Source organism: Onychostruthus taczanowskii, unplaced genomic scaffold, assembly GCF_017590055.1.
Source record: "Onychostruthus taczanowskii isolate IOZ18803 unplaced genomic scaffold, ASM1759005v1 scaffold69, whole genome shotgun sequence".
Taxonomy (NCBI): Eukaryota; Metazoa; Chordata; class Aves; order Passeriformes; family Passeridae; genus Onychostruthus; species Onychostruthus taczanowskii.
This window is the reverse complement of record NW_024504676.1, coordinates 3,107,989-3,179,888: the sequence shown is the minus strand read 5'-3', so window position 1 is coordinate 3,179,888 and position 71,900 is coordinate 3,107,989. Positions and strand designations below refer to the sequence as shown.

The 71,900-nt window shown below is 42.7% G+C and overlaps 2 protein-coding genes across 9 annotated transcripts in view; both read right to left on the bottom strand.

Moving 5' to 3' along the window:
- CHKA (choline kinase alpha) overlaps window positions 1–2,272 on the bottom strand; it is a 22,491-nt gene extending 20,219 nt beyond the window's left edge. Inside the window, exon 1 of one of the 3 annotated variants that reach the window (XM_041421122.1) lies at window positions 1,871–2,272. In XM_041421122.1, the coding sequence (XP_041277056.1) occupies window positions 1,871–2,181 (311 nt within the window). In that variant the 5' untranslated portion in view covers window positions 2,182–2,272. Of the gene's footprint in view, window positions 1–1,447; window positions 1,827–1,870 lie in introns of those variants that run through there. The other 2 variants (XM_041421121.1, XM_041421123.1) reach the window with 2 other exon arrangements.
- A 30,067-nt stretch (window positions 2,273–32,339) lies between these two features.
- KMT5B (lysine methyltransferase 5B) lies at window positions 32,340–57,454 on the bottom strand. Of its 6 annotated transcripts, none has more exons than XM_041421107.1 (10): window positions 57,317–57,454; window positions 52,399–52,638; window positions 51,607–51,754; window positions 42,470–42,635; window positions 41,172–41,281; window positions 39,251–39,417; window positions 38,585–38,604; window positions 38,292–38,428; window positions 36,348–36,535; window positions 32,340–35,017 (listed from the first exon to the last, which is right to left on the bottom strand). In XM_041421107.1, exons 2-10 carry the CDS (start codon window positions 52,550–52,552, stop codon window positions 33,552–33,554), a joined length of 2,556 nt encoding a protein of 851 aa, XP_041277041.1. In that variant the 5' UTR covers window positions 52,553–52,638; window positions 57,317–57,454; the 3' UTR covers window positions 32,340–33,551. The 6 variants fall into 6 exon arrangements, with proteins under 6 accessions (XP_041277041.1, XP_041277040.1, XP_041277043.1 ...); XM_041421106.1 differs by having other exon boundaries at window positions 52,399–52,635; window positions 57,317–57,437; XM_041421109.1 differs by lacking the exon at window positions 57,317–57,454 and adding an exon at window positions 56,858–57,012.
- Window positions 57,455–71,900: the final 14,446 nt, after the last annotated feature.

Here is a 71,900-nt window from a genome sequence, read left to right as displayed (position 1 = left end):
CTATACTTCTGGCTTTATCTGAACTGTGCTGGACAGATTTTTGTGGGAAAAAAACCCAAAACATTTGCTGCCTTTTCTAAGCCTCTGACAACAACTTTAATGAAAATACCAATAATTAAATAGAAGAATTAAGCACACTGAAAAACACTTTACAAGAAATACTGGACTAAAGCTCATGATAGTTACATGACTTAAATGCTCAGCTTGCACAGCGTGTGAAGGCACAGAAATTCTTCTTTTTTTATACCAGACAACCTAAAGTGGAGTGCCTTAGTGATGCTGAACTCCATATAATAAAAGTTTCATTGTAGTTTAAGTTCACTATAGCATTTAAGACTTCAAAGGTTACCTGGAAAAGTTATCAAGGAAATCCATACAGGAGCATAATAAAAGGCACTGTTCTTCTGAAAGGTCAGTCGACTCAACAGCTTGCTTAAAGGTCAAAAGGGCACATCTCACTCATACAGATACAGCTACCAGCTACTTAACTGACAGCTGTACAAGAACGTGATTTTGCAATGTTAATGGACACACTGGAGAATGCATACTGAAACCAGAATCAGCAAACCAACATAATGCATCTTCCAGACATGAAAGTGGTGAGAAGACTTGTGCCAAAAAAACCTCAACCACCAATTAGCATGGCTTTATACATTCTTGAGTTTCAGCTCATCCTCTCTTCTGCCAAATTTGGAAACCACCAAACCATTCTGAATTGTTGCCTCACATGAGAGGTTTCCAAGAAATGCAAAGATAACTGTGCTAAAATGTAAGGCTTTAGAAAGTAAGAACCAAAGTCAGCAAAACACACTAATACAGATGAAAATTTAATTAAGCAACTCAAACTAGACATATCAGACTAGTGTACTGTTTAGGAATTGTATTGGTTTTGTAAAAATTTTCTCCCTTCATTAACTCCTTATGAGCCTGATAAGTGAAGAGAATCTAGAAAAACACATACTACCTGCACTGGGCTCAGTGAGTTGCTAATTTTTTCAATAAGGCTTTTAAAATAAATTTAGAAATGAGCAGGATGTGTTTTAACCACACTTTTACACATCAGAACTTTGTCAACTGTGTATGCTCCCTTAGGTACCTAGGGTAGATGTGTGCATGATTTGTGTAGGACAAAAGTAGAAAGATAGGGAAAGCAAACTGATAACAGTAACATGTCCTCAACTCCATGTTTGATCAGGTAGAACGATAAGTCTGGAAGATGTGAGACAAGCAGTGTGTAAAGGGGAAACTGAACTGACATCGGTTTAGTTAGAGCAAAATAAAGATGCTACTAGTTCTGCAAAGAAGGCAAAGACCTCCAACACATTACATCATATGGCTTCCAGAACGTCCCCAATTTACATATTTCTGCTGCCAACGTGCTGAGTCACAAGCTCTCGTTGCTGTGTGCTGTAAAAGATGACTCACATCGCCGGTACACCGCGTTTACCTGATGACTTCTCAGCGCGGAGCAGCCCGGGCCAGCCCATCGGGGCCCTTTCCCCGGCAGGGAGCTCGGGGCGCGGTGCAGCGGTTTCCGAAGCCGGCTCCATCCCTCTCCCGGCCGGGCGCGGGGCCCCTCCCCCGGCGCGGGGCCGAGCCGGGGCCGTCGCGATGCAGCAGCCGCCGCCGCCGCCTCCCCGCACCGCCACCCGCTCCGGGCCGGGGCCGGCGCCGCCCCCGGGACCCCCGCACCGCCCCCGCGCCCACCAGCCCGCTCCCGCCGCCCGCTAAACCGAATTCGGGAGGGATTTAAAAGAATAAAATTCAATCGAGGACCGAGCCCCTCGCCTCCCCCGCCGGTGTCGGCTCGGACCCGCGGCGCGCCCCCGTCCCCGCCCCCTGGATGGGCCACCTCCCCCTCCGCGCTGACCTGATGGGGCTGATGCGCAGCTGCTCCTCCCGCAGCCCCCGCCAGGCCCCCGGCAGGAACTCCTTGCACCACAGATACGCCCGGCGCCGCGTCCGGGGGTCGAGCGGCGGCGACTCCTCCTCGGGCGGCGGAGGCAGCGCCGGGGGCGGGGTCGCGACACCAACGCCTCTGCCCGCCACGGTGGGGTCCTTCCCCTCGGGGTCGGGGTGAGCCAGCGGCGAGGGCGGCTGCCCGGTCGCGGCGGACCCGCGGCCAAGGAGGAGCCCGAGCGGGGACGGGTCGGCGTCGCCGTTGCAGAACTTGGTTTTCATGGCGCGGCGTGGGGGGGGCGCGGCGGCCGTTGGGGCGGCGGGTGGGGGCGGCAGCTCGCGTGCGTCCCTCCGCCGTCAGCGCCGGCGGCGAGTGAGCCCCGCGCTCGCGCCCGGCCCCCTTTTTATACGGCGTCTCCGCACGCGGGCCCGCTCGCGCCTCACGCTTCACGCCCGTTTGCCTGTGATTGGCCGGAGCCGGCTCTCGGTTCCGCCCTTGGAGCGGGGGTGGCTAGGAAAGGGAGAGGGCGGGCGCGCGCACCCGGCTCGCGGCCCCTCCAGGCGCCTGTGATTGGTGCGCGCGCGCGAGGGGAGCACGAGGCGCTCGCCCGCGGGGCGGGGGCTGAGCCTGAGGGGAGCGCTGAGGGAAGGTGAGAGAGAGGGAAGGAGGGAGGGAAGGAGAGAAAAAAAGGAGGGAAGGAGAGAAGGGACACCTTACGGTGCTCTGTGCCGTGGAGCTGCCGCCGCTGGGTCCGCGGTGATGCGCTGCTGATGGAGCCGGCACTCCCCCTCAGGCCGGGCTGGCCTGGCTTAGCGCGCCGGTGTTATTCACTCCATGACGTGACACCGAAATACTCCGGTGTAAAATAAACTCCGCACGGTGCGAAGTGGTTCGCGGCAACCAGCAATACTCTTATTTAAAGTCCGCTCCTTACTGCAAGTTACCGAGTTAGTTACTGTGTGAGGGCTGGCTCATGCCCGCATGGTAAACTGGTCTCTCGTGGCTCGGGAGAGGATCGCGCCCGACCCGAAGGGTAAAGCTACGGGAGCAAGAATAATATCAACACGCAGTGCTTTCGGGCTGAGTTTCTTATAGTTTTGGCATTGGAAATACGCTTTCCTGTTTTGGGGAACGCCAGCACCTGCCTCACGGTGCTTCCCCCGCCGCGCCGAGTGTGGGAGCGGTGCTGTCAGAGCCCGCTGGAGCAGCGCGGCTTTCCCGCCCCTTCAGCGGAGCGGGTGGGGTTGTCGCCTAATATCTTATAGCACCTCGTCATAAATGAGCAGTAAAGCAATAAATCCCTTCAAGCCTTGAACTACCTCTGCACTTCCCTGATTTCTTTTTTTTCTTCTTTGGCTGTTCGCCCTTGGTGGTGTTTTTCTGTATATGAGACGCTTGTGGCCTTTTGTAAAAAAAGTTGCCGTTATTGTGGTGATCATTGTTAAAGCTAGGGATTACTGGCTTGTGAGGGAGCTCCTGATGGGCTCTTCCCTCATCCTTCCCCAAACTATTTCACCTCACGGACTGCTCTCTCATTTTGTTGTATGCTTCACTTCGGCACTCTAGTGCTGGAAAACCCCCAAGGAGCCTATGGATTTTCTAGGAAGTGGCAGGAAAGTTCCAGAACTGGCTTCGGAACAGGCTTTGTGCTGGCGAAGCAGCTTCAGCAGAACCAAAGCTGTTTTGGCTGGGGCATACCGGACCCTAGTTAAGAGGAAGAGTGATGTACGAGTTAGGGATGCCAAAGTGGGACAGAAGAGACAGAGATTTCTTTTGTCTTTATACCTCAGCTCTTCATTTATGAAATAAAATCCTTTAACTCAGGCACAGATTAGGATGCTGCACACGAGACATGCAGTTACTGCTGGAGATGGCTACTCAGGACTGCAGAGTCCTTTCTTTTTCAGGACTCTGTTCAAGTACCTGTCAACATTACTGATGTTAAATAGCTAAACAGAAAAAAAAAACATGTGGGAAGAAGTGGTGAAAATAGCAAAAAAATTTGATTTGTTCCACACAGGCCCTTTGTTTCCAAGTGCTTGAGCTTCACACTGGTTTGTCATGATAGCATGAATAGCAGGACTTGGGGTTTTTCCTAATTAGAGTTATTTGACTAATTTTTTTTCCAGATTGCTATCAGTGAAATCAGAGAAAAGAAACATTTGTTTTTCCTGGATATAGAGAAATCGACCCACTTTTATTAGATAAGAAAACTCCATCTTGTTGCTACTGCCATTTCACTGACAGTTGTCCAAAAGCTTTGCTTCAAAACCTCCATTCATCTCTTCCAATATATCAGAGAATTTAAAAGGAGATAGGAAAATGATGAACTATTTTTTTACAACCTTTTTATTACAACACACCCTTTCTTAGTGTGAGTTTAGCTCAGGTTTCAGTCCTTTAATGACTTCCATTTTGATAAGTACCCTGGATCCATGTGAGGGCCACATGCGTGTTCCCTTCAGCCATTTGCTCCGCTCATGACACCGTTTATTGGCTTCACGTTTTCTCAGCAGTGAGCAACTCACAGCCACTCATTGCTGATTTTACAAAAAGGGTGTAACTCACTTGAAAACAGTTCACTGTGTTTTCCAGCAAACACGGTCTCTCTCCTGGGGAGCCGTGAGTGGGCAGCACAATAAAGACAAGAACAAAATACCCCAAAGAGAGCCTGCGATGTGCATAAGGTGGATAATCGCAAGGGACTGCGGGTTTAGTTGATATGAAGGCAAATAGATACGTTACTTGCCAAAATTATTTTTATTTCATTATGCCTAAAAGTAAATATTGGTTATTGCTTAAGATTATGCTCATGTTTACATTGTGGGTAGGAGTTCTTTAAGCCACGGTACCCTGCGTTGTGCATTTCAAGAGGGGTTGGCTGGAGTGGGCAGGAAGCACTGTGGCAGCTGTGGCACGAGCTTGCTCTGACTGAAATCCTAGGCAGCAGTGACAGAGATACGAAGTCCATGGTCTGAAAGCATGATTCAAAACTCAGCAGAGTATGTGGAAAGATAGGAAAAGAAATCTGCTTTTATCCAGGAAAATTTTCTGCTGTTATCTAAGAACTTCCCCAGTTTGGCTCATAGCATTCAGGAGGAGCAATGCATCAGAAATTTATGCTGCTCTTCTTCATGCAGTATGCATTAAACAGATAAACAGAGTGAGATACTCTCCTTAAAGAGCTACTGAGATGCACTTGCCATAAGTTTTAAGTCCACATTCAAATGAAACAGTTACAAAAAAAAGAAAACAAAACCATTTCTTCTACTTATATGTGCAATATTTTTCTGCTCCTGAGGAGGAATCAGTTACACTTAGGTAATGCTTGTAATCAAATTTAACAAAACTAAGGCTTCTGCTAACTGCAGAATGTGTTGAAACCTAAAAGGTATCAGAAAAACCCAAATCCTTAAAGAAGAGAATGAAGTACTGAATTAGTGGCTCAGAGGCTCCAAGACTGACTGACTAATTAAAGTACTGAACTTGGGTTGGTGAAGCCTGATTACCTGCATTCTCAGCAGCAGCTGATGTCTGTTTCCATGTAGAAGCACGTTGTTGTTAGGACCAATGCAATGTCCTATCCCATGGATTAGTCAACACCCAGCCATCTTCTTCAGTAATGGGAAAAGGCAAACCTGTCCTCATGATCCTTATGTTGCATTTTACACCATAGCAACCGAGCTGCATTAGCACACTTGTGTAGCAGACGTGTGTTCTGTATTTATGTTCAACTTCTACCTCAATTTCATAGGTTAATTTGCTGTAGCATCTAATAAATGAGACCTATTGAGAGAATAATTCCTCAGCTGCCTGTATCCCCTGGATAACCTGGCTTTAAAGCCTGTGAAGGAAGTAACTGAGATAAGGAAAGTTAGGCTACAGACAAACACATAATGACTAATTCTGCTGTAAGCAAGGTACAAGCTGGACTAAGCTCCCCTCTTCTTGTGTGAGCAGAGCCTTGAGACTTTGTATGACCTCTGCTGTCAGCGTGGAGGGAGACAAAACTGCTCATCACAGAAATCTCCTTCCTCTCAGACAGTAAAACACATTTTTTGCCTCTGTAATTTACTTTGCCTTCAGCTCCATACCATGAGCATGTATTCTGTTACTTCAGTGGCTGACCAGAATATAATCATCACTGAATCCACTACGTCCTTTGAAGTAATGGAGACACTTCTGCAGGTCTTGAAGGAAATTTCTATTTTTCATTGCCTGTGAATGTGGCCTTAATCATATATTCAATCAGGGAATAGTCAATCTTGTCTCTCGTCTATGACACTGTAATATGAGCCTTTTGTTAATTTATTAATTTGTGGAATTCAGGAAAGCTTATTGGAATATTTTTCCCGTTTTTCTGTAAAACTTACATACCTGCAGCAAAGGAAACTGCTGTTGGATTGATGCAATTTTGTGTGACTTTATTCACACCAATGGCATTGTTTCAGCAGATATTTCTTATTGCTCACAAAAAAGCTAAGTCTACAATTCTGATTCATAAAGCACTCAACTTTCTTTCACAAGTCTCTCTCTATTCCAAGCAGCAGCAGATTTTACTGGCAAGATCAAATGCCATCTAAGGCCAGATCTGCCACATGGCATAGAGAGAATGACGGAGTGCAGATACTTCTTTAGGCTGAAAAGCTTGCAGACATCATAATAGTAGTTGATGATAAATTGTTGATTCTTTATGGACCAGTAGCAGGTTGATACTGAGTTTTTGAATCCCCTTTCTGAAACTAGGCTTAGACATAGCAACCGTGCAGTTGTTCCAGTCTGGGTGAGAGTTTGGGGCTGTCCTTGAGTCCCTCTGCCTCTTGGCTTACCTCCTCAGTGCATGCTTAGAGGGGAGCATTTTGCCATAGCAAAGCACTCCCAGACTAGTCCTGCATTCAGGTTGCACTTGGAGCACGGAGCCTGCTTTTGTTTTTCAATTCCTTGGTTCTACATCTGGTAAAACACTTGCTGAATTTTAAACAAAAATGAAGGCTGCTGTTTCTTATTCCCTGCACCAACGGCCAAAAAAATGCTACTTTGAAAGACAGGGATTCAGAAGGTTTGCAGGTTTGCAGTCGTGTTAGACGCCTAGGCAAGCTGCAGCTGCAAGACAGAGGCTGCACCGCTGTCCCCCTTTCCTCTTCCTCAGTGATTGATAGCAAGGGTGGTGGGATCATGGCAGACAACATTCTCCTAGATCTGTGTCTCCAACAAAAATACTGCATGGAAAAGTAGACAATAAGAAGTCTAGGGAGAATAGGGGAGCATAATATTTCACCCAAAGCCCCCTTTGCTTGTCCCTTCCCAAAAGAATTTGCATCTTCTGTGCTTTGACGCTGTGAGACAGAGAACTTCAGGACTAAATTTGAGACAATCATAGGTTGTTTTATTTTCCTGCTGTGTTTTTTAGTTTCCAGCACCAAATACTAGCAAAAAACTGAGGTGCAACTTTGGCCCTTGAAGTATACCTGCCAGAACACACAGGGTTAAGGGAGGGTAAAGGGGAGGGATTTACCCTAGGCACTGCTTGGTATTTTCGTCTCCTGTGAATGCAAGGGGTGTGTTCCACCAGAAAGCAGCCCTAGCAAAGGATAATATGCTCATTCATTTGCTGTGTTGGTCTAAGGTAACCACAGAGACCTAGAGCTTGTACAGTGCCAGGTACTCCAAGCTGTGCACTCAGATAACATTACCTGGCCCTAGTCCCAGAGAATTACTTTTCCCAGAGTCAAATCAACCAAGCCTTTATTATATTACAAGGTACTTAATATCTTACTCTGCACTAATTTGGGCTTATTGAAGAAATATATCTGGGAAACTTTCTTAGGACCTCAGATTTAAAAATCCAATAGTAATAAGCTAAATATTCTCTTACATCTTTTAACAACTGTAGCCTTGAAACTCCTGGTCGTGGCGCGTACTGTGGTACAACACCAGCTTCAGATGTAGCTGCAACCCACAGAGCAATACACTATGACGTGAGTATCACTTTTAAATACAGGCTCTCCAACATCTGCTTTACTTTTGGACAAGAGTCAAATTCTTTCACAGCCCTATCCCAGCACCGCCCCACCGCCCCATGATCCCAACAGAGTTCAAGAGTGCAGCCACGAAACCTTTGTCAAACGAGATCTTGTAGAACCTCCCTCCCCAGCCTGGGGACTGCACAGAAATCCCCTTGCGAGGGAGTCCCTCCCCGCCTATGCTCAAAGAAGAGTTGCTATAGTAACCAGTTCTCTACCTGCACGGAATTGGCTCTCTCTACCCTCTTAATCTCTGGTTTTATTAGTTCTGAGCGAGAAGCAGCTCGTCAGGTCAGGGCTGTGCTTGGTTCTGCAGGCTGGAGGAATGCGTGGAAGGCACTGGAGGGGGCGGGGGGTCCTCACCCATCAGGTGGTTGTTGCTTGCTAACTCTGCCTGCTGAAGAATGTCTTGTGTGAGGGTTGCCAGCAGTGCTTTTGTGACAAAGTCACATGAGCTGCAGGGAGACAGGCACTTCGTTTCCCCTTCCTGCCCCAGCTTGTGGTGGAACCCCACTGCTCTCTTGTCCAAGAACAGACCTTCCACTTGCCATCTGTAGCCTTCCTTACATATCTTTTGCAGCCTCACTGGGATAAATTTCAGTGGAAAAAGAAACTGAATACAGTTTCTTTTCTTTGATAGCACATTTTTGCAACTCTTCCTAGGGTTAAAAATTACCGGAAGACACTGAGAAAATTCTAAACTGTGCTAAATTGTATCTTTTCCAATATGTCTGCTGTGGCTAGGCATTAGATTAATAGTCTTCTGTATTATGAACTCCATTGTGGAAGTGTATAGCTGGGAGCCAAACAAACCTGCTGTAAGGAATAACATTCCAGACCCACTTCTAGTTCTACCTGTGCAACATGGACAAATTGCCTGCACAAAGTGAGGCGTGTTTCCCTGACAGCAAGTGGACTCAGGAGGGTATAATGTGGTGAATAGGGAGGGAGAAAAAAGCCACAGAATTAACTACTGTAGATGTAGTTATGTAGAACAGAGCAGGCAGTGCACTGTACAGAGCAGGCAGTGCACTGTAACAAGGCACAGGCACTGTCACTGCTTGTGTTAAATGCTCAGAGTCTGTGTGCTCTGAAGGACCAAAAGCATTGACTGGATGCTGGGACAGACTAGGCAGGAGCAAGCCAACTAGAAGACTTCGTTCTTATGTTCATGTAGCTGCAATTACCATGATAGTAAATGGTCTATATTTAAGTACAACACAATAAAAAGATTCCAGAACACACCCACATCAATATGCTGCTTGAACAACAGCCAGTAGTAAAATAGAAATGTGCATACGTTTCTAAAACATTTTAAAATATATTATTGATCCAAATAATGAGGTAGGTCACTGACTAATCTTAGAATGATTTGAACTTCTAAAATACCTTTTTTTTTTCACTGTTTTTCCTTGTTATGCAACAATTCACTATGCTAAGCATGCAGAGCAATGGACTAATAGCAAGCTGAAATAACTGATTTGTGATGGAACTTGCAACTCCAGTACTGCTGGTTATTCAAGCATGGTGCAGTTTGCCCCTATGTTAGGATGTAAAAAGGTGGATTCCAGATATGGTTTCCAGACACCATAGTTTTTACTCTGGTGCTGATTATACTTGAGCAATTGGCATAAATTTTATGGCATCCTGGCAGTTTCCCATTTAAGACAAATAATGGTTTCTAGCTGGTTATTTCCTCATGGGCCATTAAATGTCTAACAGTCAGCATAAGGAGGTGGTAGAGGGAAGTTTTGGAATCTTTGGGGAGCCAAGCTTGCAGCAATGGTAGCAGTGGAACTCTGCCTGGGGCAAGACACATGTTCTAGGCAAGAGCTTCACCTATTCACATCACTCAGACCCATTTGTTCCTTGCCAGTGATACCAATTAGCAGTCTGAGGTTAAAGAAAGGTCATTGACTTAGAAAATGATTCCAAATAGACACAGTGTGATTATTCATGGTAAACTGAAGTGGTCACTGGACTTGGAGCACACACGTGGAGTGCAGACAAGGTAAACACAGGAGGGTCACCAGAACAAAGAGGATTGAGTATTTCAGGGGGTGCCCCTGTTCTTCCTCACACACATGCACACATTGATTTTCAAGTGCTCTAGCCTGAAACCTAGAAAACTACAGGTCTTGCCTGTTTTACACAGACACTGACAATTTCTTAGCCTATCTGATGAGATTTAAGTCATATTGCTATTTATAGGAGGAAATACATGACTCTAAATTTTCTGTGCTCATTTATCTTATAGATATATATATATGTTTAAATTCTCTCAAAAGATCAAATAACATTTTTAAAATCAGTCCTCTGACCTAGTATCTTTGACTAACAGTATCTTGTTATTGTACAGTTCTTTAGACTTTCAATAATCTTTTAATTGCTATATTGACATAAAATGAGTGGAGTGAATTTTGTGTGAAATGCTCAAAATCATCCAGATGAATGGCCTTCCTTCAGAAACAGTCACTGATAATGCCTGGGAGGTGAGGGTAACTTTATAGACAGCCAGAGTGATATTGTGATATGCCTAAACTACCTAAACGTAACAGCTGTAGACTGGTTTTTGACCCCAGAATTAACCTGACTGTTAATTATTACCAGAATAGTGCTGTACACTACAGAGCTTTTTAATGTGAAGTTTTGTAAGTAACTAATTTAATCCTAATTTGTTTCCATTTTGAAACACTCATGATAACAATTACTCATGATAACTATAAAATACTGGTCACCAAGAAATTAATCCAGATTAGAAACTCTCTGAAAACAGAATGGAACCCACTGCCTCTTTAAGCAGAACACATAGTAGTCTGTTACAGGTATTTAACAGATTTATGAATTAAATGCAACATGACAGAATTAATTTCCCCTTTCCATTCTGGTGATAACACGTGCCGACTGAATTTACAAATCCGGTTTGTTATGTATTAACCAGTCATCTGGGAATCTGATTGAGTAACACAGCAGTTGTTGCAATACCAAGACTGCCATATAAATCATGCCTGAGTCCTAAGTCAATATTGGTTCAAATATTGATTCCCATGAGAGATAGGGCTGCAGTTGAAGAGGTTACAGGTGCTGACTGAACCACTTCAGAGAGGACTGCTCCCTCCGTGCTCATTTGAGAGCGACATCAAAGTGCTCACTTCAGTTTGAATTCACGAGAACAGAGCGTTTGCCTTCACTTTTGATACTGACACTCTCTATCAGAACCTAGTTTTGATGTGCTAAAATCAAAGGTATCACATCATGTTTAAGTACTAAGTTATTCAGTTATTTACACTCCAGAGAGATGTAACATCTGGGAAGAGGAGAGTGAAACACAAGAAGTTATTCTTTATGGGGCACTAAAAGCAGGAAGGGAAGGGGACATGCAAGTACTTTTTCCTGCTTATAGATTCCTGCTTATATATTTTGCTACACAAAAACAAATGAACAAGCAGAAAAAGGAATGTGAAGTTAAGGAAACATTGAACATCAAAATGAAAAACTGTCTTCAACACTTTGGAAAATAGGAGTCTCTCATCATTTGGAGGAAGCTCCAAGCTCCAAGTAGTTGGAAGGGAAAAGGAGTGCAGCATCCAATTGGTTTTTACTCTAACGAGCGGTATTGTGAGCCACATCTACACAGGCAATCTGCTCTTCCATTGCAATACAGTGATTTCCCTCGCTTAGCCTTGAATCCCAACTGTTCTTCTGAGTAGGACAAGCACAGATCCTTCTGAATACATTTCACAGTTAGAGATCTAAACGAGAATGAGTTTCCCCAGTCTCTTGAGCACTGCTGTCTTGGCAAGTCCTTAGACAGCAGTTAGAGAAAAGAGCATGTATATTCCATTCAAACCAGTTTGAATCAGTGGACTATGAATAACATAAGCCAGGTGCTTTAAATCTTCATGTGTTGTAGATATTCTTTTTAAGAGTGGCTCTGTAATTGCAGTATTGACTAAATAAGTTGCTAAGGAAAGGGCTTATACCACAAAAATAAAGATCTTCTTTTGTGCAATTTAAAATAAGTACATTTACATAAAAACAGCTGAACCTGGCCTACTTCTATCTCTTAGAATTGCTCATTGTTTCTATTATTTAAAGGCACAGAAAATAAATCTCTGCATTATCTTGGCTTTCAGACTAATACCGTTTTCTTAATAATATTTGTAACAACTCTGTTGGAATCAATGCTTAGAGCATTGCACCACATGAGACATGATGTAAATCATAAAATTTGGAAGTAAATAATACCTAACTAGCCACTGAATTCAGACTAATTAAAATAATAGAAAATCCTGAGCTGGAAGGGACCCATGAGACTCATAAAATTCAGCTTCTGACTGCCTGCAGAGCAACCTTAAAAAGGCTGAACAATCTAAGTGTGTTGCCCAAATGCTTCTTGAGTAGCGACAGGCTTGGTGCCATGACCACTTCTCTGGGAAGCCTGTTCCAGTGCTTGAGCACCCCTTCAGTCAAGAAGGGGTTTTTCTAATATCTAACTAGCCCAACAAAATACTTTCTAGGTGGCATCTTTACTGTGATATGCTTTCCACAATGCCATGGCACATAGGAGAAAATTGTTCCTTGAACTCTGTGCAGACTCTCCTTGCCATGGACACATCCCATGCACACCGAACTGAATACTTTTGTCCTGCAGTATCTGCTGTGGTTGAGCCTCCCTATGCTCCATGGAATGAAGAACAGAGCAAATTCGGTTATCCCTCCATTCCTTCTAATTGCCAATAGCTGTAAGCCAAAATGCCTACATGTATCATTCCTCATCATGTTGTGCAATTTTAAACCCCTTCCTTACAAATGTAGTTAGCAGATTGCTCTGAATTGCACAATCGGTTCCTTTGTCCACTGGTTGATGAAGTAGTGAGGTGTTAAGGATCATTTTTGCTGTTGCAATCCAGCTTCTGCAGCCGAAACAAACATGGTGGTTCCCAGCTTGTTGTAGCTGTATTTCTTCCCCTATATCAGTTGCAGGAATTCAGTTTGCCAGTCCTCTTCAAAATGAGCTTCCTTTTTGGGACAGGATTTGGCCAGGCGGAGGTCTGCCTTAGCTTCTCTTCAAACTCTGACATGGGCCTGGCAAATCCACCGCCTTGGAAGAGCAAAGAACCTCCAGCAGCAGCATATGGGACCTCTCTGTCGTGAATTCCAGTAGGACATCAGGGATCTCAGCTATACAGCTCATCACAACATGTCATGCCTCACAGCCAGACATCTGGTGGTGCACGGAGTGATTCATTGCTGCATCTGGGCAGGAGCATGAGAGTAACCACAGCACTCATTCCTCTGCATATCATTGTGGGATCTGTGCCCCAGTGGCCTGGGAAAGCTTGTGCTGCCATTTGGAGAAATGCCAGCAGCAGATTCAGCGGCAGCTTGGAGAACCAAAGCTGTGTGGTACCCAACAGAATCACAGCTACATTAGACATATGCTGAAACAACTAATTTAGGAACTAACTTCAAGAAGTGCTGCTCTGGATCCAATGTGCACCTTTTCTGCTGAGAAAAACAAAAGATCTCCTGAGCTACTTTGCAGTTCTCGGCAGCGCATGGGAGCAGAGAAAGTATTGTAAGCAAGGTGTGATTGATTGTTGTGTCATTTCCTCTCCCCCCTTCTCTAGTGCTGGGTTCAAGCGGGCAGTTTTGTACCAGTGACACAGCCATTACTTTATGTAGAGGATTTTCTCTCAGCTTCTCAACAATAGCATATAAGAGTAGTGTGCTTTCTGGGCATGCAAAGTATCAAAATACTCTATCTCAGCAATTGGCTCTGCTATGAGGAATAATTCTAGCTCATCAACCATTTAAAGCAAAAATTATTGTAATTCCAGGTTTGCACAAGAACAGGAGAAAGTCCTACTTAATTTTGACTCCAAGAACAATATCTGTAAGATTCTTGTCACTCGGAGGTTTTAGGAGTGTCTTACAGAGCATTCAAATAAGAATAAGCCCTTCCAAACATAAGTACTAAATTTGTTTTCTTATTCCTGCACATAGATTTTGCCACACATTGTTTTGCAAGGCTCTTTGAAACCTGCATTTATGCTAAATGAAGAGCTAGTGGATAAGGTTTTTTTTCCCTCATGGAATAATGAAAAAGCCTATTTAAACCTTTGTAAGAGTTTTCCTTCTTTCACGTGTGCACGCCAAGGCTATGGCTGCCAAGGCTATTGCTAAGAAGGCTTGATTCAGGGATGGATAAGTTGCTTAGCACACTGACATGGTGTGCAGGATGTCAGTAAGATACTCTCCATGCAGAATGTTTGAACTGTGCAGCTATCCTCTTGTCTTGTGACTAGAAGATTGTACAAGAGGACAATTCCGCTCCTCCTGGAGGTTTATTGTTGAGAACATGATGACAAAAGCCACATAGTGTGTCAACACAAGAGCAGAACCAGGCCACCTCTTCCCTGTTATTAACCTATTTGGCCTGGGACATCCTATATTTGTCTTTAGAAGGACACCAGTGTGCCCTTACCTGCCTGGCCATTGCTGTTCCCTGGCACAGCCCCAGCAGTCCTGTTATCCCAAGGAGGTGCGAGGCAGAGGTCCAGCAGTGATGGCACCAGGTTGGGTCAGGCCATTCTGGCACTTGTGCATGACCAGTCTGTCAATGCAGCCTGAGAGATGCTGCCAATCCTGCCTCTTACTGCCCTTCAAAATCACTCCTCGTGGCTGCATGGCTGCATGCCACAGTAAGACACTGCTCAGTTAAAGTTCAAACTGAATTTGTAGCCAAAGAAAACAACTCCTGGTCCCTTCCTGTCCTGGATTAGAATGACTTCAAAACAAATAGGGTGACCTCAAAAAACAAAAATAGAAGTGCTCTGCAGTCATCACCTGCCTTCCTAGAAAATCCAGTTTCCATCATTTGCACCTACTGGCAAGTCTCAGAGGAGCTTCAGTTTTGTAAGACTACACAGTGCAGCAAGCTGGCCCTGAAATGGATGACTTGCTGCCTGCAATGTTTTGTCCCCCACACTGAAGCCTACAGGGGTCTGTTACACCCATTTTTCCCTATTGAAAAACCATCCATCTTCATGTAAAGTTGGTAGAGTCACAACTTAAAAAGAATTTTTTTTCCCTTAATAGATTTTTCATTCACACTTTTATTGTGATCAGCATCTTCCTTTCACAGTGCAGAATGACTTGAGTCATAAAAAATCCCCTGGGATTTTATTACACCAAAGGTGGGGTTTCATCACAGGCACCTGTGTCTTGGTCAGCCCAAACTCCTGGGGCAGTCAACAGCACCAAGGGCAAGATTCACTTAACCCTGAAAATTCTTCAAACAGCTGCTAGTTTCTTTCCTTTGGCTATTAAAAGAACCTTGACTGGCTAGCTTGGTGTCCACCTCTACTTTGCAGATATCTAGAATGATGATGTACACCATGGAAAGTGAGTCTGAATTCTTTCTGAACAGGATTTACCCTCCTGATTATATTCTCACTGTTCACACAAATGAAGGGAAAGGTAAGCGTGCCAGGAGAATGCTCTTTTTTTTTCCAGCAGGAGGGCCAGGCTTCCTTTTGGTTTGTAACCTTTGCAGCAAGATTTCTTTCTTTTAAAGGAGAAACATACAAGTTTAGAGCCACCTAAATTCTGTATAGTCCTCAACAGACACAAGACAATCTCTGTTATGTCCTTAAAGAGCATTTGCACTGCAGAGGGATGCAAAGTGCTCGCACAAGGATCAGTCCATGTGTTTTCCCAGTTCTGGCCCTTACAGGGGCTTTTTGGTCAGACACATAATTTGTCTTACTTGGTTTCAAACTGAAAAGTCTACCATGGTGAAAAATCTACCATGTCTTAATGGCAGAAGCAAGCCAGGACAGAAGGGAGCTGTTGCAGATTTGCACTGGGAGGGTGAGAGTGTGTGTTGGCCTGCTGGGAAGAGGGCAGAGGGCCTGTTTTTAGATGATGGCCAGGATTAGGTAGACCAGGTTGTTTGGGGAGGGATGAAAGTGTCTGTGTTTCCTTGTTTGTTCAGAAAAGAGCTAGAGAAGTATCAGCATCAGCACAAAGATTGAGCACACATGCTGCAAAGGCAGAAAGGATGGTATTTTCTGGTTTAGCCTAGTTGTTGCTTTTGGCTGATAACCAGTAAAAATAAAACTTTACTGTTATTATTACCACATTTGAGAGATCAGTGTGAAGGACAATCCTGCCACCAGATAGAGAGTAACACAGGAGAGAATCTAATAGCTCCCTCCTATCCTTTTCTCTTAGACTGTGCTAAAATGATAACATTTCCTTATCTGCAAATTAACAATAGCTCTGCAGCAGCATAGGAAAGTTAAACAAGCCTTGAGTCAAGGGGATGTAGAGATTACCCCTAGGCACTGACTAAAGCTATAGACCACATATTCTTCTGGGGAAAAAATCAACCTGCAAAAGGAACAAGTCTTGAGGTGTTACTCACTTAAAACTGTAGTCCTGTGGCTCATCATGTTCCACCTTCAAATATCTCCCCTAGGTGCTGGTCACAGGCTAGCAAGATCACAGACAAAGTTTTTTGCCTTTAGCTCAGAATGTATCCCCTGTCAATAGCAGATAATGCTCTAGCAGTGGATTTCATCAGTGCAACAACAAAAATAGGAAAGAAACCCTGACATTGAGCCAGCCATCAACAGACAGGCACAGCATGGTGATTGAACTAACGTGCCCCCAGGAGCTGTCCTGCTATGGAGAGGTTTCCTGCACATGGCAGGGCAGGGAAAAGAAGTAAGCTGGGAAATTTCTGCTCTTTTATTTATTTTCAGAATCAGGTAGTTTGTAGCTGAATGGTAAATTCTTTTAAAGCATTCTTAAAGACAGAAATGTAGCTTGGAGCATGTAGTTTCCTTGCTAGAAATGCATTAACTCTGAATAACTCCACTGCACTGCAGCATGCTAAGCAGCATAAAATCCCTCTACTTTTTAGAAAGATTTTGTGCTGCTAGTTACTGAAATCACAGACCATATATCTTGCCTTGTACTTGTATGATTCTCCTCCCATGCTATATCAACTTATTTAAAATATTACAGACTTCTGAGGAGGGCTTCATTCCAAGATGTACTTTTAAAATGTTCTTAGCTTTCCTCTCTGTAAGGTGTGTGGTGTGCTCTTCCATACCCACCCTCTGGCCTTGAGAAGCCAGTCCCTTAACAAACCCTGCCACGCTCTGTTTGTTTTAGTAATTCTTACCCAAGGTCTTTATCTTAGAATCCTGTTTGTGCAGCTTTGGACAAGATTCAGTACTTGGAGGGGAGGGTGAGTGAGGTGGGAAAGATTTTTTAGTGCCTTTAGTATTTAATATGTTATCTCACCTGTGACTATTAAGTAGATGATTTACAAGCTTGTTGACACTGAGATGGTGTGAGTTTCTGCCCCTTGCAGTAGATGCAAACACAACTTGAAAGAGCAGCTATAGGAGGGGTAAGGGCTACAGAAAAGTACAGTTTCCAGCCTGTGCACAAAGCACCCAGGAAACCTTTGGAGAAAACACCGTGGTTGGTAGCCCACTGCAAGCCCTTCACCTGCTCCTGGCAGGTCTGTTCACAACAGCAGCACACTAAAATCACATCCATCTTCTCTTGCAGCTGCAAATTCACAGCTTACAGTGCTACTCCACACAGCAAATTTACTAATGAGATTTGTATGTCAGTCCCTGACCAGGACACACTTGCTGAGGCCAGGCTGCTGCAGCCTGAGCAGCATGAGCTGCTGCTGTGGGAGCTTAGCAGCACAGTGCAGGAATGCCTGGAATGTTTCAGTCAGCAGGTACTTCAGAGATCCTTCTCTAGGAAATGCCTGCACTTCTCAAAGAAGTAGTCCCCCAGCCCACTGCCCCTCTGAGACAGTAACAGTGGGCTCCCTCTTCTCCCCTCCAAACCCCACGCAAATAAAAAATTTTCTCTCCAGCTCTAGTGTTAACCCCAGCTCCCCTTTGTGAGGCAAAATCACCATGGGAAATGAAAATTCCACAGATCAGCAACATACCAATGTCTTTCTAAACATGCTGTGGGTCTGGATACAACCTTGGAAGGCAGGCTGGTTTTAGAGAATGATCCCCTCCATAGCTGTGGGGCCAAATGCTTGCAACCCATCAATTCAACAGCTTCCAATAGCCAGAAGAAGAAGTTGCTCATCTGCCTGTTTCAGGCAAGAAAAGCTACCATAGTATTAAAGACCATCTTTGCTTTTGTAATATTCTTTCTTATGCTGTCTCCATCTTCCCCTACCTATCCAACACTGAAACACCTTGCAGACATTCTGAGTTAAATTTTCTGATGAGCACTTCTCTGATTTCCTGTATCTTTTAAACTTCCCACATCTGCAAACCAGTACTTGGTAAAAGACCTTTGTCCCTACCACACTAATCACCAGCCCAGCATATCAAGGACTTGCTCTCCAGTATCTAGGGCTGTTGTGGGAAAGAAAATACAGTATGGAGCCCTCTTTAATACATCCTAAAAACACTTCCTGAACTATTATAACTGTGAAATATCCTGTCCTTTGGATTAATTCTTATAATTTCTGGACAGATAAAATGACAGTCAAGAAACATCTTTCGCTCATTTATAATTGGTTAAGAAACTTCACTTCTAGAAGGGAAGAATGTAAATCACTGTAGCTGGCACTTAAACTGACAGGAAGGGTAGAGATGTCAATTTGAGGGGAAATGAAAGCAGGGCTAGTTGCCAACTTAGCAGTGCAAACCTTTGGAAAAACACCAGTCAATAACATCTTGCTTGTCTCCAGGTTCACTTGTATTACTTGAAACAAGATGCCATCAACCAAATCAAACACTTGAGGTTCTATACCACCATCTGTCCCATTCATGAGACTTGTGTTAGGAAGACACAACCATGGACAACTGAACCAGCTATTCCAAAATACCTTTTACTCACCCTGTGCAAACGTGGGTCTCCTAAGTAAGCTGTAGGTACATACCTTGTACACAGGCAGGATGTGCAGGTTCTTCTGAAAGAAGAATTACAGCAAATTTCAGTGTTTCATACACAGTTACAGGCACAGTTAATTGACTTGCTGAATATAAAATATTAATCGAACGTATAAATATGAGAGGAAGGAAGAAATCAATTAATTTAACTCTAATTTTCTCTATGCTGGAAATCTACTAAAATGCAATAATCTTGATGTTCAAAGGAGAGATGCCTCCAATGTTCATTATCATTGTTGATCTATAGCACTGGCAGAGGGCAGCTCAATCCTTCCCAGGCATGGAGGGCATTTGGAAAGGCTTGTTGGATAGGGTGCCTCCATTTCAGTATCATGAAACCAATCCTGAGACAAGCTGCTGCTGCCTGAGGCTCAGCAGGAAGGGGGCTCTGCCAAAGCCATCGGGCTGGGGATCCTGCAGCGCGGCAGTTAGAGGCAGACAGAGCTGCAGTCCTGAGCCGAGGAGCCTGGCTACCGAAGCTGCAGCCCCAGCACTGCTGAGGAACGTCCAGGACTGTAATGTGCCAGGCAAGCTGCCTTGGCCAGGTTTCTCAAATGCTGTACCCAGAGACAAACTGTACAGAGCATGCCCTGCACGGAGAACACCGCTGTTGTGCTGCAGCTACTCCTCTGGGACAAAATGTCACACACAAATCCTGAGCAAAGGGAGAAATCCATCTGCCAAGGACACATCTAGAGAAGCTCTGAACTGCAACAGGATGGGCAGCGCCCAGTCGGGTGCTTCCTGTTCATTTTGTACTCCTGTAGGCAAGAGAATCCATCCTCAACTTTCTCCTGAAACAAAGCTGAGTAATGGGGCCCTGCCTAGATTGCTAAAGGGAAAGTAGGACCTGTCCTCCATGCACACTGGAATGAACTTGAAGATAAAGGTAAAAAACAGCCACCTGAGCTCTTGCATACCACTTCTGGGGCCCAAGAGAGAGTTACATCAGCAAAATTAGGGCAGTTTCAAGGTTTTATTAACTCAACACTGCACTGACATCCACACTACAGGCTTTGTTGAACTTGCCAAGTGGGTGGTGGAGTTGGTAGGACAGTATTTCACTCAGTCTCTCAGTGGGTCTGCCACTGACTAGAACTTCAAAGAAGATGAAAAATGTTACCTGCTCAGACTAGTTTGCATGGATGGTGCCACAAATGTTATAGGAGGAGTTAATTTGACATGTCTTAACTTGTACAGAGAGAGGAATTTCCTTTAAATCATTATCGGTCTACCAGTCATAAAATCTCAGATTTCTGTTTGTGCACGACACTTCTTCAAACAAAGGCATTATACTGTATGTATAGTTAAAATCCAGACTCTGGGGAACTGCAAAATTGATCATGTGTTCTGAAGAAATGGCTTCTAGAAGAAAACCCAATTCTAGAGAAAGGGCAAAATTTTCCACCAAATTGGGAGAGGAAACAGAAAAATCCCTTACTCTTGTATTTCTGCTTTCTACCACATGGCGTGATTGTTTATGTCTTTCACTGCATGAGAAAATGGTTGCACAGTTGCCTGGAAATCTCAGTGCAAGGTCCCTCCGCCTCAGCACAGTTGAGTCTTGTTAATCTTTCCAAGGTCTCCCCTTTCCACTGTCTGTTGCCCTTCCTTCTCCTGGGCCATCACTGTCTGTTATTCTCTCCTGCCAAGGTTACTCTTACCTCTGTTCTTGTTCCATTCTTTCTACCTCCTCCCCCCTTCTCCTGTTATCATCTTTCATGCAAATGCCACTCACCTTCTCTGTTGTCTCTTGCTAACTCACCCAGTCTTTATCCCTTTCCAGAACAGCTGAAAGGCAGGAAAGTGGTAGAAATAGGAGAAACAACAGCTTTCAAACATGGCTACAGGACCAGTGTTTCTGATGTCCATCATAAGTGGAAGTCTTTGCAAAGAGACTTTGCCTTTCTGCTCTGGGTGAAGACATTGTGTTCTCACACAGCGTCTCAGTTTGTAACAAAAAGGTTTGTACATGCTGACTGTAAGAGCAGAGGAGAGAGCAGGAAGGGCTGGGAGGCTGTGTTCAGTTTGAACTGCAGCAAATAGTACTTCCAGCTGGGAATATGGGCAGTCCGTGGTGTCAGCTTCTCTATTTCTGAGTCACAGCTCAGGAGGCCTCTCTTTTCCACAGCCTCACGTTCAGCAGATAGCGTGGCACATGCACTTCCGCAAATGTCAAAGCAGACAAGTCTCACTGGCAGTGGTCTGGCTATTGATAGTCCAAAATTAGGGATCCAGCTCCATCCCTGCACGCTGAGTGCAGCAGTTTAAAGCACTGTCACCACCCTTGCTGCATAGTTTGCTCTCAGTGCATGAGTGACATAGGGTGTCCTCTCAGTGCCCCAGAAGCAGGACAATAGCACAGGATTTGCAGAGCCTGAGGGAATGATTTGCTGGAGCATACAGTGTTGGCCTGGTGCCACTACCATGGAGGTCAGGGTCGAATCAGCCATTGGCTTATGAAGCAGCTGGTACTATTGAAAAATGTCACCCTTGGGCTCTGTGAACTTGGGCTGCTTTCTCTATCCCACAGTAGAATTGAAAACATCTTTAATCTATAGCAGTGTGGAGAGGATGGGCAGTAGAGAAGAGCTATCTAAACAAATGTCCTTTTCTTCCTTCTTCCTCCTTCTTAATAGCACTTGGGAATCTGCCCTTTAACCAGATTCCTACGCAAACTGACAAAGTCACAACCCTTTAAACAGGAACTTCTTCCCTACATAGATATGTGTGTAAGTAAAAGTGAGAGAGCCTGGCAGTTAGCAGAACCCATCAGAACTTCAGCTGAACTTAGCTTCTTGCAAGAACCTATCCTGTTTGGTAGTTTTTCCCATGTTTATATAAATGCCCAGACTCAAGCAAAAAGGGACACAATGAAAATCCTGGGAGACCCACTATGCATGAGTGTCACAGTTTAAGCATCACTGTTGTGCTTTTTGATACAGACATATCCAGGCACCGCAATGCCAGCAAATGGAAGGAACATCTGAAAATAACATTAAAACTTAAGACACACAATTGAAGTAATGAAACATGGAAGCAAAGAGCTAAAAAGACACTAAAATGAAGCCTAAAGAGACTGGCCAACATCAACAGACAAAATCTGCTGCACACCCAGCCTTAACAGGAAGCAGGAATTCCTTGCCGAGGGATGTCTTCTGAACAAAAATATTATAAAACTGAGATTATAAACTGTCTTAGGAGTCTTATCCCTTGGGTGGTACCGACCAACAGGTCTATATGCTGAGATGGCAAAATGAAGTAATACATGCTGTTATCTCAGCACATTACAAGGCTGAGGTGGAGATGGTATTTATATTGACATTCATGTCATGCTTTTTTCAACATAAAAATGTAATTCTATGGCCCAATAGTGATTCTTCAGCTGTGGAGGTCCAGAGTCTAAGGTCAGGCCTTCATAAATGGGATTTTACTCATGCTCAGCTGACTGATGTTGCCCTTTGAATGGACACATCAACGATATGAGTTAAACTGCCTTACCCACTTCCACATACCTCCTTCCTTTTTTACACCATTTTGTCAATGCAACCTGGAAGCAGACATGACAACTCAGACCTGCAAGAGTGAACTTTGGCTGCTGTGTGAAATGTTTACCCTGACTGCTGTGTAGTGTCAGCCTCCAGGCTGCAAAATCAACATGAACTTCATCATCTGATGGTTCAGATAACACTCACCAACAGAGACAGAGCAAACTGTCATACTCCAACCAGTGCCTTGTGAACTGCAACACTGCTCAGGTGCAATATACCCCTCCACCCAAAGAAAGGACACACACAGCTTCACATCTCAAATCCCACTGTGCTCATGTACAGAAAAGGGGACGTAAGCATGGCCTACATACTGTTTAATGGGAGTAGAGGGGGCTGCTCACAACACAGGCTTTTTGAAGGTGCTTCAGCATGGCTGCTTGTACTAACTTAAAAGAGGCTATACTCTTAAAAGTTTTCCCTGTTTCAGGCTATGGCTCTGGAACAGTAGTCTCCTAGGAGTGCTGTTAGCACTGATACCTTGCGCTGTCCTCAATCTGTCCTTCAGAACTCTGCACGATGCTCCCTGGAAAATTTCCCAGTGGTTCAGCTGACAGTAGCATTAAAAATCACAGCATGTGTCTGTAGTCTTTGTATCAGACATTCAGATAGCACACTGCAGAGATGCAATTGTTGCAGCTATGTGCTCTTAAAGGCTCCATCTGTCCCAGGGAATGTCTTTATCAGAGATGACCATCTCTAAACAGGCAGCTGCAGATCTCATCCAGTGAAAACAGTTTATTTCCCTAACGGCTTTATAACTTCAAGTCTTTGCTGAAGTTATAAAGCTGTTATATCCCGTATTCAAAATCCCCTATTCAGGTTTTGCCCTTAATTTGAGGGTCATCCATACACAAAACCTCTTCGATCTTTCCAGTGGCACACCAATAGAAAGAGTAATACTATTATTCATGCCAGTCACTGCTGTGACAGCCTCCCTGGCACATTAGTTTCCCAGGAATGCTGTTGAACAGATACCTTGTGCTGTCCTCCTCATCTTGTCCTTGAGAATTCCACCCATTATTCCTTGGAAATTTTCCCAGAGTGGTTCAGCTTACAGCAGTGCTAAGAATCACAGCACACGTCAGTAGGTGGTTTTATATCAGGTGCACTGGGATACAATGAGGCAGAGGCTTGAGTATCACAAAGTTAGCTCTGTTACATCCCCCACTTCAGTTATTTAAAAAAGAAAAAAGGAAAGGAAGGAATAAATAGTGAAGTAAGTCAACAAGAAACCACAATCCATTCCTTAAGTGGTAACCAGGCTACTGTGCTTTGGACCTTTTCCTGACACAACAAAAGACACCATGAAGACAGGAACTTTGGCAGCAGTGGTTTTGAACTCCACAACCCCCAACTTTCCTCTGTTTTTCTATGCATATGTTACTGGAAATATAATCATCTGCTAGGGAAGCAGTCAACCTCCAAATGGATACCTAAGCAGCAGCAAGCCTCTGGAAGTTACTATTGCTAGAATAAAAAGGAGATTTTCAGCAAAGCAGCCCTGAATTCCTGAATTAACCAATGTCCTCCTTTGCCTGACCACTGTCACCATAGTGACCAGAGGAGCTGCTGCTGAGCCACTGCCCTGTGGCTTGGGACGGAGGCAAGCAGGACGCCGTGCTGGGAATGAAGTGACTTTGACTCAGGGCCCGGTTATGCAGATGTGGGCTGTGGGACCAGGCACTGGGAGCAGCCTTGGGCATACAGTGATGGGAAGAGGGGCTTACAGAGCAAAGAGTGCAATTCCTGTCCTGAATGCCAGCCTCCAAGGGACCTCAAAGCACTGCTGGAGCTGTTGCAAGGTTGCCAGAGGAGTCAGAAGGTGAAACAAAAAGAGTTGATAGTGACGAGTGTGGGGAAAGAAGGCATTGACAGCAAACACGGTTAGGCTGGAGCTGGAATAAGCAGGTTCATTCCTCTCGACATGATTTGTGTGGACTGCTCCCTCTCCTGGGGAAAACTTGACCGGAAAAAAAAAAATAAATCACAACCCAAACCAGTCCTCAAGCAAACAGTGCACCCCCAGAGTTTACAGACAGACAGACCCCCTGCTTCCAGGTTCAAGTTGGAGAGGGCAAGATGCAAGACTCCTGTGCTGCCCTTCCCAGACAGTCTGTGTCCTGGCTACAGGAGCCTGAGCTGGTGAAGCCAGCTGTGACCTCCAGACTCGTGCAGAGCCAAGCACTGCTCCAGCAGTGCAAACAACAGCAACACTGTCTTCTCCCTGCTTGGTGCTGCTTCCAAGCACCACCCAGACCATCCTCCACTCTCAAACCACTGGAGTGGTCCAGTGGCACAGAAGGCAAGGATCCAGGAAACAGTGCTTGCAAGCACTTTTCAGAGTGAATGCTGGAGTACAATTTCCACTTTGCTGGGAATTGGACAGAAATCACCAGTTCCAGTCTTTAGTGCTGGTAAGGACTGACAATTTTTAGCCACAGAAATAAATTTTAGAATCTGTGAGTGAGGAAATGGAGGACCTTTCTCTCATGGTGAGAAATCTTCACCACTTACCTAATTTTTGCTGCTTTAGGATTCCAAAGTCCAGTTAAAATCTTTGCAGTGAAGCTAGCTCAGAAGATCTTGCAGTAAGATTAGAACCAGCTGGTGAAAAACGACATGTTACTGCAGCCAGTAAATACCCACAAGAACCAGCCCTAGAGAGGTGAAAGGCTCTGCTGAGCTTAACAGCCCATGAGTATATACCACACTGGCTGATACTGCAGTATGAGTAATGCCTCTTCTTTTTAAGTCCTTTCCCAGCTGATGACCTCTGATGTGGAAAAGTGATGATTTAAATGCACACAATTAAAAATGAGAAAATAATTATATCCATTTTACAGAGAGGGGGACAGGTTTGCCTGTAAGCAGAAACCAGTGTCAGGGTGTAAAATAGCCAAACAAATGAACACTTTCTGAATCCCTGGACTTTGACCAAAGTCATCCACCTTGTCTACTTGCACGTGCTATGACAGCTTTATGGAACATTTCACCCTGGTGAGAAAGCCTTGCTTGATTCTTAATGGTCTCTGAGAGTTATCATATGATACCACGTCAGGCAATCACACAATCAGCAAAGGTCACAAGACACGCAGCCATTCCTCCTGGCTTTACAGCTGCTTTCCACAGCCAAGACTCCTCCTTCTTACACCATTTTGAAGTCAAGTGCAGCAGCACTCCTGCCTGCCAAGCACTGGGAAGCCCTGCCATAATTCAGGCCCTATAAGGGGCACATAATTTTTTGGTGCCAACAAGAGAACCGTAATGGATTTGCAACATTTAATCAGTCTAAATGGATTCTTACTGGCTGCAACTGCATCTGCTTGGCAACATAAAAGAGGTGCAAGTCTCACTTGTACAGATATGGTAGGTTGGGGCAGGGGTAAAAGCTTTTCCAAAAGATAAAAAGGAATGTAGCAAAGTCACTGCTGCCCTATATCTTCTACACTCTAAAAGAAAAGAGGTGTTCTAATAATTTTACTGTTCTAACTATACGAGGTACACGTACCTAATTCAAGGCTCATACTACATACATAAAAATTTGCATAACTAGGAAAAGTCCTTGTCCTTAGGAGCTTATAGCTTTATTAAAGGCTTTATTAGGTGATGGGCAAGATCATCTCTGTTTTGCAGACAGATCACAGATGAGGAGCCAGACTTCAAATGTTTTGGTGATGTGTAAGGCAAGTCTAGTAAGGCGAGTCTGAAGGAAGCACAAGAACAGAAGTAATGAATATAAGGTGCAAAAGTTCAGGACTACGCAAAAGAATACCCATTGCAATCTTCCCTGAGCAATGCAGCCAAGAAGTCTTGATTCCCAGGCACTCAAACAAACTGCTCCTTTCCTCCAGAGACTGCCCCTCTGTTGCTGGGACTGCAGCATGGAATGGCAGCATGGGATGGCTCAGACTCCATAGTCTTGACAGCAAGTCCCCTTGACCACAGATTATGTGTACAGACTGGGAGGGCTGCAGTGAGAGGGCAGATCCCCTTCTGCCTCAGCCCCAGCCTGCTAGTTCTGGCAGAGGCATTTCCCAGTAAGTTGTGGAAAAGCTCAGTTCTCAGGGCCCTGTACCCACTGATAACTATGACTACTCAGTCACTGATTAAAAGCATCTAAATATGCTGTTATGATAGATTTTAAAGATTTGGTAGAGCCTACTATCTTCTCACCTTCCTTTCTGTGAGTCAATTAGACTTTCTGGAGCACCCAACCTAAGCCAGACTTTCAGAGCAGATCAGTATTTAGATATTGTTCTGTTTCTACTGAACAATAAAATTTGGATTCTGGAACCCAGTTCAAAGGCACACAAGCAACTTATAATAGCCAACCAAGATTTCCTGCACCCCTGACCATTGCCACCCCTGACTGGATGTCCTAGTCAGTCAGGGAATTCTTAAACCTCTACGGAAGGTATTTTCTCTGCATTTTAATCAGTGTTTAGGAGATCAATGCTATTTCAAAGTGTGTCACTGCTTTGTTCCCTTAAGGAACTGTTAACTGTAACTCTGATCTCCTTCAAGACCACTGCGGTATGTGGTAGACTGTTGCTGCATTGTTCTGGGTAATTCTTGATCTAAAAAAAGGCATGGGCAAAAGTAAGAGTCTGTAGACTAAACCCCATGGTTTCTCTGAGAGCAGCAAGGCAGGGCTGCAGAACAAAGAAAAACATCCACGTAGCCTGGGTTGAAGGAAGGTCAGGTAGTGTTCAGCTACATCTTTAATTTTTTGTGTTCATCCATCATTTTTGTTAAGACTTCACAGAAATTATTCTACCAGGTCTGCTCGGATAATAAATGCCTCGCCATGTGGGGGAGAATAGCAAGTAAACCAAACACGAGAGAGTTCAGTATTCCAGAACGAGGTGCTGCCTAGATGGCCAGGATCTTCCTACAGCTACTAGCACATAGCATGGAGGTACAATGCCATAGCAAATACTGATTTAAAAGTACTGCACAGCAACAGGACAGGCAGCAGCCAACTTGCACTCACTTGATTTTGGGAGCTGTAAGAGCAGCCAACAACCCTTCCCCCTCAAGAACCCTTACGGCATTCCTGAGGCAAGTGTTAATACTGGATCTCGACCAAGAAAGAATTCCTATAGACTCAGGGGACGAGAGGAGGATGATACACTGCTTGCTTTTTTGCGCTCTTTTCCCCTCATGCCCCACTGCTCCTGTACTTGTAGTGCCCCTTGCACAAGGACCTTTCACACAGTGGCAAGCGGCTCCCAGCAGGACGCAGGGCACAGCAGCACATGCAGGCAGCCTGCCTGCCCTTGGCAGGAGTTCTGACCAACGGAAGCACAGGAAACTCGAGAGACAGGCATGGAGAAGGCTGGAAAGTGCTGAAGGGGGAAACTCGTGGTGGAATGCAAAAGGATTAAAACCGGCAACAGCAGGGCAGCATTCAGCACCAAGTTATTCCCAAACCGTCCTTGCCGAGCGTGGCTGGTTGTCTTCTTCCCCCATGTAATGCTCAGATGCACTCCCGGGATACCTCACATACAAAAGAATAAATGGCCAAACAACTTGTAACTAATACACACTGGTCTCTTAACCGGGAGCAGGGCTGCATGGCTGAGAAGTCCCTCTCTTGGAATCTTAGTGCCACCTTGTGCTGGGAACGGTAACAGTCATGGATAAAAGAGCTTGTCCAGAGCAGTGAAGGAGAGAAATGGCAGGAGAAGCCGTCGTTGGAGCAAAGCTGCATTAAATGTTTTGGCTTTTGGAGATTTTTCCTCTTGGCACAAACCAGCATTACTCCCAATATCCCGCTGTAGAGTCCTTTTATGAAGGGACAGGTGGGCTATAGCAACTTTTGCAGATTTGCCCTGACCCCAGACAGCAGCTCTGAGTCACACCTCTGCTGTAACTGTGCACAGATAGCTGCAGCTGGCAGATACCAGCACAGGCAAGTGCAGGGAGAAACACGATGTCACCTCAGTCAGGAAAATTTTGCTGAGTATTACTGGCATCCCCTCTGGAGCCTGGTTTGCAATAGGTAAACCCTTAAGTAGTGCAGGTGTGGAAGATGAACCAGTAAAATGCAACAAGCATTTACAGAGCAATTTCCAAGTGCAAAATACTGCTATCCTAAACCTATGCACAGGTGAGATGAGCCAGCTGGCTTCCTTGGGGGATATAAAAGCAGGTTTTGAATTTTTTATTTGTTGCTTTTAAAATTATTTTCAGACTTTTCTCTAAAGATGGATTAAATTCCATCTGGTCAAATTTGAACTTCTGAAAATGCCTGCTTCTCTACACTGAGTTTTAGGGGAGCTTTAGCATAGTCAGCCTCATGGTTTTATTTGTTAGTTTGTTAAAAAATGAGAGGTTATTATTTTGTAAAAAAATGGTATTTCAAAGTCAGTTGCAAAGATTTTGCACTGCTGTTGATCAGTTAAGTTTTATCTTTTTACCACTTGGAATATTTTTGCAATTTTAGACAGTATTGTCTTGAGTTTTATTCACTTCAGGGTTTCTTTGCAAACTCAAAGGAGGAAAAGAGAAGCATTTTGAAAAATATTTCTGTAGCAAGGTAGGAATTCTCTTGGAAAGAAACAGGGTGTGAGTATCCTGCCGAAGGGGCAAGATGAATGCACACGAGTATATTGACAGGGATGGGGCATCCACAACTTCTCTGGGCAACCTGATCCAGTGCCTCACAACCCTCACAGTAAAGAATTTCTTCCTAACATCTAATCTAAACCTCCTCACTTGCAGTTTATAGCTATCGCCCTTGTCCTATCACTTGTGCAAAGTCCCTCTCGAGCCTTCCTGCAGGCCCCCTTTCAGTGCTGGAAGGTGCTCTAAGGTCTCCGTGGCCCTTCTCCAAGCTAACTACCCCAGCTCTCTCAGCCTGTCCGCACAGTCTCTCAGTCTCCAGCCTCATGGAGCACAGGGTGCTCCAGCCCTCTGACCATCTCTGTGCCCCCTCCTCTGGACCTGTCTGTGTGTTTCCTGTGCTGAGCACTCCAGACCTGGACATAGCACTCCAGGTGGGATCTTATGACAGTAAGCAGAGGGCGAGAATCACTCCCTTGACCTGCTGGCCACATTTTATTGGATCTACCAGTTTACCACCAATGTTGTTATAGTGTGGCCAAACATGGGAATTGCACAGAATAGCCTGAGTTGGAAGGGACCCACAAGGATCAGTGACTCAAATTCTTAAATGAATGGGGACCAAAGCAAAAAAGACAGTAAAAATCTAATTATGAAATAGAACTGACTTCTGATGAACATCATAAAGCACCAGAGGAAAAAACTATGATTTGTTGGATCCATCAATAGCTCCACACTTGACTGAAACTCACTATCGAACACACAAATCTCTGCTTTTTACGTTAAAGTCATTCCCAAGCAACACAGTTTCACTGGCCCGTATCTGTTTCAGCACTGATACACCTGCACACGCAACAAGAAGTCCTCCAACAACACCACTTGACCACTCAAGCTTCTGTGTCTGTGGCAGGAACTGTTCTGATCAAATTCCTTGCAAGGATATATCCAAGTAAAATTACAGTTAAATCACATGTAGATGCCTGGGAAGAAGTAATGGATTTCCTTTGTGGGGAGGAGTAACATTGAAATAACCTGTATACCTTGCGATAATAAAAATAGTTACAACCTCCCTACTTTGTGAAATCAAGAGCTTAGGAAGGGCCAACAGAGATTATGTAAGGCCATGGGTTTACTTAAGACCCAGTCCAAACAAGAGAATACTCACAAGGGAGGGGGATTTAGGAATAGGCATGATACTAGAAGATACAATGCAAATTTAGTTGACTTTCAGTAGGTCTCATTCTGCACAGCTCCCAAGCCTTCAATGTTTCATTCTAAGAAGGGCAACCAACAATACAAATACGGGCAGCAAAGAAATTCTGCTTCTGAGCTGATTTTAGAAAAGGTAAGCTGGCAGTACTAGGCAAAATGCACAAGAAACCAGAAAAAAAAAACCCAGCCAAAAGGAGACATAACATACTTTGGCTAATGTAAGGGGCTGGCAGCATAATGGCACGAGACAGATGCTCCCAAATCTGCAGCCAGCCTGCCTGCCGTTTGCATGGTGGCTGGGATGTTTCTTTTATAGCTGAACAACCCATTACACGTAACAACACACAATGAGCTGGCAAAGCCCATCTATAATGCACTTCCTCCAGTTCTTCAACCTGCTAAAAGGTGCTAAGGTCACCCCAAACCTACTCAGCTGTGGCATTTTTTCTTACCAGTGTCCTGGGCAATGAGACGTCAGGGCTAAACAGGGTCCCTGACAGTCAAACCCCTGTAAGCTCCACAGTGCTTCTGGACAAGAAACACAGCCAGGTTGTCAGGTTCTCATAAAGGTGAAAAACATACATCTTCCCCTGCTACTAAGGTTATGGAAACATTGAGATCCACCAATTCACATATAGATGAATAAAGAAAAAATGCCCACTTCCTGTGTCAGGGGGAGGGGGCACAACTGGGGCTGTGGAAGCCCCACTCTGGGAAACATATTTAATTGTTTTCAAGGTATCTGTAACACAAACATCTGTACAGCAAGACGCGGCCATGGAAATGACCTGGAGCTTTTGTTCCAGATTCTCCAAGACAGGAAGGCTGTTCAGTGAACAAGACCAATCCAGAAATCCTGATGTTCAGAGTTACTTGTACTTACCTTCACACTAAAGGAAAAGGAAAGCAGCTCTCGTTAAGGAGCTGGCTGAACTATGAGTTAGGAGGATCATCCACTCCAGGAAAACAGCTTCTTCCTCTAAGGACAGGATTCACTTACAATTTCTTGTTTTATCATCTGCTCTTGATGCTGGTTTAGCAAGCCCTAACCTTGCTCTCAAGCACACTGATCATAAATACCTACAATGGTGGGCACTGTTTACCTGCTGCATTGACCCCCCTTCCCTCACACATCCAGGTGAATGACCCCCTAGCACTACAGCCACCGAGGCTGCCCAAGGAGCACTGAGTATGAACCTGCAAGCAGGAGCAGCAGGCTCTGAGCACAAGGGCTGCAGTAAGAGTATGCAGAGACCACGTTCAGCTTTCGCTCATACAGCCAGAAATGCTCGCGGAACACAGCGTCCAGTCACAACACCTGTGAATTCTAGAAGAAAGAGCTCTATTAGTGTCATTTGTCATCAGCTGTTTCCTGGGCACTTCCAACTTTAAGGAAAGCCCTTAATAACCCATCTCTCTCTCCTTTAACCCATTTTATGACACAGTACAATTAAAGACCCCACAAGACGAGTCACCACAGCTGTGAGCATACTCCCCAAAATGTCTGTGTTGTCTTCCCTGAACTGAAGGCCAAGGTGTGACAGTGTGAGCCATGGACTTCACAGAGAGATCCACCCACATTCTAAAAACACACACACCCTGGCATGACACAAGGCCTTTCCCAAAGACTGACAAAGTTACAAGTATTGGGTTCAATTCTACACTTAATTCTCTCCACTAATGCTTTCACTGCTGGGTAACACAGTGGCCATGTGAATCAAGCTCTTGATCTTTAGGACAGAGAGTTGCACTTGACATCCTGAGCAGCCAACAGTGGATTCAGCTGACCCAACAGCACCTGTTTTAGCAGGAAACTTGTGTTTCTACACCTCTAGATACAAAAACTCGAAACCTCAATCCACAGTCAAGTAGCAACACAAATACTACAGACCAAAGCAATACAGTTATGTCAACTCTGACATTTCAGACCTGTTTGAAAAAAATGGCTTAGAAAGCTGATTCGTACACACAAACAATCCATTGTGCCCAGAAGTTTCCTAACATTCTTTTATTAAAAACCAAAGAGCCAAAGATCGCCCTGATGCTCTTCATTGTTATAAAGCAGACTCTGAAGTATTAAGTGAATTATGTATGAGCAAAGAACTCCAACTGATGCAGAGTTTAAAACTAGGTTTACAGTTTCCTATTTTATTGGCATGGATGTATTTCTAAACTTAAAAACCTTTCTGGCAAGTTATCTCAATTTCTTATGACAAAATTTCTCACAACACACAAATATTTACAACATATACATATTTTTTTCATTCTTTTACAACTGGTTCTTAAAAGACAAACAATTCTTAGGTTACCACAGAACAAAAGCTGTGACTTAGTTGTTTTTAATTTGATAAAACTATCATAAGTTAAAGTGAATAGATTTTTCTTTAAATTCCTTGTAGCATTTTACAAGTGCAACAGAAAAATATGAAGAACCAATTTAGGATAGCTGCAGTTCATTGGATAAATGTTGCCCGTCGTAATCACATTATTTCACAGCAAATTCTTGAAAAAATAAGCACCAATCATTCTTGCAAAGAACAATTTTATCTAAAAGTATTGAAAAGTGTTAAATACAAGGTGTTTAATTTACGTAACAAGCAATAAATACACCATATCCAAACTTTATTCTGCATACTGCTACCCTTGTACATATAATGTACTAAAAAGTCAGCAAATTGTCAACACCTTTTCATATTTTTTTTCTCTTTTTTTAAAGAAATCAATTTGACTTCCAACCAACGGTTTGCTACTATAACAAAGGCCACAAACAGTACGTCTGGGACAGCATACAGTGTTAAAACTGACAAACTCCAAGGGGGAAAAACCATCTAGCAAATAAATCAGAAAGCTGTAGATCATTGCTGGTGATGTTAACATATACTAGAAAACCTTAATATGCTGCTACTATGATTTTGTAAATTGTTTAGTCAAATACTGTAAGAGCAAACTAACGCTCCTACTGATCAAAAATAATTCTGTAGCCACACTGTATTCTCATTGTCCTGCATGGAAAGATCTGATGCAATTTCGTAACTTTGCTTGAGCCTTTATTTTACAACAGAGCATTACCTCTAACTTGGAATTGCACATAAGAAGGCTATTAAAAAGTACAATAAAAATCTGCACAAATCAGACTTAAGAAGAGTCAGTATGCTGTACACTTTCTACAATATTACGTTGATAGGTGAATAAAGAAGTGCTGCCACTAAGTTTTTCAGAAAGTTCTTTAGTTGAGGAATAATCAAATGGAATTTTTGTTGGGTTTTCTATTATTTTTTTTTTTTTATTATTTTAAATTTTTTTTAGAAATGACATCCAGGTCAGTTTAAGACCTATAAGCTTATGCATTGAGCCTTAAAGACTGATCTTCTCTCCTCCTGGAAGAAATATCAATATCTATTGAATCCTTGCCAACAATAAGCCTTAATCTCTTCGCTGGAGGAAGAGGAATAAAGTCATCAAATTCATCATCATAGTCATCTTCCTCTTCATCGTCCTCTTCTGATGAAGATTCATCTGCTGTTTCCTCTTCATAGTGACCATAATCATCTACTTCCATTCTTGACTCCAAAAGGGAGAGAGTTTCACTACAACACACACCATTTTCATGAAGGTCCTCTGGGTATGTCCCTCTGTTTTCGTCCTCTCGTTTTAGCTGTATTTTTAATTTTGTTGAACTATTGCCTGATCCTGAGTTAAACCCATTATTTAGCTTTGCTACATATAAATTATTATCTTTTTCATGGTCTTTACTTAATTTTATGCTTATTTTTGAAGAATTCATTCCATCACTCTCTTGATCATTTGCCTTGCTACTGCTATCGTGGCGCCTACGAAGAGTCAGTTTAGGGATCCCAGAGCTATTTTCAAGGATAAGTTGTGCATCATACCTCGTGATTCGTCTTTTCTTTTTACTTTTTGCAGTTCTAAAGCTGTCTTTTGCTTTAAAATTGTCAGTTGTTACAGAGCAGCCACCAGATCCAGGGATACAGTCTTTAAACCCCACAGGTGTGTCCACCACGTTATTCCTCTCTTCGAGTTCTGAACGAGAACTAATCAAATCTGGTACTTCATCCTTCATAGGTGTGTTGTGCATAGTATCAGTTTCCTCTGTTTTAGAAGATGGTTTCACAAGCTTTCCTTGTCGAGATTTCTTTTTGGATGTGCCTGCATCACTTTTCTGGCACCGACCCTCTCCTTTATGTGATGGTCCATGAGCCACATCGTCGCCGTTTAACGCACGAGACTGCTGCTCTGCAACGTCCGATTGTGTTCCAGTCAAGTTACTCTTATAGCTATCCAATGTATTTGGTTCAAGCTTTGTGTCAGAGGTCTCCTTCAAACTCATCCTTGTTCTCATCGACCTCCTCGTGATGTATGTGCAGGGTGCAATATCACCATGCTCATAAGCACCTTTCACAGAATTCAGTTTATGTTCTCTCGCTGCATGCCTCGTTAAGCATCCACTAGAGACTGCAACTTTGACTGGTCCCTCCAATTCTTTATCCTTTTTAATGGGCAAATTTTTATACAAAACTACTTTAGGCTCTTTGAGAACTAAATTTCCCATTTCAAGCTTTCGAGAAGCATTCTTTTGCTCTGGTCTTTTGCACTGATTTCTCAACTTTATCTTTGAAAGTAAAGGCTTTGCAGGCTTTTTCAGTCTCTTTGGTACCCTGGAATTATTTATATGAGTTAGTTTAGATGAGGTAGAGTTTGATGATGCTGGAATTCTTGATATAGACTGTCTGGTTAATGTTCTATTTTTGCCGTTCTTTTTTACGCCAATTGAAGATTTTCTGTTAGCTGAAAAAGAAAAAAGCAGTTTTGTTATGACACTACTATATCCTGAATTTCCCACTCCCAAATACTGCAGTTATTTATTTGGGGAACCTCAAAATATTCCATGAGACAGGAGACAGTATGTAGTAAGGAATGAGACTGCTTAACTTGCAACTCAGCTCAGGAAAGGAATTGCCAAACAGGCCACAAGTACGTGAACATTTCCAGATACACTTCCCCTCACTACCCCAGTATACCAAGCTGTGTTTTTACTCTATTTCTTCTTCTACCAATTAAAAAAAAATAAATCTATTTGACATTATCCACAGCTTTTGCTGAGTATTATTCCAGTAAAATGGTCAGCATGATCTAATATAAACTCCAGGATTTTTTTTCATGGGGAAGGAGGAAAAAAAGCCAAATACTTTTATCTAATGTAATGGTTTAAATTTCAGGTGAAACCACTGCCTACTGTGGCAAGCAAAGGAGTTTTGCCTACTCAACAGAGGTGCAACTCTAAATACTGGTAATCAGAAATCATAAAAAGATTTGGAGACATTTTTAGGGGTTTTTTTCATTGGTTGGTTGGGTTTTATGTTTTGTTTTTGTGTTTCATTTTTTTAATATCACAGCAGCAAACAGGAGACAGATGGAACTGCAGTACTTTACATAGCTCCAAACCTGTTTACCAGTTGAATCAAAGTTTAAATTATTTGTATTTTGCCCATACTGAGGTTGGTGGAGGTGGGGAAAGCAAGTAAATCATACTCCCTACTCCATGGACAGAAGTCTTGCAGGAAGATTACAAACAAAAATCCCTTCCAATTTCTTCTGAAGTCACTAACTGTTCACTTTCACTGCACAAGAGGTACCTGAACTATCAATTCTGTATGTGGAAAGGGAAGAGCTGCCCAATTTAAAAGACCTCTGAAGGAAACAACTATTTGTTTAGCAATATCTACTAAGAGTATTTATTTACTAATTCTTTTCCTAAGAATTCAAACTATGTAAGTTTTTCTTTCCTAAACCATACTACTGCCTGTGGTAGTTTACTGTATCTTGAAATACAGAAATTATTGGCAGGACTTTAACTGACACGTTTATAAATATTTGCTTTTGATAAAAAAAAAAAGAAAACAAAATAACATACCACCTATTGTTCTTCAGACACTTGTGGAAACCCATGAATTTGCTGTTTTAATTGCCTTCAGATTCTTAAATAAATTAGTTTTAACAACCAGTATGTGAGAAGCATCTCAACACTAAGAGAGGAATTCCATTACTGTGGAAGTTTTCCATGTTTTTGTGAAGCCTTTAATGACTCCAAGCTCTTTCCCTTACTCACTTGCATTACCTTTTTCCTGAGTGGTATCTGCATCAGTGTTGGAGCTGACAGACTGGCTGTCTGAATTCTTGCTGCTGTCACCCAACTTTTTAAGTCTGTTCAGTCGTTTGTCTGTTTCTCTCAGTCCATATTTACTGTTAATCACAGGAGTAGGTGCTGGCAATCCCACTCTTGATTTAAAAGCACCAGTTCCACGTCTGCAAATAAAAAGAGGACACAAGGCATTAATAAATCTCAATGTAAACTTAGAGCTTTGTTTCATATACAGTAGTTTGGATGCCAGATGTATCTGGATCAATGATACCAATAGCCACAGAACTGGTGAGCATTTTGTGGGCTGTTTTGTCTTCTACCTGTCATCTTGGGTGCCTAAATGTCTCAGCTGGCCAGCAAGAACAGCAGGATCACCTAGGAAGAGTACATGGACATATGCAGAGAGATGCAAATCTTCCTGGTGATGACTTGTGGAGGCTTGAAAGAAATTGTACTGTGCCAAATCTCCCACTGCTCCAAACATACCCACAGATCCTTAGATCCCACCATTTTAACATTGCAAATTAACACTCTTTACAGCATAGTTAAAACTGACACACTTAAATATTAATTTTTTGTGGTATACAAAGTGACTCTTACCTCATCAGTCTTGAAACAAGCAAAAAATGAGTCCTTACAATTCCCCCCAAAATAAAATCTTATATATTTGACTGCCTCTGCTACAGCTTTGTAACTGAAAAGCAGATTCCTAAAGTTGAATTACCCAAAATTAGCTTTAAAAAATAACATTTTTATGTACTTAAAATACAAAACCAACAAGTAAATGAGAATGTTCAGACACATAAAACTAGTTTGTCCTGAAAAAGAAAGTATGCCCATATTACACTGAAATCAATGATCAAAAGAACTTGAGAAAAACCCCTTATCACTCCATGTCACAAGGGAAGAGCAATTCTGGTGCCTATTTATTCCACACCTTACAGTCTCCAGGACCGAAGTACGTTTACCTTTTCACTAGTAGCTCTGGAGATAAAGTCTGAGACTGTATTCTTCACTTGGAATGACATAACATCACATGACATTGGAGGCTCATGCTAGAGTGTTTTTCCTTTAATTTCAAGATTTGTCAGTGACCAAAGCAGCCAATAAAAATTAAAGTGGAATCATTAAACTATTTGTATGCAGGTGCACTAAGCTATTTCCCAATATGAGCAATATTTTGTCCTTTATAGGGTTTTTCTTCCTACAGTTGGATCAAACAGAACAGTGAGTTCTGTGCAGCTCCTCCTGGAACTGAGTGAAGCTCTCTCAGATGATGCTGAGCCTCCCTGCTCACAGTGAGCAGAAGTTTCAACTTGGCAAAAACCAACTATGAAATTCTTTCAACTGATGTGAAGAAACTAGGTTGGGACAGTACATGTGAAAAACAAATACTAAATGATAAACAGAGAGAAGCAAATACTGTCCAAACCAGTAGATATTTACAAATACACAAACCCCCAAGTTCTAACAACACTGGGTGAAAAACTACTTTGCCCATTCCCATCAGAAGAGAACTTCAGTTCCACAAATAAAACATTAATGGAATTTGCTTTGTCAAGTGCAAAGAAGAGCAGAAGTTGGGGGTCAGTTCACAATGGTCTTGCAGAAGCTGTAACTGCTTTTCCTTCCAATTCTACTTAATTCAGTATAAATATTTTTAAGAATCTACACCCCTGTTTCGTTCTGCCTCATTTGGGCTAGTCTCCAGAATGGAGAATCAAGAGATTAAGAGAACACAGAGTTTTCAGGAACCATCACCATGCTGTAACAACACAGAAAAATCATTATAGGAAACAGTCAGGAAGCAATTATTTTGTGTCCAAAAATCTGAATACTCAAAACAAAGGACTTTCAGTTTCACACATAGATCATGAATATGCCCAATTCCATTTGAAAGCCATTTACATAAATGCATACCTTTCACAGGTGTAACATTCGCAGTATTCATTATTTTCTCCAAAAAACCCATCTCCGTAGTAACAAGAGATTTCTTCTCCAGGTTCAATATCTCTCAGAGCTTTCACACATGCTGTATCTCTGCCTGTTGATACGAACTGGAGAAGCAGATGACAGGAAGGGGAAAAAAAGGTTAATTGTTAAGGCTGCACAGTATCTGAGTAAGAAATAAAACTAAAACGTTGGGGAAGAAATGTTGGAAGGACAAACAAAAAAAAGTAGGGTACTTTATTTATTTATAATTTCTTGCTTACCTTACAGTTAGGTCTGCAATCTGAAAAAGGTCCAAAAGATAAAGTCAATTAACTGTGGATAAGACCTGAAACATGAATAGTTGTAGATATCTAAAGTAAGGATTCACTTTGACTTCAAAGACTGCAGAATCTCAACTAAATACTGGGAGTTAAGTTAGTACTGCACAAAGCCATACATGAAAAGATTCCTGCTTTGGTATAGCTCTGTTTCTGAGCTCTCCCTTATGCTATCACAAATGTCCAGTTTCCCTCCTCTTTAGGGTAAACAATTTCATCTTAAATCCTACCTGCTATTCCTTTGGTACACAAATGCAACACACTCAGCTAAGCTTCTGCAAAAGGTCAAAGAGCCATAAGAAGTTCACCTAATCAAGATGTTACTGTTGACTGAGTTCACAAAGAATTCAAGGTAACCCACAATGTGCTCCACTAACTGAGCTGCTAGTTCCAAAGTCTTTCAAGGAAGACAGCATCGCTTCCTAGAGCCTTCTCTGAGTTTCACAGCTGATCAGCTCTGGCTGGGAAGATCCCAGTACAGTTTTGGCCTACGTTAATATAGTATGCCAGATTCAGACGTTTTCTCCAAGTTCTTGTGCTGTTTGGCTCATATACAACACTTCTGAATTCCTCATGCTCTTCAACATGCTTCCTATACTTACTACTCACCATGATTGATAAATGCAGCAGGACCAAGCCATAGTTGTGCACAGTTTTTTCGTGTGGAATACATGACACTGAAGTCATTTTCCCCATGTCTCAGCAGCATGTTTTCTTCCATTTCTGATAGTTCAGCAATACAGCCCACAAGTAATTCTATTTTATCATTTCGTTTCCTTTAATATAAAAAGAGTAGCAGAAATAAGACTACATGTGCCAAAATTACAAAATAATTTCACAGAAAGAAAAGTTGTTATGGAATCAATTACATCAAATCTGACGTCAGAAACAATTACGACCATTGTTTCTCCAATTTCCTGAGGCTGCTTGCAAGAGTTGATTACTTCAGCTTCTGCAATTCTTAAAACCAAAAGCAAGATCTTTTCAGTTGTGTACACTCCCTCCCCATCATCACTTGAGAAATTTTGACTTCCTCCAGCTGCTCTTGCTTGTGTTTCCTAAACTTCTTCCTGTGACCAGGAAAACCCAGCATAATGAAAATACTTAGAGCTCCACGGCTTTTTAAATGAGGCCCAGTGGTGACTCTAACAAAGGCAGGAATTCAAGCAAGATGTTTTCCTGACTCATGTTCTTCAGCATGAAGCTGGTCCTTGAAACAGAGTGAGGAGGGGGAATGACACCTACAAAAAATCAACAAAACCATGAAGCCTTAGTGTGCAGACAGCCCGTGTGCCATCACGACTAGAGCAGTGCAGAGGCACTGAATGCTCAGCCTAGTAGGAGCACAGTCTCCACTTTCTTGCATGGGCATTGTTTCCACTGCTCTTCAGAGTGGCCATTCCATATTACTCTGGCAGAGATGGCCATGGAGATACTAAAGGTGTATGAAAGACACGAACCAAAAGCAAAGCCTTTTAAGTGCAAATTTCTCCTTTGACAGAGACCGCTGACAACTCTGATCTCTAGTTTTGAGTCTTGACAGGTTTCCAGATATCAGCAGGGTTCAGATGCAGCCCTCCTGTCTTGCTCACTTCTCAGGCTACTCTAGATTTTAGCATGAAAAGTTAATCTATTTTCAACACACCTACATGCAAAGCTTCTACCCCAAAGAATCAGCCAAGGGGTGAATTCAAACATCATAAACAACAAAAAAAACCCCAAACAAACAAACAAACCCAAAAATTCCCAAAACCCAATCAGTATTTTTTGGGTTGCATCACGACTGTGGAACTCTCAGCTCTGGTCATGAAGAGCTGGAGTCCTCTGCGTGTTTAAAGCTTCCTCTACAACACATGGAGGTTGTGTTGCACCAGCAGGGGGTCTGGCCACTCAATCCCAGTGTGAACATAACCTCATTCCCTCACCTCAGGTGTGCTGGTATGAACGGGTACTGCCACAAAGCAAAGCTCATACAATTGGTGTCTACATTTGAAGTGACTTTAAAATCTGAATTAAGCCAGAATCTGCTGCTGCTGCCACACACATGCTTATAATGTAACTCAGATGTGCCAAAATGAGATGGGGCACACTGGGTTTCCAGCATTGTGCTTCCAGGAGAGATTTATCTTGCACAATCAAAATATGCAAACAACACCCATTTCATTTTCCCCCAGAAAATGTTATTGCTGTGTAACAAATCTGCCATAATGTCAAGTTTCTCATGGAAGTCTAACAACTCCTGAGTAGAGAAATACAATTATCTGACTGAAAACAAAATTTAAAAAAAAAAAGTGTAATGAACACTATATGCAAAAACCCAAACATACAAAGGACTACCTTCCAGAGGCATGGATCCTGTATTAAGTACTTAGCAGAAACAGAGAGAAAATTCAATTTTCAAGTAACAATACAAAACTATCTATTTCACTGGTTGCAGTTTTTATTCTAAATCACACTCAAAATATATTTTTTATAGATTCTTTCAAATAATCGACAGAAACAGAACACAACAGTAAACTGTATTTCTTACCATTCTTTTGTTGCAACAATTTTGGCTCCATTTTGCTCAGAAGAATACCGATTACAAGGCAGTATCTCAAACCCACTGTCAGTTGCAAACATTCGTAAATAAATAAATACCTGCAATGAAAAAACCCAGTACTTGTCTGTTACATGCAAAATTAAAGCAGTGAGGAACTTCTTACATAAATAATGAAAGTGAACTGTACAAAAACACACACAAAATGGATACTGGAGCAGGATGCTGTCTGCTGAAATGTGTTTCTATGTGTTTTATAATATTGTGATACATTTAAGCTATACACATTATGTTGATCTTATTTCTCCACAGTGACTTGCAGGAATCCTCACACAGGTATTGAGATTATCCAAAGAGTTTAAGAAAATTAAAGATATCTGGAGTGGTACAAAATTGACCTAACTAATGAAAATGGATAATTTTTTTCTTAAAATCACTCAATAGTTGCATTGAAGAAGTCTTCTTAGATCTTCAAGAACCACTGAGACTTAATAATCTCTAGGAATCCATTTTATTCTTTGAAGTTCTGAAAAATGACATTACTTGCACAACAAACCTAGATGCTGAATTCAGGGACTGTTGAATAATTTTTTTTAAATTGAGGTGTGACTCTATTACTCTAAAAAGCACTCTAACAAAGCAGAACTTTTTCTGCTAAATCTTTCTTGCATTACTAGATTTGGTGCATTTTAAAGTAGGCCACATTCCTTTTTGTTGTACCTGGAAATGACAGACTCATTATTGAAGAAGCATCTTTTTTTTGTTACATAAAGAGTACTGTGATTTTTTTCCTTTGAACTTTGAGAATCAAAAACTGTTATGCTACATACAAAATGGATTTGGGGCATGGGAAGTGGAGGAGGAACAACCCTGATGGGTATAGCCCCTATAACCATAACAAATGGGGTATTTTGAGGTAACAAGGCTACTCCCTTTTCCTGTATCTTCCTTTGTCACCCAATTTGATTGTCACCCAGTGGTAAGTAAAAAAACCTAAACCAAACACCAAACAAACTACAATACAAACAAATGATGAAGGGGGAAAAAATCCCCTTCCTTTCTACACTCTATTAATAAAAGGCAATGCAGATTAACAAGAGAAAAAAAAAAAAAGGGGGAGGGGGTGTCTAGTTAGGCTTTAAAAAACAAAGGAAGTTTCTCATAAAAGACAGTAAAACAACATATAGCAGCACTCAATTGCTTTACTATTGCTACATTCTTAAGAAATTTTTACTTTTTCTTTGCCTTTCAACCATCTGAAAAAGCACATTAATTACAAATACACCTACATGTTCCTTGAACAACCTTTCCTGCATTTTGTTCTTGTTAAGAAAATAGTGCCGGGCCCAGTCACCTGACGTCAAGGACTTGAAGGCTTTTTCTAAGTGCTCATCTTTCTTAAAACGCTCAATCACCTCTTTGAGTTCTTCTTGCCTTCCTTTAATAGGTCGAAATCTGAAATAAAAAAATAAAGCTATTCCAGTCCACCATCAGTCATTCTTAATTCTTCCTTAGTTACAGCACACAGTTCTTTTGCTACCCATATAAATATTTAACTCCCTGCATAAAGACACTGAGCAACTTTTACCAAACCCAAAGCCTTTTTATACTGATGAAGTCACTACATGGGTTTATGTGGATTGCAAACTTAACATGTGCATTCACATAAAATACAACTCTTAATGACAACACAAGAAATATCTACAAATACTAACAGACAGCAGATGCTACATCTGTGGAAGATTAAGGTTCCGAAAGTTAGTGCAATTGTAAGAATTTTTCCCCCCCAAACAGGAAATCTTGGGCATGTAAATATGAAAACCTGTACATTAGCAGAGACTTCTGCCTTCTTCCCAATGCTTGAGATTTAAGAAAAGCTACCCTTCATATCTTCAGTGGGAAAAAGTAACAGCAAAAAACCTGCATGACTGCCAGAAGTGGAAGCTCCATTTTTGAGCTGCAAAACCATCAAGAGAAAGCAGCCCTTAGATATTTTGCCAAATTCTTATAAATTGTCTGTGACTGAGCACATACCCATATATGCTTGGCTTTGGGGCAGAGGTGGGGCATGGGTATTCTTAAATGCATGCCACACCCCAGGGGACTCTTCACAAAGATAAAAACTTCCCAGGATCATGAGAAACAGTTTTCTGCAGCTCCTTTTACAACTTGAATGTTCTGCTTACAGAGCATATGACAGAAGTGCTAAACAAACTAAGAGTTTTGAGCAAACATGTAAGAGTAAGTCCTGTTACTTGTTGCTGGAAGTGCACTACTATGCTGATGTTATTTCCTCTTACTTGCCAAATGAAATCTGTATCTCATTACAAAAGTAAACAAGAGGGAAAAAAATTCTTGAAGTTGATGGAAGGAAACCTCAATCCACTCTCTCACTGATAACCCTGTTTTTTAAATTGCCATATGAACTGGCTTACTGTCACCTTAGAACACTGAATGTTACAAGTAACTTATTTTAAAACGACCACATAAGATTTGCCTTTTCCATGCAAGTTGTATAAAGGAAGCAAAAAAGTGTTACCTCCTGACTTTGTTTCACTTTGTAAAATACTAAGAGTCTAATCAGAAATAAGTAACAACCATGAGGATTCAATTTCCTTCCTTAGAAGGAAGATGCTGTATTTATGCACCTGATACAACAAAGATTCCTAAAGAGCAGAATCACTTTCAGCAGGTTATCAACGTTCCATGCTACTGCTTTTATAAATCTCTCAAATCTCCATCTGAAAAACTTCCTTGTGACATAATAAAAATCTCTCTGCAAAATTTATCAGCATAAACCTGTGGGCTTTCAGAGGACATGGCAAGTAAGGAGTTCTGAGCAGACATCAGGTTCAGTTCTCTTCTGGCTGGGATATGACATTGAACAAGACAGCAGGAACCAGTTCAGAAACAGCTGCCTGCTTACAACTGTAGCACACACCATGCCATGAAGTTTCAAATCAAGTTCTTTAATAAACAATATACTTGTACTGTCATCCCAAAAAGCTAACTAGCTAACAAGCTGATGAGACCTTATCATGCAAGAAAACTCTCCTAAGACTAGAGATGACACAATCATTATTTTTGTTCTGCAGCACACCAACGTCTTCCTCAACTTGCCAGTCACACATACAAATATCCCTGCTCTCCCAAAACCAGAAAAACTTTGCCCAGATTTGATAGTCATAACTCAACAAACAGCACACAAGGCAAAAACCCACAGGATTTCCAGTTAGAATTGGTCTTCAGCTACGTCTGTTCCTGCTGGGCTACGTGAATGACTGCCCTCTCTGTTACACTGTATTTTACATGTTGAAACACACCATTTTTTAGCTAAGCGATCTGCAGGAGCAAAGATGGGTGGAAAAGCCAACACATTCAAAATTGCACTAGGACATGAGACAGACAATGTATGTGCTGAAAGACATCATCATACTTATTTATCACCAAGAAGCTTGGTCTAGGCTAGCTAAGAAAGCAGTATCCTAACTGAACCACCGGTGTGGAGAAGAAATAAAAAAGGAGAGCAGATGCTAAGCTTAACAGTGGCTCTCAAGACCTACAGAAAAAGAATCAACACCCACTATTTTCTAGCAATTTGAAGCACATCTTACAGCCCCAAGTGCTCATATTTTAGCTGTTTCACAACCCATTATTCTCAGAGGCTGACTCGATGTCTACCTGACCAGCTACCTTAGGTAGCTTGGAACCTGGCCCCAGCCCTTGAAAGTCACTGGCACACCTCCATGGATCACATTCAGCAGGTGTCTCTATGGATTCTTGTCTCAGGCACTACACTGCTGGTGAAATTCATTTAAGCATTAGCAGAAACTTTTTTAACACCATTCCTATGAAGTAAAATAGTTAGTGTATGCCTAAGCCCTTCAACGGCCAAAAAGATGGCTGGAAACAAGAAAGGGATGAAGAGACTGTAGAATCCCCAAGACATTACAAGGTCTGATGAATGCTGGACTGCGTGCCAGGCATTTCAAACAGGAATTGGGGTTTTTCAAAGAATATGACTCTCTGCACCCAGGGGTTCAAAAATTAATGCCAAGGACTCCCTGCAGCACCTCTGTCAAAATGTTGTTCTTACATAGTGACAAGACAGATCTAATGAGGAAAGATAAACAGGAATCCAAACAAGCAAGAAGTATCCACAAGTGTATGGAAAGATGCTAGGAACCAACATTATGTTCAACACTTCACTCCAAGGGTTCCCAAACAGATGAAACAGAACGTGCACCCTGAGCCTGAGTTAGAGGGCTGTTCACAGTTCAACAGCACATGTAAATTGCACTGAGAGCATATGAAGTTTGTAAGCAAATTCAGAATATTACAGTCCAGTCTCCTTATGAAAGCTTTAGTCTTTCACAGGTGTATCTCCATGTATGCTTTAAAAGGTACCTTCTCATCTGAGACACTGAAGAAGCCAAGAAATCCTAGAAGTCCAGTGTTCCTTAAGAATTTGTGTCAGCTGATAGATACTTAATTTCTTCCAGGAGTACAATTAATTAGTTTATTCATTCATTTTTTGCAACCAAAATGCCAATTGATTTTGAGAAGCAACCTTGCATACTACCATTTTGGTGTTACAGGGTTTCCACATTTACACAAGACATAAAAAAAAAACCCCAAAAACCCATACATCTGCTGGAAGAATCTGTACACTGCTTCTGAGCTCCACCATGAGGAGAACCTGAAAAGGCCCCACAGCTAAATGTATACCTATAAAATAAGCCAAAGAAACTGACTTTTAAGTATCAGTAAAACAAATGACTAGTTCAAAGAAGAGAGATAGAAAGAGCACAAGGAAACCAACAGACCAAACCAGCCAACCCAGTCTCTGAAAAAAAGGCAGTTAAAATCAGAATTGTTTATCCAGACTTTTGGTTTCCTCCTCTGAAGAGTACCCTTATTAAATTCCGTCATGGAAACTGAACAAGACACACTGGTGTTTGAATCTGCTCACAGACACAGACTTCTTGAGCCACCCTAGGAGCAGCTTCACAGGTCAGGTCTCATGGGACATGAAGCCTGCTGCAAGACAGTCAGGTGTTAGAAGTGGGCAAAGAATGAAAATCTCAGCTACGACAGGGTCTTTAAAGAAATAGTATCAGCCCTTCTTCCTGACAACCTGCAGAACATGAACTTTTCACACTTCCCTAGAAAACACTTGGTTTTTTTTTTCCTAGTCAACAAGCTCTGATAAAGCTGAGGCTACTGCAGTTTCAAAATCAGATAGAAGATGATCTCATCCCAACTAAGGGCAAACTGACATGGTCTCAACAAGGAAGACGTAGGAAAATGGCTTGGGGAAGCAAAGCTCTTTCTCTCTCAAGTTTCTCTTACCTCAGGAGTACTTAAAGACTCTTGGAACTCCAAGGTATAAAGCCAAAGGTCAGTGAGATGCTTGCCTATAAAGGAAGTTAAAGGAGAGTTTCTGGTAAGTTCAGAAGCACAGTACCTTGCTCAGTCTCAGCCACTGAGAGCAGTGAGTTTGAACAAAAAGGATAAATTGATCCTGCAAGAGATCCAGTATGGAACTCCACACAGCATACCAGTGCATGATAAAGAGTTTTACTTCCAAACCTTCTTTCTTAACTTCTGACTAGGGAACATCAAGAAGAGGGAATTTATCAAAACCGTATCAACTCATTAGCCTTTTAACAACAGGCACCTTGTCTGGATGCTATTTGTATTTAAGCAGCTCTGGAAAACGGCATGTTCACCTAGTACCAGAGACTGAGCACAAAAGCTGAAACTGCGAGCCTGTTAAGCATTCAAGACAGCAGAACAAGAGTTGAAAATAATCTATTTAAAATAAGCATAAACAACTTACTTAATTAACACACATTTTGGCTTCCTCCCTGCCCAACCCTGTAGTGTATTTTTTCCTCAAAGCTAGTTATACAAGTTATGATCAACTTATTCAGCATTTATTGCCAGTGTTTTCATACAGAAAAAAATTAATGTTCTTTAAAGGCCAATTTCAAAACAGCACTTTTAATGAAGAAAGTAATCCACATTACTTAAATTTCTTGAACTGACACTAAATTGTGGTTGAAACTCCAATATAGCTGAGAGCAGAAATAAAGAAAATTCTCACAATTTAGCAAATAAATACTTTTAAAAAATAAATATGGGAAACACAAGAAACCCCCCAAACCAACAACCTAACACTGTCCTCTGATCCTATTCTGACACTCCACATGGTAAATTTCATTTAGCAGTTAACATGACTGCTGGATGCAACCCATTCTAGGTTTTGAAGATGTAACACTTTTTGTTGAAGCTAAAAGTACAAATAAGAAAATGTAAAAGTAACGTGGCTGGGTGCTGGTTTGAGGGGCAGGCATGGTTGTTTAGCGTGGTTTTTGGTTGTGATTTTTTTTTTAAATTCAAAACATTTGGGAACAGCAAAACAGTTGGTTCCAATGTAATATCTGGTGATTTATATACAGTGAAGGAAGACAAGCAGAAGCAAGGTAAAAGACTTTACTGAATTAAGCTATCTATAAAAATAATCTAGAAAAAAATGGAAAAATCAGATTTTATGCAAAAGTCAAACAAAACAATTTTGTAAAGTACACAGACACTGAGGTCTGAAGAATGTAAAAACTTCACTTTGAAACAGGATACCACTACATAAGAGTTGTGTTCTTCTAATCCAGTATCTCCATAGCACTACAACACTGAAGCTGAACTGTATGGCCACATAGCTTTATTTAGCAGAACCCACACCACTTTTTCAGCCTCCAGACCTCATTCAAGATGAATAGTGAACCCATCAATTGTTATATTGAAATGAGCTAAAGAATGTAGAGGAGATTCAGCCCAGGCTCATAAATGCAATGGAACTGCTTTGTGCTTTTTGTCTCTACTGCCTAGTGGTGACTCTAAGGGATGAAGAGTGATGTTCCCTGTCAAGTCTGGTCACCTAAACCAGTGACTGCTGTTGAGGCAGTGTCAAGAGAAGCAGCTTCCTGTACGTCATCCCCAAACACTTAACGTTTCCAATGGAAAACATGGAAATTCTTAAAGCTTGGTCCTTTAGTCCCATGTAATCAGACAAAACCACCCCATCACACACCTGTTTGTAACTTCACTAAAAGCAGCAAACAGACCACAAGATATCTGACTTCCTAAACCACTTGCAGATTTGGAGACACATTGGAAGTGCTCTCAGCATCCCCTAGCATGCTGCTGGTGCTTTAGGGAACCAGGAAACACTGACTGGTAACAAAATGATCCAGAGTCTGGCTTAAGGTTTAAACAGTAACACTTGGTATGTGAGACAGTAGAAAGAGCCGATTAGCCACTAAGGCGTGTGACTTCAAGATTCAGTGCTCAGCATAGGGAAAAGCACCCAAAAGTAAGAGATGGTAAGACAGGCAAGAACTCACTTGGCATTTTACAAGTGTCAGTTTTAACCTCTAGTGTTTGTAAACTTTCAGCCCAGGAAGAGTAGCTTGCAAAATGAGTTTTGTTTTTTACCACAAAGAAACAATGGCTGATATAACAGGATTTGTACAAGAAGCAACAAAACCTCTTAGAACAGTGATACTTGACAAGAACATACTTTCTAAGACACTGGGTTTCTTTTATTAACTGCTAAGCTGCTATTCTGTTGAGATAAGAGCTACAAAATTGATGAAAGAATGACAACTGGGCCTGTAAAAAGGGTTGGAAGCTCTGAAAACATCCTGCTATCTCTTGGAAATCCAAGAGGATGAAAAAAAATACTTTTGGGTAAAGCCACTGAGGACATTTCCAGAGCTACATGTTATACTGTCCTTCAAATCCCTAGTGACAGGAAGACATTTCAGAGGAACACTGGACAAACACATTAGGGGATTCAGTTATAAGCTTGTAAGAAACAGTCTTCAGTTTTTTCAGGCATTCCTGACTTGACAGTTTACAGAGTCAACAGCCCTATTCCCAAGATGGTGGGCATTCACAAACTGTAGCACTTTATTTTTATACACTCAGAAAAAACCTCCAAACCAAACCACAAAAACACAGCAAGTAAAGTAACAGTCATGTTCTTGTCATCACCCTACTGTAAGATCATTAACTCAATATAAAGAAGATGGAAAACAAGGACATTTCAACATCAACCTAGATACTTTACTTTTTTCTTAAGGTTTTTTTCTTCAATCAATATATTCTGGACAAATGAAATTTACAAAGTCTTCAACTGAAAGAAAGAAGTAGACAAAATGCTTACAGAGAAGACGCTCATGCATACAAAAGTACAGACCTGGCTTCCAAGGTAAGAGGAAGAACTTCAGTAAGCGATCATCAACTTAAAATGGGTTGCAAAAACACAAACCTCTTACATATTTCCAACACAGCACAGCAGAAGAGTGGCACAGACACTTTCATAGGGCATCTTCAAACCAATTAGAAGAAGGGAACAGGAAATCTTTGCTTGCCACTATAACTGGCTGTTTTATTTTAAGTGCACCTCCACACACGAGCTATGTAACTAATATGACTCCATGGCACTGAAGCAAAAGATGCCCAAACATAAGTTGCAAATCTTCAATTCTAGTACATCATAATATTTGGGTACTGGCACCTGGCATTTCGGAAGCAGTATAGTTTTTTCACATCTGCTTCCCCCCACCTTCCCTCAAAGCCATTAAAACAACAGTCAGGAGCTCTAGAAAGACTACTAGATGCAAAAAGATAATCTAAGCATCACGGCCACAGTAACAAGCAGGTGTCATCACTGCACCACAAAGATAAACAAGAACTATGCTGATGCCTGGACTTCAATTATTACAACATCAAAAACTTTCTCAGTATGATAGAGGCAGAAGGTGTGCATCTGGTAGGAGCTGTAAGCCTCACCTAAGTATTTCCCATAGTGTTCCAAGATTATTAACTACTGTCCTTGAAGACTGCCTGTAACTGTTCTCCAAGTCTGAGAAAGGAAGAAATACATGATGGTGGCCTTTGTGTAGCCTTTTGATTCAAAACAGGAATTAAATGAGTATTTTAGTTGACAACCTATCAACATAAAAATCATTCATGAAAGCAGCTTCTCCAACTATTAAACAATGACTACATCATTTCCACAGCAAAAATCATAAGAACTAACAACCTGTGCATAACCTGCAGACTATCATTCATGCAACAGAACAAAAAATTCCTTTCAGCATATATTCTTAGCTTGATTAACTGAAGAAAATACAAAGACTTCAAACTGAACTGTAAGAGTATCTATCTGGACAATGTGCTACTGTAACCAATAGCAGGGAGGGAAGAGGAAACATTCCAACATCCTTCTTAAAGGTGGATGCTGCACTCTCCAGCAAAAAGGAAAGATCTCTTTGGGGTAAGTCTTTACAGTTATTAGGACCGCACTGGTGCCATTTCATGTGCAGCTGATGCTGTCAGGCTACACCAGCAACTATTTATGTAACGTGACAGCACCAATTCATCTGGCAGTCATTTCTGAATCAATCGGTTTGCTGCATACATACAATTTGCTTAACTGATACTGTATGCATATGACTCTGTTGCACAGGTGAACTGTCCTGTAAAAATAGTCACATCAACAGTTTGAAGGGCTGAGAGTCTGTTTCCCATGATGTGCTGCCAGGAAACTCCAGCTCTTATTATTGCACAGTAGTAAACACACAATTCCTGTGCTTAGAAACTTAGAGTTTACATAGTTTCCCCACTGAGCTATCGATACAGATCCTGCATGCAGGCAAGCATAAGCGAGATCTACAGAACACAGTTATCATCAGTGATACATCTGTAACACAGGGAGAGCACAAACAGCTAAACCCTGAGACCACACAGAATTCACAACCAAAGCATTCAGACGGATGTGTAACAGTGAAAAAGTAGGTGCAACTCTGGAAAGCAACTTTCCAGCTGGCACACTCATTCATTCATCTTATCCACACAGACACATCTGAGTAGCAATCCCGTCAGCAGGGGTCTGCCAGAACTTCAGATCAAGTAGCACCAACACCGAACTGCTCAGGAGCTACGTCTTTCTTCCGACGTTTAAGAGTAAGGAAGGAAAAATAAAGCATCCAGGCACATGGAATAAACAGAAAAGTTACCAAACACTGGCTTCTGCCTTTGAGAAATTTGAAATGACTACTGGTTTCAAACCTACAATCAGTTAACTGTTTAAGCTAGAAAACGGTGCCTATTACCCACCAGTTCTAGAGCGCAAACACATGGAAAGCCCTGTGACGGAGCACGGTGAGGAGCTGCATTTGCAGTGCTGAGCTGCAGAAGCTGCAGACCCACATGCAACACCGTTTTAAACGCAGAAGCTGCTCGCAAATTCACATTCTTTCACTTTCTTACAACATGCACAAAACTCCATGGTTTTGCTGATTTTTACATCAACTAAGAAGATGAATTCTTTTCTAGAAAAATAAAGACGAGTTACCTAGTATTCATTTTGTGTGTCTGAAAACCTAAATAGGGATCAAGAACCAAACTAGTTGCTAGGTCATCATTTTCACAGAGCTCCTTGGCAGACATTCCAGAGGAAGGCACATAACGACTTTGTCCCTCAAATCCTGAAGCACCGCTACCTGCAAATAAGAGAGCACAAATTAGATATCATTTAAGGGACATTATAGAGCCCAGCGACATTTGGGGACAGACAGACACACAGGCTGGAGGCAAAAAACACAGAACAGTTGAGGAAGATGGTGAAGTACCTGGAGAAGCAGAATAAAGGACTGTAAAGGACATCTGAATAAAGGACTAATTTTTATTTAATCCTTCATCCCACACCAATAGCAAAAATAATAAAAAACCTTTTTTAAGGTTTTAAGGAGAATGGCTGCAGAACGGCTATTGATGTAAGTGACTTGATTAAAAAATGGGGTTTACTTCCACAAGTGTACTCACTGAAACTTGGGCAAGTACTTCAAATTATGTTATCCACTTCAAATCATACTAGTTGTCACTTAGTGCCAATCATGCATTTTATAATTACAACAGTTCAAAATTAATTTACACCCAGTTATTCTTACTTGACTTTTAAAGTGATCTGAAGAAATCTGTATTCCTGAAGGGAGTTAACACATCCAGAAAATACATACATAACTAATATTTCTGATGTCAGCTCCATGCTGACTGCAGACCTCCCTCTGGAATTAAGTATGGCAGAAGCCTGGCTGGCAAACTAGGAAGTGAATCATAGCACTAAGCAGCAGAAACATGTACATACATCTGCTTGATCTTCTCTCAACTCCATTTTTGCCCGTCTTTGGATTCTCCTTTCCTGCATGCTGCAATTTGGTCTGCGCATGGTCATTAGATGACTTGCTTCCACTTCTCCGGCCATTCACTACCATGTTCTTGGATTCTCCCAGCCACTTCATACCCACAGACAATCTGACTCAGTTGCATTTAGCCACTTTTCAAAAGGCTTGGAGAAGTGGATGAATAAATTCAGTTCCAATTCCTACTGGAAGTAAAACAAACACGATTAGAACTTACTGGGAAACTGTTTTCAAGACACAGAATTTAAAAAAAATAGCAATAATACCCCAACAATAATAATAGCAATGGTAGCAAAAGAAAACTGAAACGCACCCTCACCTGCAGCCCCCCAAAGAAAAAGTGGGGAAAGGTGGGAGGAAAGATGGCAATCTGCATTTGCATCAGGAAGAAAGAAAAGCCATCATTAGCACCAGTACACAGAACTGTGAACAGGTGAAGTATTGTCCTACAGCTTCCAATGGCATCTGGCAGCAAGGATGGAATTGTAGAGCTGATAAATGGCTAATGGCAGCTCGCTTGTAAGAGCTGGACTATACCCACAGATATACCTGTACAAGCAGACGTACACGGGGGTTAACATGCCCAGAGCTATGTGACTCCAGACCCAGAGTATTTTCAAATACATATCCAATAACGATTCTATCTCCTAACACATAAAACCCATAACCTACTGGGAACTCTACAGCAAAGACCATTTTACAAGCATCCTCCAAGAACTAAAGATGAGCAGCGTTTAGAAGAACAAAGGAAAAAACCCAACCAGAAAACTGACATTTTTGGAATGGGGTTAGGGGAAATAAAGATGATGTTACATCTTTATTCAAAAATCAGAGCTCAAGAAACCCTCAGTGCTGACCTAGAGGACCCAGGCTACTATTCTTACTATTCCATATTACAAAACAAACCAGTCACAACACACCAATACTACGTGGGGTCACAAGCACAGTTGCAATTTTACAGTACGTAAGTGTCTAGCAAAGCACAAGCTAGTTTTTGCCTGCAGTCTCAATGTCTTTGGCATAAATAATTATAAGAAAGCTAATAATGTTTTTGTACACAGTTGTATCTCACTCTGTATAACTTGCAGGAAAAGACCTGATTTACACAATTATTTTACAATTGCACTTACATTAGTAATTTATTCTCTTGATTTTAATTCACCCTCCTCCCTACTGCTTCCTCACAAAGAAATTAATTATGCCTTTTCACTTTACTGCAATTATATAAAAAAGCAATGCTCTGCTCACAGCTGGTAACAGGCCATTGCAACACACATTTCAATCTGATGAAGAAAATCATAACAAACTAAGAGATGTTAGAAATACTGTCTTTTGTAGAAATTCTGCTTTTTATCAGGTAAGAGTAGTAAATGACTAGATTTCTGTTAGACACCCATGTGATCCTAAAGAAATGTTTATGGCCAGATGATTTGTAATTAAGTTATTTACAAAGACGCAAAAGATTGAGGCAATTAGGGAAACAGTAAAGAAAAATCTGTTGTATATTAACAGACGCATTGGCTCAAGCATCTTACCAGAACATATAACCCAGAAACTGACAGGTTTTGGAACTTTTTACAAATTGTTACAGAAGGGCAGTAAAGACTACCAACAAAGTGTAACACAGTCACACTGAGCAAAAGCTGGCTCACTTACTGCATCAACATCAAGAAAAGGAACTGAGATAGTTTCAGTGGACAAAGAATTTTTTTGCTGCCAGTAATAGAAGGGATTTTCTTTAACCTCAAGATTAATTCTATTAATTCAACTATGGGTAGACCTAGCCCATTTACAAAGTACCACCAAAACACCCTTGGATAGGCTTTTTTTAATTTCACAGAGCTTGCCTGGTAACATACACATGTAAGTTTAATAACATACATCTGAAAAAAACCCCAACCCAACAAAACTTCAAAAACAACCGAACAACCCCCTTAAACTTCCTTGTTAAGCATCCCACCTGAACTTCTGCCAGAAGAGCATCTCTGAAGATCTGCCACTGACTGACTCTGACCTAAACGCTTAATGACAAACCCACTCTCAAACTCTGCTTGTCTGACTTCTCAATCTATTAATTTTACAGGTCTATATACTCTAATTAACCCCCAATCTGCCATGGTTTTGTAACACTGGTAATGAAAAGTGTTAGAACAGAAACTTATGGCATCATCAGAATAAAAATGACTGATCAAAATCAAAGCTGAAGGAAAACTTGCACAGCCTTAAGGAGATATTCAGAACAGTTCCAAGTCTTGTTGAGAAGACTTGAAACTATTGAACCTGGAGGTTCAGTAAACTGGACCCCCAGAAAATGTTTGAGTGTTTCTTTTCAGCTAGTTAGTGCTGAGAATAAGCTCAGTGCAGAACTGGACAGGGATTAACAGCGGCATGGGGAGGCTGCAAGACTGACACAACTGACTCAGGTCAGTCCGGACTCCTGCAGAAGTGCAGCCCCAGGATGCAGGTTTGGGACAGCACCTGGATCCAAAAGTGACCCAAACCCAGGCTGGGCCTGTACATTCCCCTTTTCTCTTACGCAGCCATGCGATTTTCACGTGTCAGTCTGGATACCAATCCGAGCACAGCACAGGCACAGAAGCAATCCAGTACCAGCACAAAAGGAGCATCAAAGAGCAAACCACACTTGAGCAGCTCCTGCCCCTCCTCCTCTGCTCTGCCATGTCCTCCAGTGGGTGCTCTCTCAGGGTGGGGCTGAGCACAGCCCCCCAAAACCTATGGGATTCCCTCGAGTCACTGCAACAACTCCAGTGTTCAGCAGTCACAGAGACAATACAAAAGCTCAGCTGCTTCCAGGAGAGGGAGAACCTCCTTCCTCCCACTTGCCAATTCACACAAACATTTCCACCAATTCCAGCGCTCCGTGGACTTCTCCCTAGCCCAAATTAGCTCTGTGTGTGTGCAGCTGTGTGACTTGCACAGGTTCAGGTTCAGTTTGGGGCAGCCCCACCGTGGCTGGGTCAAACAGTTCAATGAAGACTCCAAAGCAGTGTAACTCCAAAAGCAGCACTGCTGCCCCCCCCAGCTGCTTGTGCCCTCTTCCATGCCATCCTCCCTCTGTGTCAGCAAAACAAATGCAGAGCCAAACGATCTGAATGATTCGGTCACCAAATCAGGGGAGTCACCAGACAAATCTGAACCTGGCTGGCTTGAACCAGGAGTGGATGTTATGGGGCAGGGGGAACACACAAGGTCAGGGACGAGGTCAGGAGTACTTAAGCTGGCATTCCTTTGCAGCCTCAAACCACAGCTCTGGTTTGGCACAAGAGTATCACACCTTACACTTACTACGCTGACTTGGGCAACCGGCTGTTGCCTTAAAGCCTGTGCTGTTTGAAGAGAAGAGCACACTGGGAAGTGTAGTCCTGCAACAGGATACTGCTAACAGAGCAAAAAAGCATTCAAGGGCCCTAATCAGTCCTGTTACTGAGTATACAAGAATACATCATCCCACTCATTCATTTAAATGCAATACATTAAGCAATTGCTTTAAATAAGTCTGAATTTCCAGTTTGTGAGCTCCAGTGGGTATAAAGCAGAGATGTCTGTGTCTGCCTGGTCCTAATACGAAAACAGCCTCATAAAGAAACAATAACATCCAACTTTTCAACCAAGTATGAACTGATTCCCTCCCATATTGTTACTTGCAAGGAAGAAAGCAAAGAACTGAAAAGTTCAGTACTAATGAAAATTGAAGCAGCTGAATCCATAGTTATAGTGATCAGATTATGGAAACAAGGCATGGCTCCATGAGAACTTATCCTACAATACATTTAACCTCATTGATAAAAACCTGCCAGTATGTATTTACAGTTACACTATTAAACACTGATGATATTACCATCTCATATCACAGAATCAATTAGGTTGGGAAAGACCTCTGAGATCATCGAGTCCAGTCTGTGACTGAACACCACCCTTTCAACTAGACCATGGCACTAATTGCCACGTCCGGTCTTTCCTTAAACACCTCCAGGGACGGTGACTCCACCACCTCGCTGAGCAGCCCATCCAATGTCTAATCACTCCCTCTGTGAAGAATTCTTCTTGATGTCCAACCTACACCGCCCCCGGCACAACTTAAGACTGTCGTCTTATCCCGAGACACGTCGCTCTGCACTGCATTTAACGCACCAGAAAACTCCACAAAGTTCTCCACTTCGGATTCTCCCAGTGCCCGTGACACACCCTGACAAACACCACGCACTCTCCCTCTCACTCACCGGCTTTCGCGTTCCCGAGAGTAACGTCTTAAAGGTAACTTCACTTTAAAGTTTCAGATACAGATGTTGGACAAATACGTGCCTTTTACTCCTTCCCTAATGGCACGTATCCTCCGATAAAAAACCACAAAAAGCAACCCAGATTAAAAAAAAAAAAACATACCCAAAAACCCCCAAGGCAACTACTCCGGCCATTCCACCAAAGCGAGGCAAGATCGAGAGTGTCACTAAAACCATCAACCCAGACGTGGAACTGCTGGAACGGGCTGCAACTCCCGGCCCAGAGCGCAGGGCCGGGCCGGCGGAAGGGGAGCGGGACCGGGACCGGGACCGGCCCGGGCGGCGCCGCCCCCGCGCCCGCTGCTGCCCCCTGGCGTTCTCCGCGCGCCGCCGCCGCACGCCCCGGCCCCGCGCGGCCCCTCCCGCGGGTCCCCGCTGCGCCCGCCGCTGTCAGCGCCCCGGCGGCCGCCCCCGCCCTGCCCGCGGCGGCCCCGCACGCTGCCGGACCCCGGGTGCGGCTCTTCACGGCCCCCCGCGCTCAGGGGCGCAGCCCCCTCACGGCCCCGGCGCCTCCCCCGCCCCACAGAGCACACACAGATCCTCCCCAGAGACCCAAACTCACCGCCCCGCGCCGGGGTCCCCCGCTGGCGCTGCCCCCGCTGCCACTGGGGGAAAATGAATCATCAAAGGCAAGGGTGCGGGAGGGGGGGGGAGGGGGAAGGGAGGAAGCTGAAGGGGGGAAAGTGAAGACCGAGCCAGGGAGGGGTGGAGTGGGGAGGAAAACTAAGGAAGGGGGGAGAAAAAAAAAAGCGGCGATAGTGATAAAAAATAATTCCAAGTGGGGGGAGGAAAAAAAATGGCGGATTAAAATCCAAGATGGCGGCGCCGAGGGGCGAACGGCGCAGGGGGGAGGCTGTGAGGAGAGCCGCCTGGAGATCCCTCCGCCGCGCCCCGCGAGAAAGAGTCCCCCGGGCTCCCCCGCAGAGACCCCGCGGGGTGGCGGCGCGGACCGGCCGCCGCTTCCTCGTCCTTCTCCTCTTTCCCTGCGGGGAGCCCTTGTTCCGCCGCCCTGCCGAGCCAGGCGAGCGTCGCGCTGGCCGCCGCGTCCCGAAGTTTCTTCTTGTTCCTCCCGGCGGAGCCCGCGACCTCCTCGCCCCGTCCGGGGAGACGCCGAGTGCCCCTGCGCTCCCGGCGGCGGAGGGACACCGCGGACACCCGCCGCCGCGCACTCCCGCCGCCGCGGAAGGATACACCGTTCGCAGGGAAACACAGCCCGCCCCCAGCCGCGCCAGTCCCCGCCACCGCCTCCTCCCGCCGCTGCTTCACCGCGGGCGGCGCGGGAGCAGTCGGGGTAGCGCGTCCGGCCGCGGAGCGGGGACGGCGGCGGCCGCGGGGCCCATGACCGCCCGGCGCGGCGGAGGGATCCCGCCGAGGGAGGAGAACGAGGCCCGGGCCGCCCCGCACGGCCGTGTGTGCGGGAAGAAGTCCCGCTCCGGGATCCCTCCGCGCGGAGCTGCCCTTTAAACGCGGGGGACTCCCCGCCGCGGGGCGCGCACCGGGATGGAGTCGGGATGCGTCTCCTTGTGGTGCCTTGCGGGTGCCCTGCCCTGCTGGTCTAGGGGGTCCGGGAGGCGACAGTTCCCTCTGCCCTGCCTGAGAGGGGAGTGGGACCGCAAACTCAGCTCTTCCGGCACCTGCTTCCCCCCCGCGCCGCTGCCTGACAGAGGCATTTAAAAATGGCCCCCGCGGGCTGGAGGGGCTGGGACGGCACCTCCCTCCCTCCCTCCCTTCCTTCCCCTCCCCGGGGCAGCGCCGCAGGCGGCGGGGCCCTCACGGAGCGGTGGCGGCGGGAGCGCCCCCCGGTGGCGGGGCGCGGCCGTGCCCCCGCGCCCGAACAAAGGCGGCGGCGCCGGTGTCAGTGTCGCGCCCTGTCGCGATAGCGGGGCGGGAGGGCGGCTGCGATAGCGCCCGAGGGCAGGAACGGGCGGAACTACACGCGCTTGAGGGGAAAAAAAGCGTGTTAGTGCAGTAGCTGTTGAGCGGTGCTACATTGGCGGGGCTTGGAAAGCTGGGAGCCAGCGTTTTCCTGCTGGAAGTTCAGGAGTTCTGTGGTGTGCGTGATGTTCCACGCTGCATATTCTGTATTTTGTTGTCCAATAAGATTGTGGCGGTACAAAGCATTCTCGAATAGGAGCTTTATTTTTATAAGTTTCCCAAAGCTTTTCGATTGTTTGCGCTCGTTCTAAGGCAACCAGAAACGTCTGTGGAAGAGGAAAAGCTTTCCCGTGTAACACCTATCCTGTCAGCAGCTACTCAGCCAGAATACCAAATTCTCAGCTTTATGCATAGGAGGATGCTAAAGGTTTTCAACTGAACATAATTTTGCATGTGACTTTGTTTAATTTCGCTTTAATAACACCAGTGAGACGATGTTTGGAAATGCCATGTGTCTCAACAAGCCAAATTGCTAGGCAAACTGATTTTACTCTAATTTGATAACAAGAAATTGCCTCTGAAGCTGAGCTTTTGCCTGCCCAGTTGCTAAACCGGGTTAACATAGACTTTTACAGGTGAATTATAAACGTCTAAAATATTTAATTCAAACCAGAATGGAGTGTCAGCAGCATTGCAAGCAGTGGCACTGTGATAATATCAGTAACAACGTGTGTATATTGCTTTGTAGTGCACCAGGTTGCTCTGCAGGTTTATAGGAATGGCTACAGTCCTCTTGGAAGGTTGGATAGTGTTAGGAATGTTGGATTGGATTGCCAGGATATTGGAAGATGCTGGCTTCAGTCTTTATGGCAACAAGAGTTTTCCATAGCTCTGGCAAGAGCTGGTGAATCCTTAGTGTGATTGAAAGCAGCACACAGAAAAACCCCTATTTACATCCTCTCCAGCAGGTGATCTGGTGACAAAGCGCTGGCTACCTCTGAAAGGACAATTTTTTATTTTTTTTTTCCCCCTAGAATGAATTTATCTCAGACTTATTTCTTCTGGTAACAATTACAGAAGTTTAATGAAAAGATAATCACTATTTCCAATTCAATTACAGTTTGTTATTTTTCTGCATTGTAGAGTTTGTGCATTGTAGGCCTTTGATTCAATAGAACAAAATACTGTCTTTGGAAATAAGAAAGCTGGGTGGTCAAACCATGGTCAAATTATGATAGGATGCTTCAAGAATAAGTTTACTATGTTAAATGTGCCTTTTGGTTTTTTGTTGTTGTTGGGTTTTGTTTGTTTGGGGTTTTTTGTGGGTGTGGGGGTTTTTTTTGGTTTGTTTTTTTTTTTTTTTGGTGTGTGTTTGTTTGTTTGTTTTGTTTTGCATTCTTTTGGAAACCAACAGATACATGGCAACTATCTCCCACTAAATGTAATTTGGGTAATTTATTACATTTTTTATAGTATGTTCAGACTTCAGTTTAGAAACTGTTTAGGTTAGTTTCAACACTGGTTTTACTTTCTAAGTTAATGTTACCACATCAGCCTAGACCCTTACCAGAACGTGAAAAATGTCTCAGGTAACAAAGCTATGTTGTTTCTACTTAGTTAGCAAAGGATGGGAATGATGGAATCATTCATTAAAGGTGTGAAAATTTCAGTCACATATTACTCAATATATCTGTGTTGATTTTGTGACTTCTAGAGATTTCTTTTCATGTACCAAGACCTACAAAAGTTTCAGTGTGCATTGGCAAGAATCAGGAGATTTAAATTCCCAAAGCAGTCTTCCTCAATTGTTAGTTATAAAAAAAATTGTGTTTTGCAGATTTTCTAGATGTTCCCACCTTGGGAATAGTTTTTTACATTTTCAGCATCCTATATATGCTATGACAGCACGGCTCTAGTATTGTAAACGTTTTTGGTCATCCAGTTTTTACTGGAAATTTGTAGTTGCTAAAATATTAATGTGGTGAGTGGTTTTGTACAAGCCATGTCGTTTAAGAAGCAAAAGGTGAACTTTGGACTTGTTGCATGTAGAAGCTGCTGCTGCACTGATCTCTGGGGCTTTGTGTGGGCCCAGAGCTCTGCCCATGGCTGCAGGGTCAGAATCCAGCCCTGAGCCTCCCTCTTCCAAACCACCCAGCAACAAAACCTTGCCATTGATATGAAGCCAAACCCAGCTTAGGCTGAAAAAGATACAGCTCTAGCTGAGCCAATGGTGTTCTGTGTCTGCGTGCCCACTCTGACTTTATTTGCAAATCTGATTTCCAGGCTGTGGCAGTTTGGAGAACTGCAAACATATAACCATGATCCAAAAGTCCATCACCTGCTTGGCAGTTCTACTCTGCTGTGCAGGTGTTGGGGTTTTATTTCTGACTTTTATTCTGCAGTGCTTTACAGAGGCCCAGCATCAGCAGCTGTGGCACAGACATCTGGGAGTGTTCCTGTGCCAGTGTCAAAGCCAAGTTGTCAGGTATGTTCTGGCTCTTTAGCACGCCTGCCAGGCTCTAAGGCACCCTCATGCCATAAAAGTTTTAAAGCACACCATGACTTGTGCTATGTCTTATGTAAAACTTGTGTTGGAATTCTAAACTGGAAACACAGTGCCCAAATCCTTACCATCAGTTCTGACAGTCTAGGAGCCCAGCAGTATCACCGAGTGCAGGTGAAGTATGCTGAAGCAGAGAGTGTTACAAGGAAGGAGCCAAAGGAAATCATCAGGTGTAATGAGCCTGATCTTTCATTGGTGGTGTATTTTTAATCTGTGCAGGGCAAGGAGCTGCTCTGTAGCCATCACTTTGACTACTGGGAAGAAATGATGTGCAAAGAGGTAACAGGTTTCACATTGCAAACAACACTCTTCTGTTGGCATGGTCACGCTGAGAATTTGTTTCCTTTGTGCGCTGGGTGAGTAAATACCTTCCTGTGGTAGCTGTGAGAGGATCAGTCCCTTCCCTCTGTGCAGGAGCAGGGTATTAAGCAGCAGCCACTGTGCCTTACCTGAGGTGCTGGCAGGTGGGCCCGGGCCATCAAGGTGTGACCACCTCTGGCTGATGTCACAAGTTGGTTTTGACTGACAGTCACAAACCCAAAGCTGGATATCGCAAGTTACTATACTTAGGAAGAAAATAAAAGACGTTTCCTGCCAAAGTCTTATTAATTTATCAAAAATGTATGTATTCTTAGTAGCAGATGGTCAATAATAGATGATAGATGGCCTCCTCTGTGTAAATTAATGGCTGTAATTCACTTGAGGGGATCTGCTGATGTCATAAGCTGCCAGAGTGCAGCTTGAGTGATTTATTAACAGCTGCAGAAATCCTAGGCTGAATTACATCCTTGTATTCACTTAGGGTCTGCAGATTTTTATTTATAAAATGTGTAGGTTTGAATTTCTTGATGCTTATAGGGATCTCTTCTGTGACTCCAGTCCAGGGGCATGGTGAAGAAATGCTGACTATAAAAGCTCAGATGCCTGCCCATGATTAAAGGCAGATTTTCTCCACTGCTGCATTTCAACATCGTCCCTTTTCTTTATTTTTGAAATCAGCTAATCAGCATCTGTAGAGGTTTACACAAGTCCTGTTTGGGGTTTTGTTTCCCCCCCCCACCATCAAATATAAATGATTTCATTATCTTCAGGTACAGGAACCTCACTCAGTGTTGTAGTCACAGCCTCTGTGCACATTGGGCTGTGTCCAGCACAAAAAGCTGGGAGAGGGTTGAGGAGTTTAGCTGTTACTGCTATCTCTAATAAGAACTGGATTTTGCTGTTTAGAGAGAAGGCAATGGACATAGAAAGCTAGAAAAGGTGCCTGGAAACCAGAAGTCTCTGCATACAGGGAGGAGATTCTGCATGTTCAGGGAGAAAACGTTCCTTTCTTCCATAAAAATGGTGAAAATAAATTTTTTCTGAATATGCATCCTAGATTTATCACACCCTTCTAACATATGAACATATGCAAGCAAATGAAACAATAATAATTTCAATTCCTTTTTCCTTCTCCCCCAAAATTGGAGCTGATTAGGGTGATATTAAATCCCCTTTCTCAAACAAGGGATGCATTTCCAAAATGTAATTCAAGTTGTAGAGGAAGAGGAAAAGGGAGATGAGAATAAATTATGAAGAATTGCATGGCAGGAAGGAGCAGTCAGAATTCATTTGCAAATAACTATGCACATTGCCTTTGCTAAAGATGCAGAATTTCTTGAGAGAACTCCCAGCAAATGTTTGGATGCCAGTTAGAGCCCAGTGAAAACCCTTCCAGTTTTCTCTCTTTTCTCTCTTCTCTGGGATTAGTTTTGTTTGTTGATAGTTAGATTTCACCAGTCCTTGGAAGAATGCTGCAGTTATTGTTCTCAGCAAGGAATGCTGATTTGCTATTGAGCAAATACTGCTTTGTTCCTGCTTCCCTTCACCAATGTCTGTGTGTCTGACCTGTCTCTGTGTAAGAGGTACCAATAGAAGGAAGGTGGTATTTGTACAGAAAACAAAGGTTGGAAGTTGAAGAAAAACAGGCTCCAGGTATTGTTCACAGCCTTGAGGCAAAGTCCTTCCAATTCATTATGAATTTACTAATTTCAGTAAGCCTCTTATTGCTCTTACAGTGTCATGGACAAAGCCCAATCACATCAGGGACCCACAATGTTAGATTAGATATTATACAAATGTACAGGAGGTATCAAAAAGGTATTTTAAATAAAGATGTGGGTTTTTTATTTTGGTTTGGCTTTTGTTTTGTTGTTGTTTTTTAGTTTATTTTGTCTTTTATTTTTGTTTTGGGTTTCTTTGTGGGGCGTTTTTTTATTTTGATTTGTTTTGTTTTGGGTTTTTTTAAAAGTTGTTGTTGTTTTGTTTTTTTTGTTTTTGTTTTTTTCTGGAAGAAATGCTCACTTCTGGATGCTTTTAAAATTGCTTGTGGTTTTGTAGTAACACATCCCTGGAAGCTTTACTCTCCTGGCTCACCTTTAACTTCATGGGAGCTGTACATACAGCAGGTGACAGCTGGACCACAGCCAGCCCACGATTTGCAACTTGCAGGGCAATTGCAAAAGCATTCTCCATTTCCTCTTGAATTGTACCTAAATCCATCCCTTTTTCTTTTTTTTTTTTTATTTTTTTTTTCAAACTCATCTTAGATTGTTTGGGGTTGCTTTTCCTTGTCTCTATGTGTCCTTGCTTTGCTTGCTTACTTTGGATGCAGTTAGAATGAAGGCTGCTATGCAAAAACTTTGAGAGCTTGGCATGAGTCTCCCTTAAGCTGTATTGATCTCTGTGATTTTCATGCTTTGGAGGGAGGAATTGTTACTGTCTTCCCAAAGCTCCATTGTTACTCAGAAATTCATTATATTGGCTTGAGTTTTTAATTTTCTTTTGTCAAACCAACAAGAAAGGCTGTTAATTCTGTATTTTTTTATAATCAACCTTTTCCTCCCTGCACAGACAGGCAAATCAGTGCAAGACTGCAAAGTCCCAAGGAGTTATGATACAGAGTGTTTCTCCCCATTCCTGATTATTCTGCAAGTTCTGAGAACATTTGTTGCACAAACAGCAGCCAGATGCCTGGTGCTCTCAGTGCCCCAAGCCCTCTAAAATAGAGACAAAGCAGAGGTAGTTGTTACAGCTGACCTAGTCCTGAGTGGCCCCCAGAAGAAACAATGGACTGCTTACTATTGCTCATGGTAAATAGTAAATAGTAGTGAACTAGAGTCTGCTGTGCAGACTCGTTGGGCTGCCTGGACCACACCTGTTAGGAGGGAGGAAGGAATTTCATTGATCCATTACAGATTGCTGAATCCAAAGGGTTGGTATTTGCAGTTCTGTTACTGAGCAGTCTCCAGCCATGTGAACAGCAGTAGGAACCTGTGTGTCAAATGGTAGAGCAAAACCACAGATTTCACCTTGCAAGCTTTGTTCTTGTAAAAAGTTTGGGTGGGTGCTTTTCTTGGATCGAGTTGTTCTGTTTTTGAGGGGTTTTTTTGTTTGGTTCATTTGTTTTTAAATGTACAGGATCATGGAATATTTCTGATGGATACTGATCTGATTCCACTTGAGTAGGCTGATCAACGTGTTATTTGTCCATCTATATTACTTGTACTAATACACACCTGGAAGAAGTAGTGTCAGCTTCTAAAATGATCCAAACAGCAGGAAAAGGGCAAAAAGGAGCCAGGAATGTGCCTGTTTCATGTTCTTGTTGCAGATTTTCATGCACACACACTGTTCTGCCATTATCTAATTACAAAATCTAACAGTAATTTCCTCTCATCATTGCTTTTGGATTTGTTGGAGATATATGTGGGTAGTCATCTTTCTCCCTCTCTTACCAGAGCCTGTCAGGCCTTCAGCTTTTCCTGATGGAGGATGGTTCTCAGGTGTGTTTTTGGTTGGGTTTTGTTTTGTTTTTTGATTTTTTTTATTTAATTCATGCAATGCTCAGTCCTTTATGCTCCATCAGCACGAAGGAGTTACCTCACAGTGAGCACTGGATGCACATGCAAATCATGTATCTCTTCTGACATAAACCACACAGGCACTTTGCCAAGAGTAAATCCCATGAGAAGGGCAGTAAATCAAGCACAATGTTCTCTTTTCCCTGTGGATACCTCAAGCCCCAGCTATTGTTTCCAGAGAGGCTGCCTTACCCGGCAATGGTGCAGTAGCATGGATAATTTGTGTGCTTGTAATTTTGGCTTCATGTCCCAGGGCTGGCATAAGAATTTTTCCTCTCCTTGAAAAAAAAAAAAAAAAAAAAAAAAAAAAAAAAAAAGAAAAAGGAAAAAAATAAATAGAGAATTTCTGTCAAGTGGCAAAAAATAAGTTGAGTGCATCTCTGCAGCATTTCTGTCAAGCAAGATGGAGTTTACTTGTTCACTACTTGCTTGGAAAGGGGAATAATGTCTTCTACCATTTGATTACACATTTTGGAAGAAGGCAAGAGGTAGGGAGGGAAGGATGAGAAGTTTAAAAAAATTCTGTCCTTTTTTACTTCATTTATGTATTTTGGGGAAGAATAAAAAATCTGAGCTGAGGTAAGTTTGGACCAGATGATCTATCAACACCTGCAACAGTGGAAAATGTCTCAGAATTTAATATATGCAACTACTGAACATCTTTTTTTCTTGCACGTCTGTTACATTGGAGGCTTGCATCTTATGGAGGTAGTTTTGAGAGTAGTTTGGAAGGAAGCCAGAAAAAATCTCTTTCAAAGCCAGCCAATTTTTGTTAGACATTTGGATACAGTACTAGCTATCAGTCATGTGGGAAAAACCACTTTGGTTTTATTTGATGTTGAAAGACATACAGGAGTCTTGGTGTTCCTCTGGTGACTCAACTCTAGAGTGCAACATATCTGCTTTGTTGTATCACCCTTACAGTTCTGCAGATGGGAGTGTCACACCATTTTACATGACATTGGCCCTAAAACTACTTGATCAGCCTCAGGAGAGGTTCATGAAGGCCAAGGCAAATTTCGCTCTGTAGAGGTGGAATTTTCAGTGACTGCCCCTTTGGTGTTTCAAAATCATGATCCATTTAAGGTGTTAAGCTTGGGCTGATTGAGAGAGATTGTTGCTCTGCTCTTTTGGCAATCAGGGATCACTGTAAAATGGCACAAAGTGGGGCACTTTGTCTGCTTTTCAAAATTTTGGTCATAATGCCCAGTTGCCCACTTTTTTCATGTAATGGTGAGTTGTGCTAAAGTCTCTGTGATAAATAATTTGTTTACTCAGAGTGAAAGAAAAATAGATCATTTGTCTGTGCTTACTTTTGAGGCTTTCCCTCAGTGTGCTTGTGATAGGTATGTGTATCTCAGTGCAATGGAATTACAGCTTTGATAAGATGTCTTCCCTAAATATGATAGAAAGTCTTGCTGGACTCCAAAGAGCAATGTAGTGAATCTGCCTCAGTTATTATCACTTCAGGAACTGTCATAATTGACCTGCTTCCTTGTGGCTGTAAAGCACATTGAAATGTGTTACTGAAAAAAACCTTTTTGCTCTCCTCTCAGCTCTGTCTGGGACTGAAGTGTGGAAAAAAAAATTTGGTTACTGCCTTGGATGTTCATGAAAAACCTTTTTGCTCTCCTCTCAGCTCTGTCTGGGACTGAAGTATGGAAAAAAAATTTGTTTACTGCCATGGATGTTCATAGAGGAGTCTTGATGCCTCTATTCTAAGGTATGGAAAGACTGTGTTATTCCTGGAGAAAGAATGGAAGGCAAGAGATGGAAATTTAATCTGTACTCATTTTTTCATACAGGCAAGTGAGAAATTACCAACACATCTGGACTGGGCTTTGCCTTGGCAACAAGGGGATTTTTTGGCTTGACAGGGTTTGGTTTGGTTTGGTTTATTTTGTTGGTTTTTTTTCTCTGTTACAGACTCCATCCTGATGACTTTGGCATTTGTGTGAAACCACAAAGTGGTAGATGCAAGAGGCAGGATTGCAAGCTCTGAAGTTGGTGAGTGGGCCAATATTTTTAAATGACAGAAGGATAGAATCAGAAAAGGGGGGATGTAATGTGTTCTAGACATGCCTGCCTATTCTTCTGACTTTTTCTGCAGACAGCACCTTCCTCTTGGTCAGTCTCAGAAGCTGTCTGTCTGCTTTTCTTCTTAGTTGTAACACTTTACTAGCAGTTTACAGAGGGAGAATAATGAAAACACAAAATCATTCTCTGGAAATGGTGCCATTAGAGGACAGGGAACGGCTGGGATGACAGATTCCTCAATGCAGTTCTAGTTTTGCATGTGAAACATTTCACTAATCTCCTGTCTCCCTCTGTTATTTCATTGTCTTTCTAATCTTCTTTTTAATACCCTATCAGTAAGTTAATGAAGTCTACCTCAAAGGTTTGCTATGTGACTTTAAAAGTGTTTAAAAATTGCATTGCAGTAAAGTAAAAGATCCTCCTGAAATTCAGCCTTTCACATTCTCCTCCTTTCCCTTTATTTAGAGAAAGAATGAACTTGTATCCAGCTTTCTAGATGAGCTAGAAAACAAGAGTTCTTTTTGATTTGCTGTAACTTTCTGACATTCCTTCTCAGCCTTCTGACATGGCAGTACGGTGCTAGGTCTCGCAAGATGGAGGCTGATTGGCAGTTTTGGCTTCCTTGAAATTTTTGTGGGTTTTGAAGACTTGGATCAGCTTTCTAGGATGGTATAGTTTTTCCAGCAGGAGCAAGGAAGGCCCAGTGTGCAAATACTGCTTTAATGAAGTGTTGACAAAGAAGCAGCCTGAGCTCCAAGGCTGAGGGAGGTCTGGCTCATATGATTCAGGGTGCTGAGTCTGTAGCTGAAGGCCAGTCACTTAAATGCCAAACCCATTTGCCTCTTTGAAGAATTCCAAGATGCCTCTGAGGAGAGGTGGAGACAAACAGGGAAACTTGGCCAGTGACACATCAGGATAAACAAGGAGTATCCCTGTTCAGAGTGATCAGAGTAGATGCTTGCACACGTCTACATAAAGCAAATCAGTTTTGCTTCTCCTGCTTTGCTGTCCTTTCTCATTCCCATTATCTGAATGCAAGATAACATCTGGTGATAGGGGAAATTTTTCTTGATTCTTCTGAATATTGATGTGAACCCCCTTTTAAGGAGCTCTGGCTTTTCTAGTCAGTGGTTTTTTTTCACACAAAGAGGAACATGATGGGCCATCACGTCAGAAAGCTGCTTCCCCAACAGATGTGTGCCAACATGCGAGGCTGTATCTGCCTGACCTGCCATGAGCAGAGAGAGGCTGCTCTCTCAGGTGCTCAGAGCCCAGTTTACCAATGCAGCTTCTTCACATCCCAACTACTGTGGAAAAATAGCTACTTGCTGGCAGCTAATAAATGATTAGTCCCAAGAAAAGGCTGCTAGGTTCAAATCTGTAGGCAACATGCAGGGGGATGGCAGGGAACAGCTGTCTAGGTGGCTGCAGGATGCAGTGATTTTTCAGGGAAAGCTGAAGTCAGTGGGAAGGCCCTGGTTTCCCTGAGGAACCTTAAGGGTAAGAGCCATATCTTATTAAATGTCTAAGTAGTCTGATTGACTCTGTCTTATGGACAGAATTCCAGGCTTGAGATCAGGCATTAAGGACTGCCTTGTGTTCCTGTGCATAAAGGGCACTGTGTGTAAGGCCCAGCTGCCAAAGATGTTGCTGCATGTGCAGTGTTGTGCTGAATGCAGAGATTACTGCACCTTCACAGCAAACCCTGAAGGTTTTCCTCAGCTGCCTCAAGAAATACAGCGACTTTATTCTTTGCTTTCAAACAGCTTCTGTGCTGAAACTGAGAAGTACAGAAGAATAACCTTCCTTTTCCCTGTTCAGCTTTGCTTTTGGTAGTGTGTTCCTCTCCTCAAGAAAGCCTTAGACCTGGTATATAAAAGAAATGTTTTTGAAATACTTCATCTTTCTATGACTGAAATCAGAACTTGTTCTTTATTATAGCTCCCTCACAGGTCTTGGTCTTTTCATTACGGTTAAATAATATAAATTCACTTTAACTTTTTCATAATACACCTAACATCTGATATAGGTATGCTCTTGGTTTCTGCTATCCTTTTTTGTCCAGAAATTATAGATACACAGAACATGCTTTCAATTATGTGTTTTGTTTTGTTTTTGGGTTTTTTTTAATATTAAAATAAACTCCGGGATTCTAGCTTACAAGATCCTACCCTGCCTCACCTTCTTTGTGAGGCTACAGTCTGTGTATGTTCCCCAGTCTGCCAGTCCTATTACACCCCATCATAACCATTAGCCTGTTCTCTAGGCTTTTATCCTTTTCATCCAGTATCCATCCATTAGGTGTAGCAGGCAGAGCTTGTAGGACAGGGTTGACAGTCTCATCATCCTTGCCCCAAGGAGGCCACCTCCCTGCAAAGCCCCCTCCTGCAGGCATTGTTGGAGCTGCTCAGGCCATGCTGGGCTTGGGCAGTGGGCACCCCTCGTGGGGCTGCTGCATCTCTGCCTGTGCATTTGAGGCTGTACCTTCCGCATTCACACAGAATTGCAAACACTTCTTTTGCATTCTTCTTCCAATTGCTTTGTGTTGGGGATGGAATTTTAGATTACAAATCTGACAAGCAGCAGTGGTCTAATTACAGTCTCTGTTAAGCTTTTAAAAACCAAATGCCCCTCGTAAGTGAGAAGTTGTCAGTGTAGAAGCCAGCTTTGTTACTTTAAAAATGAAAAAAAAATTCCAAACCTCTCTTAGCTGTTCATTTTTTCCTCAAATGTTTGTTTGCTCAAGACAGAAAAATGTGTTTGGTTAAAATACTAGTAAGTGAAATTTCCAGGAGGAGCTCTACTTTTGGTGTATTTTTCATCAGCATTTTGTAGCTAATGCCTAAGTGCTGTACTACTGAGTTGTTCTGCTAGAGCATGTCCTAGCCCATATTCCTCTCTGCTCTGCAAGGGAATGGAAACTCCACAGGTCATAAGCCAGTAATCTATTGATTCCTTATATCAGCTAGACAGTATAGAGCAGGCATTTTGCAAAATCCTGCTGCCTTGGTCTAGCTGTTCATCTGTCTGTTTCTTGTTGTGGAAAGTTTCCTCATATCTCATGGGCCAGATGATCTAATTTTTATGTGAATTTTCAGTTCCTTTTCAAGTAAAATATTTTCTGAAGTGGAATTTTGCTGAGGAAATCTGTTAATGCACAGATTAACCTCTGTAACCTCTTGTGGTGAGACGATAGGTATAGACAGGACAGACTGACAAGGCCATTTTTGTGGGGGCCAGGGCAGCACCGAGTAAAGCTTGCTTTTAAACAAGGGATTACTGGATCCTTGTTTGCTCTCCTGCTGTTTGCAGTCTTATTTATGAGTCTACTCTTAGTCCTCCTATTTTAGGAGAGAATTGTGAAAAAGGTGATTCATCACTCATGATGCCTGACACTCTCTGACTCTCTGGAGCCTGGATAGTTTGTGTACCCTGTACAAACCTGGGATGACTGCATTAGTTTTGTGTATTCCTGTGGTCAGCATTTGATCCTTTTGGGTCATCTCTCTCTGATTCCCTTGACTGTGGAAATACTGACATGCTTAGACATTGTGGCAGAGACACACATGTTCTCTAATGGCCTCTAATGGCAAAGTACGCTAGTGAGCTTGGTTTGCCTGTTTTGACTCTGTCATCCTCCTCATCTCAAAGTGAATTGAGAATTGTCAGTTTTTCTGTCAGCCTCTCCTCAGTGCTAGAGCCATTTCAAGGTAACAGTGGGACCATGCAGGCCATGCCATCTGCAAGTTATTGAATTTCTTGTTTGGGTTTGTATAGTCAGCTGTGCATTATCCTGCTGGCAGGACATGGGCTGGACACACATGAGGTCACCACAGCTGTCAGGAATGAATGCAGTTTTGGAATTTGGAGAAAACAGCAGTCCATGCTTGTGCCACCTGAAGGGTCCCACATGAACTCTGTGCTCTTCACACTGCTTGTGCCTCAGGATTAGCCATGAGCCTCAAAAGTCAATGGGCAGAGTGTTTTCTTCAGGAAACAACTCTTTGTGCTGTGCAATTTTTGCTGGCTTCTGGGTTGCCAGATGAAATGTGATGCATGATGTCCTAAATGGATTGATTCCTGGTTACCTGGAGAAGAGGAACTGATACTGCTGCTTACAAGACTGTCTGAGGTATCTGGGCTAATAAACTCTTCAGTCACAAGACAGGTGCCAGAGAAGGATCTAGGGCTTTCCTTCATAATGAATTTTTGATTAAACGTTTTTCCCCCATCAGGCTGGTACCCTAATTTATTGACTTTCAGTTCATATTTTGTGTCTATACTTGTTTTCCTGAGTCCTTAAAAATGCAGATGCCTGTGTATGCATTTGTCCAAAGTTTCCTAATGCTCTGAACAGTGCGGACTTGGACATACTGCCTTCTGTGGAAAGCTGGTTCTTGTAGTAAGTTCAAAAATTGTATTCTGTAACTGTTAAACGTTCTCCAGTATTTAATAGGAAGATCCTGTTACCTTCCACAGGCTGTGAACTTAGAAAACTGAGAAATAAATAGAGACCAGGGATTGTCCCAGTACTGACCTTCTGACTACCCATTTCTTGCTCACTGCCCCACATTACTTCTTTTCTATAGCAGAACAATGTAATGATCTTACTTGATCTCTGTGTTTCTGTAAAGGCAAAAAAATTACCAGGATATTTTAAATTAGCTCTTAATGAAGCCTTTCTGATTTACTGCAGACTCTTCTGGAAAGTTAAGCCTCCCATAAAATCCTGTAGCAGTGATTTGGAAATTTAATTATGTTTTTGCTTC

Excerpts from the sequence above, each read along its gene's own strand:
- KMT5B (XM_041421107.1), bottom strand. The coding sequence starts at position 52,552 with ATGAAGTGGCTGGGAGAATCCAAGAACATGGTAGTGAATGGCCGGAGA. Across the intron at positions 41,282-42,469 it reads AAAGGTTGTTCAAGGAACAT|GTATTTATTTATTTACGAAT; the intron begins GTAGGTGTATTT and ends TTTTCATTGCAG. Across the intron at positions 35,018-36,347 it reads AGATACCACTCAGGAAAAAG|CTAACAGAAAATCTTCAATT; the intron begins GTAATGCAAGTG and ends TTTCTTTTTCAG.